The 52,676-nt window shown below is 38.2% G+C and overlaps 3 protein-coding genes across 3 annotated transcripts; all 3 read left to right on the top strand.

Annotated features, from left to right (window-relative positions):
- Positions 1-7,819: 7,819 nt before the first annotated feature.
- Positions 7,820-29,699, top strand: LOC138869683 (uncharacterized). The gene is made up of 5 exons (XM_070147324.1): positions 7,820-7,960; positions 8,051-8,527; positions 8,647-8,877; positions 28,835-28,976; positions 29,650-29,699. The coding sequence occupies exons 1-5, from the start codon at positions 7,820-7,822 to the stop codon at positions 29,697-29,699; spliced, it is 1,041 nt and encodes a 346-aa protein (XP_070003425.1).
- Positions 29,700-31,924: 2,225 nt separating this feature from the next.
- On the top strand, positions 31,925-33,639 carry LOC104219308 (UDP-glycosyltransferase 91A1-like). Its single transcript, XM_009769971.2, has one exon. The coding sequence runs from the start codon at positions 32,097-32,099 to the stop codon at positions 33,501-33,503; it is 1,407 nt and encodes a 468-aa protein (XP_009768273.1). The 5' UTR covers positions 31,925-32,096; the 3' UTR covers positions 33,504-33,639.
- Positions 33,640-35,804: 2,165 nt separating this feature from the next.
- Positions 35,805-37,563, top strand: LOC138869682 (uncharacterized). Its single transcript, XM_070147323.1, has 3 exons — positions 35,805-36,126; positions 36,326-36,936; positions 37,129-37,563. The coding sequence occupies exons 1-3, from the start codon at positions 35,805-35,807 to the stop codon at positions 37,561-37,563; spliced, it is 1,368 nt and encodes a 455-aa protein (XP_070003424.1).
- Positions 37,564-52,676: the final 15,113 nt, after the last annotated feature.

Genomic DNA, 52,676 nt, shown 5'->3' with positions numbered 1-52,676 from the left:
TACTCCACTATTATTCGATAAAGATCAATTTTACCCTCCGTTATACTATCGGTCTAACAATGCCCCTAGTGTTACAAAAATGGTTCAAAATTGCCCTTTGACCGTTAATTCCCTCCACCATGGCTAACAGCAACCCAACCCCATTTAACCCTCTCCCCAAACACTTCTCTTCACCATCCTTATTTTTCACCATCGTCCTCTAGTCTTCTTTTAAAAGAAGGAGGAATGCCCCAACCACGATGTTGCGCGTAGAAATCCTCCCTCCGTAGCTCAATCTGTTTTGAAGTGATGGACGGCGCAAGAATCCGCGGGGCAGCGATGTTGCTTTTCATTTTTCTTGTCACGTCGACTCTGGGCGGCGCCTTCGCAGTCCGGGATTTTCGAAGTATGAAATTGCTTGAACCTAGCGCTCGGGAGGTTGTGCTCGACCGAAAGGGTGTCGATTAATTCATATTCTATTTTTCTAAAGTAGAAACAAACACATAGTTCGCCATATAAAAATCACTTGCAAACGCAAAATTTCAGTGGCTATTTAAAGTTTTTAACTTCAACGCCCACAAATTCATATTTCTCTTGAAAATTATTCTCGTCAAAGTAGGAAAATAGAAAATTATTTATATAAGTAGGGTGAAATTTTATACTACTATTTATCTCTCTAGTGTTATTAGTTCACAAGAAAGCATGATAAGAAGCTCTCTGGTCTAAGAGTTTTGTTTTAGTCTTCATTCACAAGTTTGTTTTCCGAGTACATTCACAGGTTAACCAAATAGAAGTTTGATTCCTTCAGTTTTAGCTTCTCCAACAGAATTCAACATATGATAGATTTTCATTTTTCACTAATCCTAGTAGCATATTATCGTACGAACTTCCTCTTCTATTTGTAATAAACAATGGAAATAAGAAGCAAGAATTCTTGAAAATTGAAGTAGAAGATTTTCTATTACTATCTCTGCAATAGTGTCTGCCATTTGGATATAATTCAACGTCTGTCTTCCCACATCCTAGATTTGTTAGTTATAGATAATTCGAAACATAATTGGATTCAAATTTTGATTTTGAAGAGAGAAGGAAGCATAGTTCACTGTAGATGAATTAAGGTGAGTTTATAATGTTGGAAAATCAGAGTGTGGCGAAAGAGGAGGGGATAAAATTGGGTTGGGTGGTCAGGTGCCACGTTGTATCCACCTCATACAAATGTTAAGCCACGTAGGATTGGTGGTGGCCATGGTGGAGGGAGTTAACGGCCGAAAGGCAAATTTGATATATCTTTATAACGTCAAGGGTATTATTGGACCGATAGTATAACGAATGACAAAATTGATCCTTTTTAAATAGTACAGGGACATATTTGAACCTTTTTCCCTTGAAGAATTAACCTATATAGTCGCATCCACCCAACTACTTAAACTAAAGTAATCCGTAATACATAATATATATATAATCCGTTAAAAACAGATCATTTTCCATGGTTGTATATTGACTTGACTATTTAGGGTGAAATTTTCTCTTAAAATTATAATTCCGGCGTGACATAAGATACTAAAATGTGCTAGTCAATGAGTCAACCATGAGGGGTTTCAATTGTCAAAATGCAATTAAAATAATATTTTTTTATTTATAAAAGAATGATTTTACAAAATAAACGCAAGATAGAGTTAACTCTCCATAGTTGTCTATATGTTTTTAATTTATTTTTTTTTTTTAAAAAAAGAGCATTACCACGACCTCCCTTTGTGACATACACGTATAACCTATTACTCAAATGGTCACTCAACTATCCTAAATCACTTTTCTTTCTTTTGTAACAACAAAGTCAATTAATTATGTCTAAAATACTTAGAAGGTCACTCAACCAGATTTTCCAAATTTTGGATTGCCAAATATCTATTTTACCCTCTAAATTATGTCTTCTTCTTCTTATTTTGTTTAACCTTTTAATATTATGATCTTTCCCTTTTTAATTTATATTATGAACTTACATGTACAATAAATAAATTTTATTTATAAATTAAAAAAATAAAAGGTATTTAAGCATATATAATGCTGGAATAACAAAATAATGAGCATAGTAATAAAATTAATTAGAATAATTTATTTGTAATAATTTTAGTATTAACAACAAAAATTCAAAAATTTATTTACGCAATTGAGAATGAAAGAAAATAAAGGTTGTAAAATATATATTTCATGCACATAATATAAAAATAATTATTTAAATAAAGGTATTTTTATAATATACATTATATATTCTTGAAAATTATGCTCAATTATATTATTATTCCGTCATTATATGAGCTGATGTCACGACCCGGACTTCCCACCCTCGGGAGTCGTGATGGCGCCTACTCGTAAAAGCTAGACAAGCCGAGTGTTATAGGTTTTATTACCCCTTTTTCTTAATCTTTTAACAATTTCAAATTAACATGCGATCAACAGCGGAATAATAATAATAATAATAAAAAATAAAATAAAATGCGGAAGACGAAATCTGATAATTTAACTAAATGCTAGTGCAAAAATCCAAAATACAACTCTAACCAGAATTGGTGTCACAATGTCACGGATCATCTACGAATATTACAAACAGTGATCTGAATAGAAAGATACAAGCCTGTCTTTGAAGTAAATAAAAACATAATAGAAAAGATAGAAGGGGACGCCAAGGCCTGCGGACGTCTGCAGGACTACCTCGGGTCTCCGCTGGACTGAAGGCAGCAACCCCGCTATGGTCCAAAAGCTTCGGTATCGAGATCTGCACACAGTGCAGAGTGTAGTATCAACACAATAGAACCCATGTGCTAGTAAGTGTCGAGCCTAACCTCGGCGAAGAAGTGATGAGGTTAGGACAAGACTACCAAATAAACTTGTGCAGTTAAAGCATATACGACAAATAATAATAACGGGAACTAGTAGTTAAAGATGGGAAGGGGAAACATGTTGCGGGGAATATCAAGTACCAACAGAATTTCAGTAGAAAACCCTAAAGAACATCTTAAATTTCGCATCAGTAAGAATAAGAAAAATAGTAACGAATCAATATCCACTTTTATTCTTTATTGTTGCGGTGTGCAATCCGATCCAAATCATATAATATTGTTGCGGCGTGCAATCTGATCCAAATCATATAAAACTGTTGCAGCGTGCAACCCAATCCAAATCATATAGTACTGTTGCGGTGTGCAACCCGACCCCACCTGTCCTCCCTTATTACTCCTTGCTGCGGCATGCAATCCGATCCCATATAATATTGTTGAGGCTCACAACCTGATCCAAATATACAAATCAATACCAATCACAAAAGAATCTCGGCAAGGAAATAATGATATAACAATAATATCCCGGGAAGGGAAACAATATCACAAGCAATGACAAGGGAAACAATATCCTAACAATAATATCCCGGCAAGGGAATCAACTACAACCAATCCAGTTTCCACAGTTAATTCACAAAATAGACCTCAACCTGAGCCAATACTTTACAATTACCAATTACTAAGAATTCATTATAAATCTTGTACCACAATTGCTAACCATCAAGTTAAGCATGATCAGTACATAATAAAATCACAAGAAGTTTGAATATAAGACTCACGGGCATGCTTGACACCAACGTATAGATACTCATCACTTCACCTATACGTCGTACTCGACATTAACACACAACAATTAAGACACAACACCTATTCCCTCAAGCTACGGTTAGGCCATACACTTACCTCAACTTCCACGGCCAAACTCAAGCCTCAAGCCCCGCTTTCTCTTTAGATTTTGCCTCCAATTTACTTGTATCTAACCTAATTCAATTTAACAACATCAATAAATGCTAAAGAATTCAACCCCAATGCTAAATTATAGGTTTTCTATCATTTTTTTCAGAAAGTCAAAAATTGACCCCGGGCCCGCTTGGTGAAAACTCGAGGTTCAGACCAAAACCTGATCACCCACGAGCCCGAATATACAATTAGTTTCTAAATTCGACCCCAAAATGAGGTCCAAATTCCAATTATTCAAAAGCCCTAACTCTACCCAAATTCCCAAATTCTACCATGAAAATTCTTGATTTTTGATTAAAACATGATGAAAAATATTGGGTAATTGAAAGAGTTTTAGAATTGATTACCAACACTTTGGGAATGAATTTGTGTGAAGAAAATCGCCTCTAGGTCTTGGTAGTTCGAAAATATGAAGAAAATGGGTTCTGCCCATTCTTTTTAAAATCTGCTTTAAAAAGACTGGACAGGCCATCATCGCATTCGCAATGGGCCTGCCGCGTTCGCGATGGGTTAGGCGCAAATGGCCTTCGCGTTCGCGTTGGATGGCCCGCGTTTGCGGAGCTTTAGCTCCTCAGGCCTTCGCGTTCGTGGTCAAACGGTCGCGTTCGCATAGAACAAATCGAGCTCCCTCCCCCAGGCCCACTAACTCTATGCGTTCGCGTGTGCCAGAACGAGTTCGTGAAGGGTAACCCACCAGAGCTTCGCATTCGCGAAGAACAAAATGACTCTTGAGGAAATTTTCCTTACGCGTTCGCGAGTGAAGCCACGCGAATGCGAAGAACAAAATCATTGTGCGCCTGCAACAACTATGACAGCAGAAATTCTAAGTCCAAAACATCCCGAACCCCATCTGAAACTCAGCCGAGCTCTCAGGACTCCACACCAAACTTGCACAGTAATCTAAAAATATCATACGGACTTACTCGTGCGATCAAATCGCCAAACCTAGGATACAACCATCGTCTGACCGTCTGCTATAACACCTAGAACTTCAAGTTTAGCATCAAAATCAAAGAAAAATCTCAAGAACTCTTAATTTTCAAATTTCACAACCGAGAGTCCGATTCGCGTCGTATGAATTCCGTTTCTTACCAAAATTTACAGGCACAACCTAAATACCATATAAGACCTATACCGGGCTCTGGAATCAAAATACGGGCTCGATACCATGAAACTCAATCACATTTAAATTTCCAAAAACTTTTATAATTTTAGTTAAACAATTTTCTTCAAAAATTTATGTCTCGGGTTTGGGACCTTGGAATTTAATTCCGGGCATACACCCAAGTCCCATATTTTTCTATGGACCCTCCGGGACCGTCAAATTATAGGTCTGAATCTGTTTACCCAAAATATTGACCAAAGTCAACTTAGATTTAATTTTAAAGGTAAAATTAGTATTTTTATCAAATTTTCATATAAAAGCATTCCGGATATATGCCCAGATCGTGCATGCAAACCAATGTGAGATAAAAGGAGGTTTTTAAGGTCTCGAAATACAGAATTATCTTGTAAATCAAGTGATGACCCTAATTTTTTATTTTTTATTTTATAAATAAAATATATTTATTCTATAGGTAAGTTCACAATGTAGATTAAAAAGATAAAAATATTATAATATTTAAAAAGTTAAAAAATTAATAATTTAGAGGGTAAAATAGGTATTTGACAGTCAAAAATTTAGAAAATCTAGTTGAGTGACATTCTGAGTGCTATAGACATAGTTAAGTGACTTTGTTGTTACAAACGAAAAAAGTGACTTTAGCATATAATTTGGGATAGTTGAGTGACCATTTGAGTAAAGGACTCAGTTAACTATCCATAGTCGTCTATATATTTTTAATTTTTTGTTGTTGTAAAAAACAGCATTACCACGACCCAGGGACGGACCCACATGGAGTCAAGAGGGTTCATATGAACCCGCTTCGTCGAAAAATAACACTGTGTATATAGGTATATTTTTTCTATCTTCAAAAAAGTAAAGGTATAAAAATTATTTTGAACCCGCTTCAAACAAGTAAATCGCCTAGCTTGCTGGTAAAGAGGGTTCAAATTTTTCACATGGTCCTGAGTTTGAAACCAGCTAGTTACGTATGACCTCTATTTTTCTTTTCTTTTTTTAATATAGGTCTTTTTCCCATAAAACGACGTTGTTTATTTTTTTTTTATAAAATATACCTCAATTCCCCAAATTAGAAAAGGATCAGAATCTCTAATCTCAAGCCTTCGATGCCTCTCTCTCTCTCATTTTTTCTCTCTCTCTCGTCAATGTCAAAGAGAATCACTTTCTCCGGTAGCGTCTACCGAGAAGGTCATCTCCCTCAAAGACAAAGGGCTTCATCTTGGTATCTAACTAAAAAGTTCAGGTGATCAATAAGAACCAATTCTATTTTTTCTAATTTGTAGTATTTATTCCTCTTTTGCATAAAGATTTAATCCCAATAAATTTCCTTCACCTCTATGTGCTTTCTTCTCTTTGTTGTAGTTCAATTTCAAAGAACATTGCTTCATAGTCGTCTCCTTCATTAGCCATAAGCCACTGCCGCTTCTCATTGGGTCGCCTCTCTTCGTCTCTCGCCGTGAGTCCGTCAATTGTCACTATCAGGTTTCTCACTTGCTTATATTGCAGATTTTTGTAATTTATTCTTTGGAAAAAAATTCAGATTGTTTTAATGGGTTTTGACTGAGAAATTGAGAATAATAAATTTGCTTCAATTGAGCAGTTAAATACTTTTTCTCTTTAGTTATGGAAAATTTCAGATTATTGTTGTTGGTTTTGAGTGAGAAATCCTTTTTCAGTTTGAATATAATGAAAGTATAAAAAGTCTTCTCAAGCAAGAAATGTTGAAACAGATTATACTTAAACACAATGATTTTTTACACATCAATGTATTTTAACCGATTATATTAGATTATTGATTGCATTTTAATTAGACTATCAAATTAGAATTACTATTTAAACAATTGCCTATTATTGTATGTCTAAGGTGATGATATAAGAAATTCTCACTATTAGGTTTCACCTTTATTATTATCCATGAATGAAAATTTCATCGCAACGTTCTGTAATCTGATGAGTGATAGTTACTTGGGTTGTCTTCGGCCACATTAATTCTTCTAGTTTAAATTTAAGGTTAAACATATACAAAATTATTCTTCTAATTCTAATTCTAATTTGGTAATCTAGTTTGTGTTACAATGAAGAGAATTTACCATCCAGTATCTTCCAAGTTGCCACAACCAAGTTCATCCTCTCCAATTGCTACTCCCGTGGAATAAAATTTGAACCAATTAGAAGAGCAACCTCAATCCTCTAAAAGACAAAGACAAGGAATATATCTTGATTCTTTACCGACTGATCCAAAGGAGATAATACCTATTAGAGATTATCATCCAAATGAGCATGATGAGATTAGAAGAGAATATCTCCGAGGAACCAACCCCGACATCATAAGTTTCCTCAAAGCGATTTTTTGGGTTTAAAGCGCCGTTTCAATCCTAAATGGTCTGATGAATATCGTAATTAGTTGGAGTACAGTGTGATAGAAGATGCAGCTTATTATTTATATTGTTACTTGTTTCAAGATGAAGACATTCATCAAGGTGGAGGCGATGTATTTTCAAGTTTAGGATTTAAGAGTTGGCAAAAAAAGAAGAGATTCGATATGCATGTTGGTAAGTCGAGCAGTATTCATAATCATAAAAAAAGGAAATGTGAAGATCTATTAAAATAAAAACAGTTCATTCAAACTTCATTTGATAGGCAATCCAGTCAAACCAAGCTTGAATACAAAATTCTCTTGAAGGCTTCAATTGAGGTTGTAAGACTCCTATTGAATCAATGATTGGCATTCTGTGGACATCGTGAAGATGAATCATCATTAAACAAGGGTAACTTTCTTAAGATTCTTTCATGGTATGCAGAGAGGTGCGATAAAATTCGTGATCTTGTGTTGAAAAAGGCTCCAAAAAATGATCAGTTGATCTCTCATAAAATTCAAAAAGACATTATCATTACATGTAAAATTGAAACAATTAAAGCAATCATGGACGATCTAAATGGAGACTTTTTTCCATTGCTAGTTGATGAATCATGTGATGTATCACGCAAAGAGCAATTAGATATTGTCTTACGATATGTTAATAGATGTGGATCTGTGGTGGAGCATTTTATTGGGATCGTTCATGTTCGTAATAATAGTGCTTTATGTTTAAAGAAAGCAATTATTGATTACCTTGCTCAACATTCTTTGAGTTTATCTTATGTGCGTGGATAGTGCTATGATGGAGCAAGCAACATGCAAGGGGATTTAGGTGGCCTCGAAACTTTGATTCAACAAGAAAGTAAATCCGCTTATTCCATTCATTATTTTGCACACCAACTTCAATTGACTCTTGTTGCGGTATCCAAAAAGTGTCTTGAAGTGGGAGAACTTGTATTGTTGGTTTCTAATGTATTGAATATAGTGGGAGGTTCTTACAAACGTATGGATGATCTTCGAGAATCTCAAGCAGAAAAAGTTCAAGAGGCATTAGACATGGGCGAACTTGAAACTGGTAGGGTTTTGAATCAAGAACTTGGTCTTGCCAGAGCTCCCGATACTCGTTGGGGTTTGCAATACAAAAATTTTAAGAACTTTATTTCTATTTTTGGCTCAATTATTGATGTTCTTGATACTATTATTGTTGATGCCTGGACTTTAGAAGAAAGAGCTAAGGCAAAGGGATATCTTATCACTTGTCAAACATTTGAGGTTGCTTTCATGTTGCACCTAATGAGAGATGTTTTGGGGATCACAAATAAGCTTAATACATCCTTACAAAAAAAAAGCAAGATATTGCAAATGCTATTCTACTTTTTGAATCGGCAAAGAAACGACTGCAAAAGCTAAGAGAAGAAGAATGGGGTTTACTTATTGATAAGGTGTCTGCATTTTGTGTTAAGTATAATATTTTGATACCAAACTTTGATGACTTCTATGTTAACTCCGAAAGATCTCGACGCAAAATTGCTGATTATACTATTTTACATCACTATCGTGTTGATATATTTTTTAAGATTATTGATTGGCAAGTTCAAGAACTCAATGCTCGTTTTAATGAGGTGACAACGAACTTGCTTGTTGGAGTAGCTTGCTTAAATCCAGTTGATTCATTTTTCAGTTTTGAAATAAACAAGATATTGATGATGGCTAATTGTATCCTGATTATTTTGATAAGAATATAATAGTTGCGCTCAAGAATCAACTTGAAACTTATATTGTTGATGTTCGTGATTTTTGTCACGACCCTATCCCGAACCCGGTCATGATGGCGCCTCTCTTGAAGACAAGGCCAGCCAGTCTAACCCAATTCATCTTTTAAAGCAGTTAATTAACACAAATATAGATAATAATGCGGAAGTCCAACCCGACACAGCCCTAACCGAGGTGTTACAAGTCACGAGCATCTATAAGAATGAAATTTCCACTTTACAGTCTAGAAATACACTGAACAAGAAGAATGATTAACATAGAAAGACAGTGGTGTTGCGAACGCTGGCAGTCACCTCGCTAAAACCTCTACAACTGTGCCTCCACGCAGCCAATACCCGCTACCGGGTGAATAAATACCTGCAACTGCATGCGAGGTGCAGAGAGTAAAGTGAGTACTCCAACTCAGTGAGTAATAAAGGTAAATAATAACTGAGCAGCAAGAAATCACGTAAAGCAACCAACATGCTATATAGAGGCAGTGTAAAACTCCTTGAGAAAATCAGTGAAACTGTGAATTCTTTAGAAAATACCTTGGCTCAGTTTTAAACATCTTTTGAAAATGATCTTTTCAACAGTTGTGAAATAAATTTCAAAACAATTAGTGCCGCTATGCACAGAAATCCGCCCCTCGGGCACAAATACCACAGTTAAACAAGTAAAAGACAAGTGAGTATGCAAAATGAACATATAAACCTCGCCCTCGGGCAATCATATAGAATAGTACCAGCCCCTCGGGCACAAATTAGTTCCTGGTCAGCCATTGTTACCTGACCTCACGGTGTTATTCCTGGTCAGTTATTGTTAACTGACCAAATTGCATCATACAGTGTCATTGTTACCACTGTCTCAAATCACATGGGTACCCGCACTCACTGTGGGTGTGCAGACTCCGGAGGGGCTCCTACAGCCCAAACGCAATAATAATATAAGGCCTGAAAGCCTTCTCACTTCACTCATAAGGCCTGAAAGGCTCCTCACATCACTCAAGCCACCGCGTGGCATAAATAGTAACTCAGGCCCTCGGCCTCATATCACTCAGCATATCCTCACATATGGCCCTCGGCCTCACTCAGTCCGAAAATCATCACAAGCCCCTTGGGCATTTGTAAAACAGTAGTTCTCAGCCCAAAATATCATTTGAGTTTCAAATCTGTATAAAAGTGGCTGAGTTTGTAAAACAATAATCATCAATAGGACTGAGTTTAAATATAAGTCAAAACAGTGAGGAAATAGTGATAAAAATTCTTGAAGGATTCAAATAATTGGCACGAAGTCCAAATATGGCAAACAACCCAAATCATGATGATAACAAATCAGTTTCAATCAAATATGCAGTAAAATCATCAATACGGGATGGACCAAGTCACAATCCCCAGTAGTAAAGGACCCCGCGCTCTTCATCCAGCGCGTGTCTCACCTCAATATAGCACTATGATGTGCAATCCGGGGCTTCAAACCCTCAGGACATCATTTACACTCATTACTCACCTCAAACCGGCCAAAGTTCTAGCTCGTTATGCCCTTGCCTCTCAAATTAGCCTCCTCGTACGACGAATTTGCTCAAAATCACAATGAATATGTCGCATTATGCTAAAGGGACAATACCCAATCAAAAACACTCGAAAAATATCAAAATTAACGAATTTGGCAAAACCCGAGCCCCGGTCCCACGTCTCGAAACTCAGAAATTTTTACGTCATCGGGTTCCTTATCTCGCCACGAGTCTATACATACAAAAATCTCTTAAATCGGACCACAAATGGCCCCTCAAATCCCAAATTTAGAATTTCAATTTCAAGCCCTATTTTCTTACAATTTGGCTATATTTTCATGAATTTCAAGGATAATTTCACAATATAATCATGTATTTAGTTCATAGGACTTACCTCCAATCACTTCCCGTCAAAACCCCTTCAATTACCGTCCAAAAGCTCTCAAGGTTGCTCAGAAATGGTGGGAAAATGGGTTGGGTTCGCGGATGAAATGTTAATTTTTCGGAAGTACTGTTCACGACACTATTCAGGGGTCACTGTTCATGGTTCACTGTTCACGGGTCACTGTTCACCCATGCGGTTACTGTTCACGCGCGGTTACTGTTCACGGTACTGTTCACTGGGTACTATTTCTGCAATTTTTTTCCAAATTTTCCTAAGTCTGAAACACTCCCGAGCCCTCTGGGCTCCTAACCAAACATATGCACTAACTCAACAACATCCTACGAACTTAACCGTGCAATCAAATTGCCAAAATAACGTCATATACCATGAATTAAGCTTTAAAATCCAAGAATTCTTTCAAATTTCATAAAACATCAAATTTTCCATTTTGAGCTCGAAACACGTCAAACGACGTCCGTTTTCAACCAAACTTTATAGAAAGTGCTTAAACCATATATAAGACCTGTACCGAGTACCGAAACTAAAATACGGGCCCGATTTCATCACTTTCTAATCAAATTTCATTTCCATTTTCCTTAAATATTTTCAGAAAACAATTTTACTCAAAAATTCATTTCTCGGGCCTGGGACCTCGGAATTTGATGATTCTTGTTCCTATGAGTCACAAATAATGATACAAACATAGACCTTCAGTCGAAGCTCAATTCGGAGCTCATTTGCTCAGTTCAATACCCATTTCACTTGTTAAACAATTAACTCATGTTTCGTGTCAAAAATCCAATCGCGACTTGATGAAATTAGACCAAACTTTCCAGATCAGTCCTATAGTTCATTATCAATATTCCAGAAGTCTCGAAATCAAATTTCGATCTCTAGAACTAAAAATGGACCTTTGGATCATTACATGCTTATGCTCAAAACGGCAAAATCTTCCAAAAACTCTTCCAAAACTTATCTGAAACTGATGGGACCCCGACCAAACATGCCAACATAACTCATAATATACTTCAAACCTGTTCCAATCATCAAAACACCTCAAACAACATCAAATTACCCAAAACTCATCGAATTCAAGCCTAAGTTTCCAAAAAACTTCCGAAATACACTTTCGATCAAAAACCCGACCAAATGATGTCCGAATAACCTGACATTTTGCACACACATCAGAAATGACACAACGAAGCTACAGTAACTCTCGGAATTCTATTCCGACCCTCGGATAAAAATCTCACCTATCACCCGGAATTCGCCAAAATACTGACTTCGCCAATTCAAGCCTAATTCTAAACTGGACCTCCAAAACCACTTCCGATCATACTCCTAAGTCAAAAATCACCTCCCGGAGCTAATAGAACCATCGGAATTCACATCCAAGCCCTCTAACTCATAAGTCAACGTCCGGTTGACTTTTCCAACTTAAGCCTTCTTAAAAGAGACTAAGTGTCTCATTTCTTATCAAAACCACTCCAAACCAACTCGATCCCATAAGATACGGATAATAAAGCATAAAGAAGCTAAGAATGGAAAAAACGGAGCGGTAACCTATGAGATAACGGGTCGGGTCGTCACATCCTCCCCAACTTAAACAAACGTTCGTCCTCGAACGTGCCCAAAGTTGTCCCAATAGCCATACAATCGCTTAGTAACCTCGCCACACATATACCCAGGGGTGATCCCACGTCACCCTATCTCATATAGGTCCGACAATACATTGTAACTTAAATTTTGCAATCCAATCTAGCCCATAAGCCATAGGACCACGTTTCCACTTTTGAAATCTTTCATATGATCAGAATCCCACATTTATACTGTGAATAAGCCCGAACAAGTTGTAATAACCCACACCTGCAACCTCAGGTGCTATTACATGATAGACCACATAACTCAAACACTTGTAGTGATAACTCCTAATCACAACAGCTGCACACAACACCTGAATGCCGATAGAAAAACTCTTATCAACTAAAGTCTCATCTCACACTTTCATATGCTGCCAATGATGACTAAATCACGCGGTAAGCCATAACCATTTCCCATATCAACCAAGCGTAATTTGATGTCTAGTACCACAAGCGAATCATCATGACCACAGAGAAGTACATAATACAATGCCATACCAGTAAACCTCACTATTGCACCATCCGGTTACCCCAGAAAGGGAAAATACCTCAAAGAAGAGAGCCGCTTTGCAAGTTCCATAAGTACCACCCCAACGATATGTTATGAGCTCGTCAAACACAATGGAACCAAGATACATGAATAGAATAATAATAACCGGCTCTTCTATAGCTCACATTGACATTAACTTCACGAGCAACTTAATTGCCAATAACATAATCCACCTGGCACAATCACAAACCTCCAATCCAAGCATATCATATAGAAGTAATCCAGCAAGTACACATGTATATGCTAAGTGAAACAAGATTCTCATGCTCCTGGACTGGCATAAATAACACTCTATATCGTAGTCATGAGCAAACTGCACTGTCATAGCTCAAATCAGCAAGTTAGCACAGAATTAGTAATTACCAAGTTTGTTCTGAAATTTAGCATCTTGGAAATAACAAGTATAGTCCAGATAGTTCTTAACAAAGTTACGAATACGAGAAACATTATACCTTTAAGCTCAATATCCCACTCTAGGCATATCATAGCCTACGTATCTTCCGAGCACGAATATTGGCTCGATGCTTGCACACATGTTCAAACCTCACATATATCTGTGCTCACAGCGTATAGTTATCACCATCAATTAGCTCGACTAGTGCATCCAATGAGTTAGATAAAATACTCTCCTCAACATGCCACAATCCCGAAATAGTATATTTTTGAGAACTCCCCGTCTCCAAATTCATAGATCACATAAATCACTGTAACTGATCACAACCTTAGCACCCAAATGACTGACACGTCCCTCAAGTACAATCATCCCAAGATAATTATTTTCAAAAATGTTCTAAATACATAACAAGATCGAAATATTGGTAGTCGATCAACCAAGTGAGCGTTGAAACGGCAATAGACATCTATTAATCATAATGTAACGTGCATCCTTCTCAGGTCTTACCGAGCAGTTATAACATTCAATCTAAATATTTGAAACTGACTATTCTATCCAGAATTCATGTCCTTTTCTTCAAGAATGAACTGTCACCTCGTACATGAAAATATTAAACATGCATAACATACCACGTCTATTATGCCATCATTTGAAAATGCAAGAATATCATTAGAATTTCTGGGCTATAGGAAAATTACATTCCGGCAGTTAGAAATCTTCTATTTTCTCCCATTTATGAGGGGTTCATAATATACAATATGGTCCGCGCACCACGGAAGATATCCGGCTTGAACCATGGTAAAAACCATCAAGAAAACTTTCAAATCTGTTCGCGCATAACCAAGCTATCAATACGAGGCAAAGGGTACTTGTTCTTCACTGTTACTTTATTCAATTGGCTGTAATCAATGCACATTCTCATTGTGTCATCCTCCTTCTTCACAAATAAGACTGGTGCACCCCAAGGTGACACACTAGGCCGAATGAACCCCCCCTTTTTTTTCTAAGAGTTCCTGAAGCTGCTCTTTGAATTCCTTCAGCTCCGCTGGTGCCATATGGTACGGTGGAATAGAAATGGGCTGAGTGCCCAGCACCAAGTCGATACCGAAATCAATATCCCTATTCGGTGTCATGCCCGACAGGTCTGCAGGAAATACATTGGGAAAATCCCTCACAACTGTGACAGAATCAATACTAGGGGTCTCAGCTCCAACATCTCGCACAAAAACTAGATATGACAGACAACCTTTCCCAACCATACGCTGGGCTTTCAAGAAAGAAATTACTCTGCTAGGAACATAATCAGTCATACCACGCCACTCGATCCGCGGTACACCTGGCATAGCCAAAGTAACTGTCTTAGCATGACAGTCTAGAATAACATGACACAGAGATAACCAATCCATGCCCAATATAACATCAAAATCCACCATGCTCAATAGCAATAGATCAACTCGGGTCTTCAGACCCTCAATAATCACAACACATGACCGGTACACACGGTCCACAACAACAATATCGCCCACTGGGGTAGATACATGAACAGATAAAGAAAGAAACTCCAGGGGTGTACCCAAATAATGAGCAAAATATGAGGACACATAAGAATAGGTGGAACCGGGATCGAATAATACAAAGGCATCTCTGTGGCAGACTGGAACAATTCCTATAATGACATCATCTGAAGCAATAACATCTGTCCTTCCTGGAATAGCATAAAAATGAGCCCGGCCACCGCCTGATCGACCTTAAATCTCCGTAAGCCATAACTGACTCACCAACACGCCTCAAACTGGAACCAATATAGCACATAACCATGCAATCGACTTAATTAATAGCAAACTCCCCAACTTGGCTCAAAGCCATAGATCAAAACGCACTCAATAATTCACAACGCATATACTCTATTGCTGTCGTAATACCATAGTGAGATTAAACTCACTCTTCATAAGCTTGTGCAAACACGAATCATCTAGAATTTTAACTCTTCTGCAATTCTTGCATTCACTCACACAACAGTTAAGCCCACTCTTTAGGAGGCCCAATTTAGATTTCAATGCATATTCTTCACTTGTAAATGAGATCTTCTAATAAACAACATAAGGATCGCACCACTTTAGGACACTCCTCAGGAGATAACCTACCTGCTTCACCTCCAATTAACATTTTTGTATACCTTCCACGGTCATACACATTACACAATCACTTAATCTTTCTGAGTCTAAACTCATACCATAACATGAAATTCACTTCACTCCAAATAGGAGACATGAAAAGATTCTCCACGCGCCCAGAATTCGGGGCTACACATATAATCACAATGAAAATCAAACACTTAATAGTTCATCTATCATCCTGCAGCCCTTCCTCATCACTTCTAAGTCATATAGATATATCTCGCAGTACTAACATACTCCTCACGTAGCTATCCAACCATCATTCCCACTAATAGGGACAATACCAGACATATAAGTTCAAAACACTTGCTCGCACAATTAGCACCTCGGTGCTCAAGCCATAGGCAAAGATCCGTCCTCAAGTCCTTCAGACTGGCCCAACATCAACTCATAGAGGTCACATCTCTCCCTTCGATCAGAGAATCACAAGCCATCAAGGCACATCTAATACTGAGCGCTCGTTCGCGCATACGAACACGTGGAAGGAATTATAAGAGTCACTTTTTCAAGCTGAATCAAAGACGCACGATAAGAATTCAAGAATATAAAGTCTTTCCTAAAGGGCTGCAGCCTCTCGAGGATAAATACAGACGTCTCCATACCGTTCCACAAGACTCTGCTAAACCTGCTCATGACTCGTGAGACCTATGTAACCTAGGCTCTGATACCAACTTGTCACGACCCTAACCCCGAACCCGGTCGTGATGGCGCCTCCCTTGAAGACAAGGCCATCCAGTCTAACCCAATTCATCTTTTAAAGCAGTTAATTAACATAAATATAGATAATAATGCGGAAGTCCAGCCCGACACAGCCCTAACCGGGGTGTCACAAGTCACGAGCATCTATAAGAATGAAATTTCCACTTTACAGTCTAGAAATACACTGAACAAGAATAATGAATAATATATAAAGACAGTGGTGCTGCGAACACTGGCAGTCACCTCGCTAAAACCTCTACAACTCTACCTCCACGCAGCCAATACCCGCTACCGGGTGAATAAATACCTGTAACTGCACGCTAGGTGCAGAGAGTAAAGTGAGTACTCCAACTCAGTGAGTAATAAAGGTAAATAATAACTGAGCAGCAAGAAATCACGTAAAGCAACCAACATGCTATATAGAGACAGTGTAAAACTCCTTGAGAAAAATCAGTGAAATTGTGAATTCTTTAGAAAATACCTTGGCTCAGTTTTAAACCTCTTTTGAAAATGATCTTTTCAACAGTTGTGAAATAAATTTCAAAACAATTAGTGCCACTATGCACAGAAATCCGCCCCTCGGGCACAAATACAACAGTTAAACAAGTAAAAGACAAGTGAGTATGCAAAATGAACATATAAACCTCGCCCCTCAGGCAATCATATAGAATAGTACCTGCCCCTCGGGCACAAATTAGTTCCTGGTTAGCCATTGTTACTTGACCTCACGGTGTTATTCCTAGTCAGTCATTGTTACCTGACCAAATTGCATCATACAGTGTCATTGTTACCACTGTCCTGGTCAGTCATTGTTACCTGACCAAATTGTATCATACAGTGTCATTGTTACCACTGTCTTAAATCACATGGGTACACGCGCTCACTGTGGGTGTGCAGACTCCGGAGGGGCTCCTACAGCCCAAGCGCAATAATAACATAAGGCCTGAAAGCCTTCTCACTTCACTCATAAGGCCTAAAAGCCTCCTCACATCACTCAAGCCACCGCGTGGCATAAATAGTAACTCAGGCCATCGGCCTCATATCACTCAGCATATCCTCACATATGGCCCTCGGCCTCACTCAGTCCGAAAATCATCAAAAGCCCCTTGGGCATTTGTAAAACAGTAGTTCTTAGCCCAAAATATCATTTAGAAATATCATTTGAGTTTCAAATCTGTATAAAAGTGGCAGAGTTTGTAAAACAATAATCATCAACAGGACTGAGTTTAAATATAAGTCAAAACAGTGAGGAAATAGTGATAAAAATTCCCGAAGGATTCAAATAATTGGCACGAAGCCCAAATATGGCAAACAACCCAAATCATGATGATAACAAATCAGTTTCAATCAAATATGCAGTAAAATCATCAATACGGGATGGACCAAGTCATAATCCCCAGTAGTAAAGGACCCCGCGCTCTTCATCCAACGCGTGTCTCACCTCAATATAGCACTATGATGTGCAATCCGGGGCTTCAAACCCTCAGGACATCATTTACACTCATTACTCACCTCAAACCGAACAAAGTTCTAGCTCGCTATGCCCTTGCCTCTCAAATTAGCCTCCTCGTGCGACGAATCTGCTCAAAATCACAACGAATATGTTGCATTATGCTAAAGGAACAATACTCAATCGAAAACACTCGAAAAATATCAAAATTAACGAATTTGGCAAAACCCGAGCCCCGGACCCACGTCTCGAAACTCAGAAATTTTTACGTCATCGGGTTCCTTATCTCGCCACGAGTCTATACATACAAAAATCTCTCAAATCGGACCACAAATGGCCCCTCAAATCCCAAATTTAGAATTTCAATTTCAAGCCCTATTTTCTTACAATTTGGCTATATTTTCATGAATTTCAAGGATGATTTCACAATATAATCATGTATTTAGTTCATAGGACTTACTTCCAATCACTTCCCGTCAAAACCCCTTCAATTACCGTCCAAAAGCTCTCAAGGTTGCTCAAAAAAGGTGGAAAAATGGGTTGGGTTCGCGGATGAAATGCTAATTTTTCGGAAGTACTGTTCACGACACTGTTCACGGCACTATTCACGGCTCACTGCTCACCCATGCGGTTACTGTTCACGTGCGGTTACTGTTCACGGTACTATTTCTGCAATTTTTTTCCAAATTTTCCTAAGTCCGAAATCACTCCGAAACACTCCCGAGCCCTCGGGGCTCCTAACCAAACATATGCACTAACTCAACAACATCCTACGAACTTAATCGTGCGATCAATTGCCAAAATAACGTCATATACCATGAATTAAGCTTTAAAATCCAAGAATTCTTTCAAATTTCATAAAACATCAAATTTTCCATTTTGAGTTCGAAACACGTCAAACGACGTCCGTTTTCAACCAAACTTTACAGAAAGTGCTTAAACCATATATAAGACCTGTACCGAACACCGAAACTAAAATACGGGCCCAATTTCATCACTTTCTAATCAAATTTCATTTCCATTTTTCTTAAATATTTTCAGAAAATAATTTTACTCAAAAATTCATTTCTCGGGCCTGGGACCTCGGAATTTGATGATTCTTGTTCCTATGAGTGACAAATAATGATACAAACATAGACCTTCAGTCGAAACTCAATTCGAAGCTCATTTGCTCAGTTCAATACCCATTTCACTCGTTAAACAATTAACTCATGTTTCGTGTCAAAACCCAATCGTGACTTGATGAAATTAGACCAAACTTTCCAGATCAGCCCTATAGTTCATTATCAAAATTCCAGAAGTGTCGAAATCAAATTTCGATCTCTAGAACTAAAAATGGACCTTTGGATCATTACATGCTTATGCTCAAAACGGCAAAATCTTCCAAAAACTCTTCCAAAACTTATCTGAAACTCATGAGACCCCGACTAAACATGCCAACATAACTCATAATATACTTCAAACATGTTCCAATCATCAAAACACCTCAAACAACATCAAATTACCCAAAACTCATCGAATTCAAGCCTAAGTTTCCAAAAACTTCCGAAATACACTTTCGATCAAAAACCCGACCAAATGATGTTCGAATAACCTGAAATTTTGCACACACATCAGAAATGACATAAAGAAGCTAGAAAAACTCTCGGAATTCTATTCTGACCATCGGAACCTATCAACCGGAATTCGCCAAAATACTGACTTCGCCAATTCAAGCCTAATTCTACACCGGATCTCCAAAACCACTTCCGATCACACTCCTATGTCACAAATCACCTCCCGGAGCTATCCGAACCATCGAAATTCACATCCAAGCCCTATAACTCATAAGTCAATGTCCGGTTGACCTTTTCAACTTAAGCCTTCTTAAAAGAGACTAAGTGTCTCATTTCTTATCAAAACCACTCCAAACCAACTCGATCACATATGATACGGATAATAAAGCATAAAGAAGCTGAGAATGGGAAAAACGGAGCGGTAACCTATGAGACAACGGGTCGGGTCGTCACAATTTTGATGAAAGGTTCTCAAATCTACAAGGACTTGTTGATCTTTCTGAAACACTAGTTAAGAAAAAGAAGCACTTGAATTATCCATTTGTGTTCGCCTTGTGAAATTTGCTTTGCTTCTACCAGTTGTCACTACTACAGTTGAAAGAACTTTCTCGGCGATGAAGTTGATCAAGAGTGAATTGCGAAACCGAATGAATGACGAATTCATGAGCGGTTGTTTGGTACATTATGTAGAAAGAAAAATATTTAACACCATTTCTGATTAGACTATTATGAATACATTTCAGAAAATGAAAACTCGTAGAGGACAGTTGTAATAATATATTTTATTAATATATAATTTTTGTTGACTTCTTTATATATTTGATTCTTTACATTTTGAACTCGCTTGATAAAAATTCTGGGTCCGCCATTGCCATAACCTCCCCTTTGTAACATACATGTATAACCTATAACAACAGTTAATGAAAGTATGAAACATAATGGTATCAACTCATTTTCTTTGTTAAATAAATGAACAAGATAACTTGACTTACCATTTCAGAGTATAAGATTTTTAATTCCAAGAGAATCCTTCAATGCTTACGTAAAGCTTAAACGATCCAAAACTGTAGAATAATAAAAAAAATTATTGAACAACAATTCTGAAAGTTTATAGATACTGACAAAGTAAATAATTCTTACAATATAGTAGGTGCAATTTTAACTTGTTATAATGATCATTAAGTAATTTATCTTTTTTTTTAATAATTATCCACAAATACCTATTATTATTGTAACGACCCGACCGGTCGTTATGAGTTCTAGCATGTCGTTCCGCAGTTTGAGGCCATGAGCAGCTTCACTTCAGGTATTATGACTAGTACGCGTGGTCGGAGTTGAATTCCGGGAAGTTTGGAGTTGATTTGGAAGAAAATTCTCATTTCGAAAGCTTTAAGTTGGAAGAATTGACTAAGATTGAATTTTAGAGTAAACGACCTCAGAATCGAGATTTGAAGGTTCCAACAGGTTCGTATGATGATTTCGAACTTGGACATATGCCCGGATTGGTTTTTGGATGATCCGGGAGCATTTCGGCGCCTATTGTGGAAGTTAGCATTTTGGAAAAATTTCATAAATTTGGGTTGAAGTGCATTTCAATGTTATCGATGTCCGTTTGGGATTCCGAGTCTGGAAATAGCTCCTTATGATGATTCTGGTATTAGGAGCGTGTCCGGAAGTTGATTCGGGGGTATGTAGGTCATTTTAGAGTCGTTTGGCGGAAGTTAGAATTTTGATGGTTTTTGAGGAGTTTGACTGGAAGTGGACTTTTTCATATCGGGGTTAGAATCCGATTCTGGAAGTTGGAGTAGGTCCGTAATGTCAACTACGACTTGTGAACAAATTTGAGGTCAATCAGACGTGATTTGCTAGTTTTCGACATCGAATGAAGAAGTTTGAAGTTTTAAAGTTCATTAAGCTTGGATTGAAGTGCAATTCATGATTTTATTGTTGTTTGATGTGATTTGAGGCCTCGAGCAGGCCCACGTTATGTTTTTGAACTGGTTGGTATAATTGGAAGGGGTCCCGAGGGCTTCGAGTGGATTTCGAGTGGTTAACGGGTAGAATTTAGAATTTGAAGAAGAATTGAAGCAGTTGATATCTGGTGTAACCGCACCTGCGAGGTTTTGGCCGTAGGTGCGGAGCTGCAGAAGCAGCCTAGGTGTCGCAAAAGTGAAGCTGGGCAGTCAGGCAAAAGACCGCAGGTGCGGAGTTGTGGCTACATCTGTGCAAGCGCAGAAGCGAAGAAAGGGGCGCAGAAGCGGAAGAAAACCACAGAAGCGGTATTTTGTCCGCACCTACGGAATCGCAAAAGCGGTCAAGTGACCGCAGGTGAGAAGAATCACTAGGCAGTGTGTTTATTTAGAAAACGAGAGTTGGCCCATTTTCTTTCATTTTCTCTTGGTTTGGGCGATTCTTGGAGGGTTTCAAGAGGGGGTTTTCATCATCAATGGCAAGTTTTGGAGCAGTGGGCATCGGTTTGAGGTGATAGAGTTGCGTTGGAGTCGGTTATGGAACTTCGTTGCGAGGTAAGTCCCCTTTCTAACCTTGTAAGAGGGAAATATCCCCATAGGTGAAGTAATTAAATATGTGCTCCTATTTGTGCAGGCTACGTACGTACGAGGTGACGAGAGTCCATGCGTAGCTACTATTATGCTTAAGTCCGGGTAATCAGGACCCAAAAGCATGCTATACTTGCGATATTTGTAACCCTATTGTCTATTTAAAATGCTTAATCATATCGAACTTGGTAAATGAATTTCTAAAAATGGCTAAACATCATTTTCTGGACCGTTGATAAAGAAGTTGCATTTCTTTAGGTAATTGTTTCCCTGATGAATTCTTGATTGACTGTTTGAATGTATTTATCTATGTGTAACCGCATCGCACGTATGATTCGCGAGTGGGGGTAATTCTTTTATTTATATTTGACTATGTCACGAGTATGATTCGATAGCGGGGTAATATATGCATCTATAGTTCGCGCCATTCGACCCCCTAACAGTGCACAGTTTAAATATTATGTTGGATCTGGCCGTACGACCTCAGCATGATTTACGCATGACTTGATTGATTGTTTTGGAATTATTGATAATTGATACAACCTCATCGGCCAGAGATGTAAATTGTTAAAAGATGGAAATAAGTTTGAAGATTTTTATTAACAAAAGAATTGTTTACCTGCTTCATGATTATTGAGTTTTCAATCGCCTTATAAAATCCATGACTTTTCACATTATTGATATTATATTATTAGACCACTAGTAAGTATCGAAGTTGACCTCTTGTTACTACTTCTTCGAGCTTAGACTGGATACTTACTGGGTACGCGTTATCTTTGTACTCATACTACACTTGCTGTGCATTTTTGTTGCACAGACACATGTATGTCTAGTGGCCTCATTGGACGCAGCAACATGGTTGATACGGAGACTTAGGTGAGTTGCATCTCTCGAGACGACCCGCAACCAGCAGAGTCTCTTTCAGAGTATTGTATTTTCTTTTTTGTTCAATTTGTATTCTGGATAGTTATTGTATTTTTATTTCCTAGAAATTACTTATGCACTCGTGACACCGGGTTCTGAGATGTATATGGGATTATTCATTATTGAAAATTTGTTAAAGACATTATTATTTACTCGGTGAAGTTCATTATTTATTGTTTAATGTAAGGAAAAAAATTAATTTTAAAAATACTAAAATGAGAATTTAATTAACTTCTTGGTGTTGGCTTGCCTTACAGTGGTGTCCGGCGCCATCACGACCCTTAATGGATTTTGTGTCGTGACAACATGGTATCAGAGCACTAGGTTTACTTAGGTCTCACGTGTTATGAGCAAGTCTAATAGAGTCTTGCGGATCAGTACGGAGACGTCTGTACTTATCTTCAAGAGGCTACGGGGCTATTAGCAGCACTTCTCTTCTTGATTCCTCATCGTACGATTTGATTCCTTTGAGGCTTATGCCTTTGTTTCTTTCCTACTCAATCTTATGCGACGTGAGGCGCTTATTATAACTCGGGAATTTGAGGAATTGTAATGGTACTATAGACGTGGTGTAGGATGTTTCTCCCTGCGTATTTGATTGGGCTATTGTAGTTGCCTGGCGGAAGGCCGTTCTATCGTTTCAGCTTAGTATCACTATTACCTAAGGTTTTGAGATTTGACATTTGATTGTTATGACGATTCATGCGTCACTATCGTACAATGTTGGTGAAATGGTAGGATGCTTGTCTATGCATCGAAGCAGTGCATAACCCAAAGGTTCAGTATTTTATTCCTGGCGGAGGAAAGGTAATCGGACTATGAATGTTCAGATTTGGGTTGATAGGGCAACAAGACTTGGCATATTCGAGTGTGGTGGAATTTTCATCTGTTGTGTGGTGTCGTCGCCCTTGATTGAATGTGTTATGTTCGCCAGTATTATGGTCTTCTTCTATTCGCTATTGGGGGTCAGAGTATTGTGAACTAGTGCTGGGAAAGTGGCTGTCAGAGATCGCGGTGTGCGGTGGTTCAAGATTGAGTCGGTGTTCCTGGTATTGATGGCCCGAGAAAGATGCTCTACGAAGGGGTTAAAATGGGTAGCGATCTATTAGTTCAAGTGCTACAGAGATGGATTATTGATTTAAGGCAACAACTGGGCAGCAAAGGGTGAGGAAGGGCATGTGGGAAGTGTCATGCAATGGTTAAATCTCCAGAAGGTCAGGTGTAAGAAGCGGAAGTCGAGTAGTTGCTTAAAGAAGAGAGTTTGGCCAAAGTGGGAGAGTGGCAGAGTAGCATATGGGTTCAGTGGCAGGATAACTACACACCTTGAGGAAAATTTTAAATGATTTGGGAATTTTAGTGGACGGTGATTGGGTCTACGGGCTTAATTTGAAATATTGGCTAGTTTACGGCGGGAGGTTGGATGCAACAGAAAGGAGTTGCTTGATATGGAGAAGGATACAACATGACCTTGAGTTGGAGGATATTGTGGCACGTTTAGTTGATGTCCATGAGGAATGAATGGACTTGTACAGCTAGTGAATGAGCATAGGCTCAGGATGGGTTACTGATTTCGTCGTAATTGTGCAGTGCAGCGTCGTTGGGAGATGTCGGCATGTAATTTTCACATGCGGGTTATCTCTTGTGAGCAGGTTAACGGCTGCGTGGTGCTGACAGAGCTTTTACAAAGAATTGTACTGGCTATCCGGTAAGAGGTCGAATATCACGACCCAAACCAATGGGCCGCGACGGGCACCCGGTACCTTACTCAACCGAGTACCAATGTAACATACCTTTCTTATTACATCATCATATACACATGACATACAGGCCTAATAGGTCAACATGATCATTTATAAACTCAAAGCATAGGCCGACAAGGCCGTACAATCTTTCACGTACACGACATATGTCTACAAGCCTCTAAGAGTACATAAATATCATAAAGGCCGGGACAGAGTCCCGCCATACCAAATAATACACGTCTAAATCATACTAACCAAAAACGCAACTACGAAGCAAATGGAGCGCACCAACATCTTCAGCTGAGCTGATAGCCTACTTGGAGGGCTCTCAACCTGTCTATCTGGACCTGCAGGCATGAAACGCAGCATCCCCAAGCAAAAGGGACGTCAGTACGAAAAATGTACCGAGTACGTAAGGCACATAAATAAGTACATAATAGACATGAAAGAAATATGGAGTACATGACTCAATATGTAAGTCTGAATAAATTTGTATATCATGAAATAATTATAGTATCATGCATATACAAGTGAATATCATGTCGTGCATAGGTACATGTTTCATAATATCATTAGCCTCTGAGGGCATCCCATCATTTCATATCGGCCACTGTGGGCAAAATCATCATCATATACTAGCTGATCAGGTGGTGGTGCGTATATAATGCCATAACCTTTCCCATATCCCATATGCATATATATATATATATATATATATATATATATATATATATACCTTTCCCATATCCCATATATATATACACACGTATATAACGCCGTTTGAATCATATTTCAGCCACTATGGGCAACATCATCATCATATACCAGCTGATCAGGTGGTGGTGTGTATATAACACCGTAACCTTTTCCCATATCTCATATACATATATTTACATATATACGCGTATATAACACCATTTGAATCATATTTCAGCCACTGTGGGCAACATCATCATCATATACCAGCTGATCGGGTGGTGGTGCATATATAACGCCGTAACCTTTTCCCATATCCCATATATATATATATATACATATATACGCGTATATAACGTCGTTTGAATTATATTTCAGTCACTGTGGGAAACATCATCATCATATACCAGCTGATCATGTGGTGGTGCGTATATAATGCCTTAACCTTTTCCCATATCCCATATACATATATTTACATATATACGCGTATATAACGTCATCTGATCATGGGTAAATGCACATGTATAAATGAGTGAAATGCATGAAAAATACATAATAATCTCGATATTCCTTCCGAATAAGCTTTTCCAACTGCGTATTATTCTGAGACCCATGAAAAGAAGATAATAAAATATTATGACACATAGAAATTCAAGAACATAGATACCTCTAATACTTTTATGAATAGAGTAATTCATGGAATTTGTACATTTGCACGTTTCGTTCGTATCATATGGATCATGCCAAAAAAAAAAGGATAGCTTTAACATACCTGTTCCTTGAATTATTTGAACGAATCTGCTTCTGCGAAATTTTTGAATGAAATTTATACTTGGATCTGCTTCTAGCGTTTTTGGCTTGGATTTAAATTTTAGGAAGAAAACGTTTCTAATTCTTGAAGAATCATTTGGGTTTGAAAATGGAATTGTCTACTTGAGCTACAATTTGGTTACTGTACTGATAAAATTGAAAGCAACTAGATTTGGTAATTAAGAAATGAAGTTTTGTTTGAATTGATTTATGATTTTCTCACGTTCTTGGCTTTTAGCCAAAACTATATTTATGTTTTGAGGCTTTCTGATCTTCTCACATTCTTGGCTTTTATCCAAGACTATATTGATGTTTTGAGGTCTTTTCAAGCCAAAATATGATTGTGCTAAAACTAGTAGTCTTTTAGACTTTTAACATAAGTTACAACTTTGCTAATAGATCAAATGTGTCTTTGATAGCCACCTCCCCATAATTCAACATGAGTCATTTCTTAAGTAGTGGCCCTTTTGCCATGTTTTCTTGGGGGAGGGTTTTAATCTTATCCACTTATTAGTTAACCGGGTAATGTCTTGTTACCCGGTAATTAATCAATTACCCGCATAATTTAAAAATTACCACAAATTACTTAAAATTCTATTTATTTTTAAAATACTTCATATATACTTTATATATTATACTACCATGGTCATATATCAAGCCCGAGATATGGTTAAGAATCGAGCTTTTGCAGCGGATTATGATAAGAGGTTCAGAATGTTCTATGATATTTTCGGCTTGCAGTGTAGCATTTGGAGGAATGAGAGAAAATGACTTCCGATTCGTAGAGGAATTATCAGAATGAGTGTATCAGTTCAAGATGCGAATGTGTGTGTAAGGAGGACATGAAATGGTTCATAGGTTTGGAGACAATATGGTCTCGTGGAATGGGGTCACTCGGGATGAGTTCAAAGTTAGGTTCATGATGTAAAGAATAAGGCTATTATTATTTATAAGGCAAGTTAAGGATAAATTAGAAGAAGGTATATTGGTTAGCCATGGTTGAATCAGCATAATGATGGCAGTGATCAGTTCCTTCAACGTTATTAAGTTATGCATATGATTTATGGCGATATGTGCGAGGCTTAACAACCGCCGTAATTTAGAAGTATTCAAGTATTATGGTATGTTATGTATAGGGAGATCCCGGAAGGGTTATGGTGGTTTAGACCACTACTTGAGGATTTGCATATTTTGCGGTTATGAGAATTTACTCGCGTATTGCTATGGTTCTCTTGGAATGAGATAAATAAAAGGTTTCTATATGATGAAATGTTTACCATATTAGTGGTTCAGGGGTTATGATGAAGTTCTGGTACTATCACATATTGGCATGTTAGGCTCAGTGAGTAGTATGAAGTTTGAAAGTGAGGATCAAGGTTGCGGTTTGGTGTTGACAAGGATGTTATGAGCTCGGATGAGCAGGAAGGGGATTTGGATGTTTGGAGTAAGCTAGTATTGTTTTCAGCGTCACCTGAGATTGGTGTCTTATGTAAAAGGCTTTGCATACCGATTGTGGATTCTCGATTTGATTCACAGCGTTAGTGTGGCCGGTGGTATGGGTGTGCAGACTTGTTACCCGGTGCGGGAAGTCGTAGAAGCGTGTACCACTGAAAGATTATATAAATGTGACATGTAGTCACTTGATTAATCGAGGATTTAGACCAAGTATGGAGATTGTGGTAATATCACAAACTTGAGGATTTATGCATGGAGGGCGTTTGGTTAATTTGGTTGTGGATCGTGGAAGTTTGTTCCATTTATGATGGTTGTTCTTGGGTGTTGTGGGAAAAATGGGTTATTATGAACCCTTGAGGTTATTAGCCTAGTATGGTGCGATCAGAATCGGCTTGAGGTCTGTGAATGGATATAAATATGAATATGGGCTATATATATCAGTCCAGATGTGTTCATTTCAACATGGCACTCTTCATGGAGGAGTATTCGAACGTTGGATGTTGTTTCTTTATCGGCTATTTCATGTAATATTATATTGTGTTGTATGAGTTGTGAAACATCTTGATAACTTCATATATGTCGAGGTTCCGCGTAGCGATGGTGTTATGTGAGCAGGATGGCTCTTGATATTCAGATCATATATCGCACCTTAGTTGTGCTTGAGTTTTGTAGCGTTTGGCACTGTCTGTCTCTAGGGATTGTATTAAGCACTTAGCGTGCTTGTGGCCAATGTTCGGTATTCTGTAGTAATGAGCAATTTAGCTTGATAAGTATCTCCTTATGCAAATTTTATGTGTGGATCGAGTGGCACGCCTCCACGGGTATGTTGTTTAAGATCGGGTTGTATGCGCGCAACAGTGTGATATTGAGTACAGTTTCCTACATCTATTTTTGTGTGTTTTGTTTTCCATTTTCTGAGGAAGGTTTATAACACCTTTTTGGTTGTGTAATTAGTTGCGTGGGTTGAGTAGTCCCTTCTAGAGTTCGTTTTCCTTATGTATCATGTTCGAGTTTGTAGCTTATTGGCACATTGTGACATTATGTGAGGTTTTTTTTGTTATGTTTGGGGTGGCTTGTTGTCTGAGCCGCTTGTACCGGGTGAGGCGAGATTATTGGACCTAGGATAAGTGAAATCGAGTTTATATGAAGCATATTAAGAAGCAACTATCGTTGTATGGTCCAGAATGAGGTAATGGTTCTTGTTAGGAGTATAGACTCAATGATTTGTTGACTCGACAGTTCGTTATGAATTTCTACATGTCTCTTCCGTTATGGCAGTATTACAAGAGTTGGAACAAGACTTATATATGCTATGAGGTGCATTGGGAGCATCAGATTTGCGGAATGTCGGCTATTATGATTAGAGAATGTTATTATGGTCCTGTGAATGATGGGGGTGCATGGTGTGAATTCAGCAAAGGTATGCAGTCATGTTCTGGTACATCGTGTGGTGATTGATACGGTGTTCGTATGTTAGAAGCAGGCCTGGCAGAGAATTCCGTATGTTGGAACTGGGCTCTAAGCTTATTTTCTTGAATAAAAGAGAACATCTTCAGATTTGATCGAATTAATGTGCTCAACTGAGTTGTGGTAGCACGGATAGGTGCACGAGGTGTTAAACAGTTCTTTCGGACAACTCCAGAGCAGTTCATATCACGTTCGAGGATGAACGTATGTTTAAGTGGGAGAGAATGTATTGACCCGCCAAGTCGTTTTGAGTTCTACTGCGTCGTTCAGCAGTTTGAGGCCATGAGCAGCTTAACTTAAGGTGTTATGACTTTTACGCGTGGTCGGAATTGAATTCCGAGAAGTTTAGAGTTGATTTGGAAGGAAAATTCTTATTTCGAAAGCTTTAAGTTGGAAGAACTGACTAAGATTGGATTTTAGAGTAAACGGCCTCAGAATCGGGATTTGAATATTCCAACAGATTCGTACGTTGATTTCGGACTTAGACGTATGCCGGAATCAGGTTTTGGATAACCCGAGAGCGTTTCAGCGCCTATTGTGGAAGTTAGCTTTTTGGAAGAATTTTATAAATTTGGGTTGAAGTGCATTTTAGTGTTATCAATGTCTGTTTAGGATTCTGAGTCTAGGAATAGCTCTGTATGATGATTCTGGTAGTGGAAGCGCGTCTGGAAGTTGACTCGGGGGTCCGTAGGTCATTTTGGAGTCGTTTGGCGGAAGTTAGAAGTTTGAAGGCTATTGAGAAGTTTGACCGGAAGTGGACTTTTGATATCGGGGTCGGAATCCGATTTTGGAAGTTGTAGTAGGTCCGTAATGTCAAATATGACTTGTGTGCAAAATTTGAGGCCAATCGGACGTGATTTGATAGGTTTCGGCATCGAATAAAAAAGTTTGAAGTTCTAAAGTTCATTAAGCTTGAATTGGAGTACAAATCATGGTTTTAGCATTGTTTGATTTGATTTGAGGCCTCGAGCAGGTCTGCGTTATATTTTAGAACTGGTTGGTATAATTGGATGGGGTCCCGGGGGCCTCGGGTGGATTCCGGGTGGTTAATGGATTGAATTTAGAATTTGAAGAAGAATTGAAGCAGTTGATATCTGGTGTAACCGCACCTGTTAGGTTTTGGCTGCCGGAGCGGAGTCGCAGAAGCGAAGCTGGGCAGTTAGACGAAGGACTGCAGGTGCGGAATTGTGGCCGCATATGCTCAAGCGCAGAAGCGAAGAAAGGGGCGCAGAAGCGGAAGAGAACCACAGAAGCGGTATTTTGTCTGCACCTGCGGAACTGCAGAAGTGGACAAGTGACCGCATGTGCAAAGAATCGCTAGGCAGTGTGTTTATTTAAAAAACAGGAGTTGACCCATTTTCTTTCATTTTTTCTTGGTTTGGGAGATTCTTGGAGGGTTTCAAAAGGGGGTTTTTTATCATCAATGGCAAATTTTGGAGTATTGGGCAACGATTTGAGGTGATAGAGTGGCGTTGGAGTCAGTTATGGAACTTCGGAGAGAGGTAAGTCTCCTTTCTAACCTTGTAAGAGGGAATTATCCTCATAGGTGAAGTTTAAATATGTGCTCCTATTTGTAGGGGCTATGTACACACAAGGTGACGAGAGTCCGTGCGTAGCTTTATTATGCTTAAGTCCGGGTAGTCTAGGACCCAAAAGCATGCTATACTTGCGATATCTGTAACCCTATTGTCGATTTAAAATGCTTAATCATATCGAACTTGGTAAATGAATTTCTAAAAAGGGCTAAACATCATTTTCTGGACTGTTGAAAGAGAAGTTGTCATTTCTTTGGGTAATTGTTTCCCTGATGAATTCTTGATTGACTGTTTGAATGTATTTATCTATGTGTAACCGCGTCGCACGTATGATTCGCGAGCGAGGTAATTATTTTATTTATATTTGACCGCATCACATGTATGATTTGCGATCGGGGTAATAGATGCATCTATGGTTCGCGTCATTCGACCCTCTAGCAACGCACAATTTTAATATTATATTGGATCGGGTCGTACGACCTCGACATGATTTGTGCATGACTTATTTGATTGTTTTGGAATTATTGATAATTGTTATGGCCTCATCGGCCGGAGATGTAAATTGCTAAAAGATGGAAATAAGTTTGAAGATTTCTATTAACAAAAGAATTGTTTACCTGCTTCATGATTATTGAGTTTTCAGACGCCTTTTAAAATTCATGACTTTTCACATTATTGGTATTATATTATCGGACCACTAGTAAGTGTCGAAGTCGACCTCTCGTCACTACTTCTTCGAGGTTAGACTGAATACTTATTGGGTACGCGTTATTTTTGTACTCATACTACGCTTGCTGTGCATTTTTGTTGCACAGACGCATGCACGTCTAGTGGCCTCGTTGGGTGCAGCGGCATGGTTGATACGGAAACTTAAGTGAGCTGCATCTCTCGAGACGATCTGCAACCAACAGAGTCTCTTTCAAAGTATTGTATTTTCTTTTCTATGCAATTTGTATTTCGGACGGTTATTGTATTTCATTTTATTTCCTAGAAATTGTTCATGCACTTGTGACATCGGGTTCTGGGATGTATATGGGATTATTCAGTATTAAAAATTTGTTAAAGATATCATTATTTACTCGGTGAAGTTCATTATTTATTGTTTAATGTAAGAAATAGAAATAATTTCAAAAATACTAAAATGAGAATTTAATTAACTTTTTGGTATTGGCTTATCTTATCGTGGTATCAGACGTCATCACGACTCTTACTGGATTTTGGATCGTGACAATTATATTTTAAGTACCTTGATAACATAAACAGATTTATATTGTACTCTAATAGAAGTTATAGTCATTTGCAAGCCATATCTTGCGACCGGCGGAAAAACCAATCAACCATCAATATAAGTGCGACAGAGAACGAATATAAAAATATTAGTACTACGTACAATCATACCAGCTAACAATAAAAAATCCAAACGACTTTCGAAAAACAATTAAAGCTGCATCAAATCTTATCTTACTTATACTATTCTTTATCTTTACATCCACGAATTGCATCACTGAAAAATTCAGAGAGATTTTGGCATTACAGAAATGGCGGAAAACAGCAAAAAACTGCATATTGCAGTATTTCCATGGCTAGCTTTTGGCCATATGATTCCATACTTAGAATTATCAAAACTCATTGCTCAAAAAGGCCACAAAGTTTCCTTCATTTCAACCCCAAGAAACATTGATCGTCTCCCTAAACTTCCTCCAAATCTCGTCCCGTTCTTAAATTTCTTCAAATTTCCTGTGCCCAAAATAGAAAAACTACCAAAAAATGCAGAAGCCACCATTGATGTTCCTTATGAACAAGTCAAGTACCTCAAACTTGCGCAAGACGGACTTCAAGAATCCATGGCGAAGTTTCTAGAAGATTCAGCTCCTGATTTTATACTCTTCGATTTTACTTCTTACTGGGTTCCTTCCGTCGCTAAAAAATTTGATATTCCGACGGCTTATTTCAGCATATTTATCGCTGCGTTTCTGGGTTTTGTCGGACCCGTACCGGGTTTAAACAACGACTATGAAATTCGGACGACGCCGGAGGAATACACCGTTCCTCCGGCGTGGGTCCCAATTGAGACTACAGTTTGTTGGAAATTGTTTGAAGTTTTAAGGATCTTTGACGCTTCCATGGAAGGAGATGAAGAGAATGTTCCTGATATCTTTCGTATGTATAAAACCCTAGAAGATTGTGATATTTTGTTTGTGAGGAGTTGTTCAGAATTTGAACCGGAATGGTTGAAAGTTTTGGAAGATATTCACCGGAAACCGGTTTTTCCGGTAGGGCAACTTCCTACGACGTCGTATGAAGATGATAGTTCGACGATCGATGCATGGAAAAGTATAAAACTGTGGCTTGATATGCAAGAAAAAGGAAAAGTTGTTTACGTAGCGTTTGGTAGCGAGGCAAAACCGAGTCAAAATGAACTCACTGAGATTTCGCTCGGTTTAGAGAAATCTGGATTACCGTTCTTTTGGGTATTAAGAACTAAACGAGGAGAATCTGACGACGAACTGATTCGATTGCCTGAAGGATTTGAAGAAAGGACAAAGGGAAGGGGAATTGTCTGCACGAGTTGGGCACCACAGCTCAAGATACTGAGCGATGACTCAGTGGGTGGATTTTTGACTCATTCGGGATGGAGTTCAGTGGTTGAGGCTATACAATTTGAGAAGCCATTGGTTTTGTTAACATTCTTGGCTGATCAAGGGATAAATGCTAGGCTCTTGGCGGAGAAGAAGATGGCGTATTCGGTGCCCAGAGATGACAGAGATGGGTCGTTCACTCGTGACTCAGTAGCTGAGTCACTGAGTTTGGTACTCGTTGAGGAAAAGGGTAAGATTTACAGGGAGAAGGTTAAAGAGGCGAAAACTCTTTTTTGTGACAAAGGAAGACAAGATAGCTATGTGGAGAATTTTTTAAGTTATTTCCAAAATTATAGAAAAGCCTAAAATATGAAGGGGGAAGAAAGACTTAAATTAGTTTCTTTATATTTTATTTATGCTATGAATGATAAAATAAAACAAATGTACTTAGTTTCTTTATATTTTATATTTATGCTATCAATGTTAAAACAAATCAAATGTACTGAGAAAGTTCGAAGGCTGTTTGATTTAACGTCATCTTGTGGAGATTGCAATTAATAAATTATTACGTGGTTAATAATACTATAAAAATTATATTATATAAAATTATTATGGAGTGAATAATAGTACATGGATTGTTATATCAAAATCTTTAATTTAAGTGTATTTCTTGTTTTTGGATGCTTTTATCTTATGTATATATTGCTAATACATTTATTATTACTCGCAGGAGCGGATCCAACCTATTATATGTGGGTTCTCATGAATCCAGTAATTTTTGTATATATTTTGTATATCTGTTAAAAAATTCAACCCAATTATTTATATTATATTTATTTAAGGTCGCTATAAGAACTAATAAATTTTAAATCCTGAATCTGTCTCTGATTACTCGCATTTCATGTCGCGAGAGACTCCATCAGCGTAGCTAGACGCCACCATTACGCATACCTACAAGAGGCATACAGATTAGTACTATATTATATATGTTTTGGCAAAATGGGCATCTCACAGGCAGGGGCGGATCTAGAGTATAATATATGGGTTCCCGTGAACCCAATAACTTTTGCATAGACTTTGTATTTTTGTTAAAAAAATTATTAAATATTTATAAATAGGGATTTTTTTCTTCCTATACCATATATGAAAACTTTAATACCAAATATGAGCATAGTATCTAAATTACCCGCCTAGTCCACATTTTTCCTACAATTTCTGTACCATTCGTTTATTAGGAATTAATAGGACAGAATCTTCCCTTAATAACGCGCGAAAAATCAGGAAATAATCATGGGATTGATTGATTCTACATTAAATTCAAGTTTTGAAATGGAAAGGAGATTTCGCATCTGCGTAATTTACTCTTAAACTACAATTCAATTTTTTATTTAAAAAAGTACGAACAGCTTCAACAAACTACGAACAGTTTCAACAAACTGAATTCAAATTGTAGAATTCAAATTTTCGAGATTCAACAACTCAACATTGCTATATTCTGTTCTTCGTCATTTTCAGAAATCAAATTGGCGATCATATATCTGTTCTTCGTCTTTTTTTCTCTCAATCTAGAAATCCAAAAAACGAAAAAATTTAGAATAATACATCAGCAACAACATGCAATCATGTCCAAAATCGCAATCATGCTACAATTGAATGAGAATTGGGATAACTGTGGCAGATTTAGAGATTTTGAAGTTGATGCCATTGTGGTAGATGAGAATGCAAGCTACAGTATTCTGATTTCTACAATTGCAGAACAACTATCGATTGATACTTCAGAAAAAATTGTAGAAATCAAATACATGGTGAACGACAATTGTCCCCCAATGGAGATTAGGAATGATATGGGGGTTCATGTGTATATGGAGACAAAAAAGGAGAATAAAAACTTAGGTTCATATCCGTTATGTATAAATGTACGAGATTTCAATATGGAATTGGCAATCACCAACGATAACACAAGTGCAGGTTTTACTATATCTACAAATTATCTACAAAGATTCTACAAAATTATAATGACACTATTTATCTTTATTTTGATGCAGGTTCGTCTGGATCCCTAAAGTTACTTGAGATGTCATCCTCTCCAGTTATAGAGGAATATCAAAGTGAAATAATAACAGAATCTACGCAAACTGCTATTGAAGAAGGACAAGTGTATCAGGACAAGCAAACTGTAGTTGCTGCAATGAAGCACTTTTCTGTGATGCACAAGTTCCAGTTCAGAGTTAAAAGATCTAGTCATAGACGGTATGGAGATATTTGTGGAGAAAAGATCATTAAAAGCAGTGTTTTACTCAAGATATGTGTTTTTTAAACATTGTAGATAAATTGTAGTTACATTGTAGTTAAATTGTAGTTTATGTTACTTTATGTTAAAACAGTCCTTTTGTTGCATCTACATTTATAATCTGTATTAAATATTGTATTTTTTTTGTAGCTACTGGCTTGTATGCGTTGGTGAAAACTGTAAATGGCACTTCAAGGCAACGTCAATTAATGATTCTGCAATGTTCAAGATAAGGAGTTTCAACCGACAACACACATGCTCCTTAATGGACGAAACATTCATACAACGCAAACGTACTGCAGCTGTAGTTGGTAGTATGTTCATTCCAAAGTATTGTGATCCTAAGACTGTGTACACAAAAGGATATATAAACTGACATGTTATCCGAACACAGAGTGAATCTAAGCTACATGCAAGCATGGAGAGCAAAGGAAAAGGCTTTACAGTTTTTGAGAGGGAATATGGCTGACTCCTACAGCAAATTACCCAAATATTTTTATATTCTTGAGGAGACCTATCCTGGTTCGGTTGTTAAATTGAAGAAGACAGCAGATGAATGCTTCTTATACGCATTTGTTGCTCTTTGTACATCAATAAGTGGTTGGCAACATTGTAGGCCAGTAGTCGTAGTTGATGGGACACTCTTAAAGTCAGCCTATAGGGGGATTATGCTGACACCAAGCACCATGGATGCAGTAGGTAAAAAGTTTGTAGTTATTTTGTAGGCAGTCTATAAAATGTAGATACATTGTAGTAATTTTGTAGTTATTTTGTAGCTATTACATGAAATGTAGATAAATTGTCTATATTATGAAGATATATTGTAGGTGCTATGTATTTATATTTTTATATACATTTTCAAAGCTGCCAATTAATATTTTATGAATTAATAATGTAGGTACAATATTTCCCTTGGCATATGCTGTGGTTGATTCTGAAAACGACGCATCTTGGAAGTGGTTCTTTGAGCAATTCAAGCAGGCATATGGTGAAAGACCTTCAATGTGTGTTGTTTCAGATAGGAATGAGAGTATACTGAAGGCAACATCAATTGTCTATCCGGACATGCCATATTACTCTTGCATGTGGCATATTTGGACAAATATAAGGTCAAAATTCAAGAAGGGTCATCTACAATTACATGAATTGTACTTTGCTACAACACGGTCATACACTCTGGATGAATTTAATGAAAGGATGTCGAAGATTGAAGAGGAAGACCCGCATGTGAAATCTTACCTATATGATATTGGCTATCACAGATGGTCAAGAGTACATGCAACAGTGAATAGAACGTGGACAATGACATCAAATATTGCAGAGTCGTTGAACGTTGTAACAAAAGATGCAAGAGAGCTGCCGACATTTGACCTTTTAGAGTATATGCGGACACTGCTAGAACGTTGGACCAACGAGAAGTTATTGAAGGCGAATGGTACTTTCACATTTCTTGGGTCCGAATTCAACAAAGAATTAGAGAACAACAGAACATTATCTCAGAAGCTTAGGGTAAGATCTGTTTATTTGGTGCAGAAAAAAGAAATTACTTAATATGCAGTGTTTCCAGATTGTAGATAAATTGTAGTTAAATTGTAGATAATTGTAGGTTGTAGAAAAGGTGTAGAATATTTGTAGATAAGTTGTAGATAATCTATTTTTATGATTGAGATAATATTTTTTCTATTTGTTCTGCAATTGTAGTTGAGGGCTTCAACAGATCATATACATACTGTGTTAGATGGTATGAAGCGGTACATTGTGTGTCTAGAAAACAAGAAATGTAGTTGTGGCCAATTTCAACTTGAAGAACTTCCATGTGTGCATGCTTTGGCAGCATTAAGGCACAAGAATGAAACATATGAAAACTATTGCTCTCCGTATTACACAAGGGAGAGCCTTCTACGTACGTATGAAATACCGGTAAATCCTCTTCCTGATGAAAGCAAATGGAATGTGCCACAACGTATTTTGGATGAGGTAGTAAATCCACCGACGGGAGATAAAAGGCAGCCAGAGAGACCTCAAAAGGAAAGATATAAAACATATGATGAAATAAAGTCAAAGAAGTACAAGGTGTCATGTGGAAATTGTAGAGGTGAAGGGTATAACAAAAGATCTTGCAAGAATACGCCCTAGAAGAAATGAATATCATGTAGTTAGAATAGTTATTCAAACTAACTGTTAGTGAATTAAAGTTAGCAGATTTTTTGTGTAATCGTTTAAGTTTTTAAAGATCATTATGAAGTAGACTACAATTTGTTTATGTGTGTTTAATATGCTTTTATATACTGTGTCAGGTATCTAAATTTATCTTTGATATAGTGTAATTAAATTTTAATATTTATTATCTACAATACAACTGATATTAAAAAAATAACTTTAATGTAAAGTGTTTCCAGATTGTAGGTAAAATATAGGTTAAATGTAGTTAAATTGTAGTCTTGATAATAATTTGTAGATAAATTGTAGATAATATATTTCTATGATTGGAGTATTTATTTCTTCTGTTTGTTGTGTAATTTAACTTCAACTAACAGTTATATACAGATATTACCTAGAACTTGAAGGTATTTCATAAAAATTATGAACATATACAACTACAAAATTATATACAATAACTACATTGAGTGTTTCCAAAATGTGAATATTGTGAAGATTATTTGTAGGCAAATTGTATTCTAACATCAAAATACTCATGTTTAATATAATGAAGATACAGTGCTGTAAACAACTAATTTATATTCAAGTGAACAACTAATAATGAAAGATAAAATAACAAAACAAAAAGGTATGCTGCAATAAAAAATAAAAAATTTGTTCATAAAGTAGTGTATTCTCCTTCAACTACAAATTGGCATCAACTAAACTAGGAAAACAGGACACTATTTGTTCTTTCTCTGGACTCTAGTCTTCTCATTTAAAGCAGGAGCACCATTCCTCCTTGCTAGCCTGCCTGTAACCTCACTTTCACTGATTGACCCATCTTCTTGCTTCTTTGTAACATAGTCCCACAGGAGAGCTCCATAGCGTCTACGGTATTGGTCGATATCTGAAAGGTCTTCTGAAGGGATTGACAAATCTCCAAGGCTAACATACTCCGCAAAAATAGCCACAAATACACCACAATCGCTGCATAAGACAAAAATTTAATTATTTAACAAATGATTATAAAAAAAATAATTAAACATCTAGAAAGAGAGAATAGTTTTTTTACAGTGATCCTTCCTTTTGCTGTGGAATCTCCGCAACCATCCACTGTATGTTGAGATGGTCTGTAACTGGTTTCTCAATGTATGCCTTTGTGGTCTTGAGTCAATGTCTTTACGCTTCCCGTAGAAACCAGTGCAAGACAAATACAGAGGGATAATGATTGAAAACTTATCAACACATGATTCAACAACATTATGATGGTGTGAAGACACCATGGAATCATACACATAAAGTTGTCTGTACGCTATGTCGAAAACGACCAACAACAAATGGAAATTCTCTACAATATTCACAGGCATGAAGACATAGTCAACTTCATCCCAGGCAACATTAGCAAGAAGTCTATACCCAAGAATATATTCTGCAACAACATCATCAGGTTTAACAACCGAATACTTTTTTTCTGGCGGAGAACTTATGAACTTCTCATAGATTTGTTCAATCTTTGACTTGAACAAGCAATCGGTTGTTGTAAACCTAGTGTTGTTGTTGTTGGGGCCATATTTGCCTCTTTTTTCCAGGTAATACATAATAACATCAACGTGCTGTAAAATAAAATAGAATCTACTATAAGCTACAGTGTAACTACAATTATCAACAAAGCAGCTACACTTTAAACTATAAAGCCAGAATTCAAATAATCTAACAAATAGCTACACTTTAGCTGCTATACACAACAACACATGGAACAAAACAACTACCATAAGGTCTCAATAATATCTACATTCAAACTACAGTTAATATTATAAGTCTTCAACTTGCTCTACAATTTAACTACAAATTAACTACAATCATGAAATACAGATATACCAATTCTGTCCAAATTACCAAATATACAATTTTTACATACAATTCATCATCAAATATGATACATAAGGTCCAACCTAAATACAATCACACTATAAATAATAAGAGCAACATTTATAAGAAATGTCTACATTATATCTACAATTTATAATAAAAGGCATGGTCACATATATTTCATATCTACAATATAACTACAATTATACTACAAAACAGAAGACAAAATATATCTTGTGAATTTATTCTTTGATACTTACCGAGTCATTGAGGACTTGTTCGGAGTGAGCAAGGGAATAAAACTAGTCCTTTTTATCCACCTTTTCAACTCCAAGGTCTAACCAAGGCTTGATTTGGTTATCCTTTATGAAAAGGGAGCCTTCCTCCTGTAACAACAAATAAATGTCCAATCAAAAAAAAATCACAGAATGAATTACATATTTAAACTTTAAAATGCTGAAATGAAAGTGTCAAATTAAGCATTCATACCTCTTAGATACTTTGTCATTACGGTGGTATAATCACTTGTTGAACTTATCTAACACATCAGAATCTACATTTTCACCTATACGAGTTGTGAAGGGGTGCTTGAGGTAGAAATATTTAGGTCCAATAGAGCTGCTGCCTCCAGAACTATATAGAGGTATGAAAGGTGATCGTGCATATTTACCCGGTTGCCTGGTTCTTCCCAGATGAATAGGGGTTGCTTCATCTGGTATGGGCTCACCATACTTAACCAATTGTGTTAAGTTGTCTGGCAACTCAAAGTCATCCAATGTCACACCCTTCTTATCAATGCCCGATCCTTCAGAAACAATTTCATCCACATGCTGTGCATCTTCACCTTCATTTAGCTGTTTCTTAATGACTTGTTCTGTCTGAGCTGCTACAGTCACTCTGTGAATTGGGGACTGTGCATTGATATCTTCAATATCTGTTACATAAAACATAACTTACTTAACAGGAATGTAAAATTGTATAAACAATAATTATTTATTCTGAATGACAGTATGATATTATACCTGCTTGTTCTACCTCAGCCGCTTCTTGAAATTCTAAATATAAGTCAACATGTGCTGGAACATGTTCTGGACAAACTGCAGCTTTAATTTATAATTAAAAAAGGTAAATAATACTAGATAATGCTGCCTTGAAAGTTGTAGATATATGTAGGAAGTTGTAGATAAAATGTGAATAATAAAACTATGCTCTATAAAGTTTTATACTAAGTGTATATATTTGTAGGTATTTTGTAGATACCTGTGTTGCTTGTGCTTGCATGCACTTGATCACCAATATTGAACTGAAATTGCTGGTTGTTCACTCCTTGTGGTTGGTCATTATTTTTGGTTGAACTACTAGCAACCTAAAGATTTTATGTTAGTTTGAGTATATTGTTTCATATGTCATAATTTGTTTTGGTATATAAATATATGTCAACTCTTACCTTTGCCTCATCCACATCATATCTCCTGTTTATCAAATTCAAAACACTCTTCACAGAATCATCTATAAACACTCGAAGGTCATGGAGTTCCTCAAATACAGCCTTCCTAAAATCCTCTAACTTCCCATCAACCTAAAAGTTAAAAATATAGTTAGTTGGTAATTTTATTCAAATAAATTACAAATCAGTTTAATTATGTACGAGGCAGTATTGTTTTCACAATTGTCTACAAATTGCTACAGCTATACTACAATTCAACTACAATGTGTGCAATCCCAACAGGGCTGACTATAGAATTATACTATAATTTAACTACAATGTATACTACATAAATTGTTATGAAATGTAGATATATTGTAGCAAATATGTAAATATATTGTAGTTAATAATATTACCTGCTCAATTCCCTTTTCTAGCTTCTTGAGCTTCTTAGCCACAGATTCCTTGTCCTCTTGACAATCTGTATGTTTGGGTTCCAATGTTGGAGAATCAACATTTGGAACCTCTGATGATTGTGCACCTTGTTCATCTTCATACTCAATCTTGTTTGGCAGAGTAAGCACTCCAATCTCTTCTCCGGATTCAGTCATGATTGTCACACCTCCTTTTTTCGCCCCCGTGAGGGGTGAAAGAGTTTTTCCAATTAAAGGACAATCGAAACGGGATTTGTTTATTTATTTCAGAGTCACCACTTGGGAGATTTAGGGTGTCCCAAGTCACCAATTTAATCCCGAATCGAGGAAAAGAATGACTCTGTATTACAGTCCGCGAACCAGAAATCCGGATAAGGAATTTTGTTAACCCAGGAGAAGGTGTTAGGCATTCCCGAGTTCCGTGGTTCTAGCACGGTCGCTCAACTGTCACATTCAGCTTGTTTATCTGATTTTATACAATTATGAGCTCATGTGCAAATTTTAACTCTTTACCGCTTTCATTATATTTTTAAGGAATGTGAACATCATTTAAAAACATGTCTTTGGATTGCGTCACATGAAATGCACCCGCACCGGAATATATTTTATTTAATGTTTTGGGATTTGGATTTGGGTTGCATGAAATGCACACCCGAGTTTAAGAAGCTAAGATTAATTAAATCGCGCCTAAAGAGTCTAACGCGTTATTATCTTTGGGGAAGGCAGTGAAATTTACTAAACAGTCCATCCCAAATTCTAAGTATTTATTATGACCAATTATTTAGGGCCCCGCAATTTGCATTTTTATTTGGCGAGGCTCGTCTCGTTTTATTTAAAAGGTTGTCCTATAGCGACTATGTTTTCTATTGAGTTTGTCTCTAATAATGAAAGAAGAAGAACGGTCCAACTTTATTTACATGCTTACAAGTTAGTTATAGTCGGGTTCCGAATATGATTTGCCGAATTCGAAACATGACCGCGTGCCTGGGCAGTCGTTTAGATATCATGGGCCCAGGCCCAACGCACATTGTATGGACTAGACCTGGGCCATTCTTTTTCTATAAGGGCCTGTTAGTTCATTCGACTCAGGCCCAACATTTATAAGGTTGAAATGGAAACTGTTGTTATTTTATTCTAATGGTACTGTTGCAAGTTATAGGAGACAGCCTGCTAAATGGAGTAAGATTAACTAGCAATGGACCATTTAACACTTAACATGCGTTAGAAGATATGCTAATCACAAACACAGCTAAAATTCCAGATATCGCTTACTACATTCTCACTTCTTTTCTATCTACCAACATACATACATAAGGTGATACCACGTAACCATACGCGAGGTTTAATTATACATGGTGACTGCCTTCATTATCCTAAATAGAAGATATGAACTATTATATATACAACTTTAATGTTCAATATACAGATTGAAACAGATTCGAAAAACTCAGCAAAAAAACAGCTTCAACTCTTCATTTTTGTATTCATATTTCAACTTTCAGCTTATATTGACAATGTATCAGTGGTGTACCTGGTATAGGAAAGCAAAAGAAGAAGAGGAATGATCAGTGGAATAGTAGCATACACAACAACAACAACAACAAGAAAAGCAGCACTCACCAGCAAACAACCCAGCAGTCAGATTTTTGAAACCCAAACAAACCCAGCAGGAAAACCCAATAATAACCAGTAGAAGGAACCAGCGATAGGTTTAAACCAAACAGAAAACCAGTGAACTTTCAAACCAACAGAAAACCAAGACACTCAACTGAAACAGTGTTCAACAAGTAAAGAAACCAGGAAAGCTAAACTGAAATCCAACAGTGTCCCAACACAGCAGACTGGTGCACGAAAGCAGTAATTTCTGATTTTGTCAAACACCCCAGAAAAACAGCCTCAAACTCCTTAATGTGGAGTTTCAGCTTTAACACTCTATTTATCTCAATTTTTGATGTCCAACCCTCTACTCTATTCTAAATGAGCCTATTTATAGACAAAATATAGGCAAGCCCCAGGCTGCCTCGTTCCCTTCAGACCTCAACTCTGCCCATACCCCTTAATTTCCCATTATCAGGTGTTTTGTGCCCAAAGTGGTATGGGCAACTGACAACAACCAACTAATCCCCCATTAATTCATTTTATTATTACTCAAATGTTATGGGCCTATTATAATACTCAACTAACATCCTATACTATCAAGTTTTGTTCCCCACTATTGTATTAGTTTAATCATACTTCAATACCCTACTGTCAGCCCAACTTAAACTAACCATTTTTTGATCTTTTCAAACCCCAAACTACCCCTTTTAACCCCTACTGTTACTGTTTTAACCTAAGCTTCAACAGCCTGAAATTTGAACTTCTGAAAGTTCAAACTCAAACTATCCTAAACTGAGTTCCAGCTATTGTACTGCAGCTACAAACCATTCACAGATAGTTTCAAACAATCAGCTAAATGACAATGGTTCGATCAATCATATGAAGCTTATCAGAATCAGGACATTTGAACATTCAGTCCTATAAAACTAATCGACGACGTTTATCTAATCGACTATACTAATTATAACGTAGAACAATCAGTCGATTAAACAAATAATATGAACAGGGTCCCAAATGGCTTCAGACAACTTTGCACAAAACAGAGGAACAACATGAATGGAACACTTGACGACACTGATCAAATCGAGTATGTATATCACCATACGTATTCAACCATAAACAAAAGAATAGTCGACCAAATAAAAAGGTCTTACGAAGAAGGAGGAAATTAAAAGAACACATCAGAAATACCAACAAACTAACTAAACATGTTAACAAACTCAAACGACATTCAAACAAAATATAAAAGAAAAAGGAAAACTCACTGTGGAAGCTCAACAACGAACGACCCAGGCCTGAACTGGATTTGACCATTTGAGGTCGAACAGACTTTAATTGAGGTGTTCTCAACCGAGAACACTTCGATTAAGGTCTATTAGACCCCAACCCTCCGTTTAAACTGGCCGGATTCCCAAAGTTCTTGTGTTCTAGGGTTCGAACAGTCCGATTTAGGGCTTGAGGATTTGTGGGTAGATTCAGACCAAACCAAACTTGGTTTGGTCACGAGTGAGGGCAGGGTAATTACTAGTGTGAATCTGGGGTGGGTTGGTGTAGATCAGGGTTTGGCTCGAATCTTCAGAAAAAGATTCGAGACGGTGTAGGTTGATTCGAACCCAACGGTTTGCAGATCCGTGTCCAGGGGGTCGAGGTGCACTAGGGGTGTTAATTTGGTGGTCACCGACATCATTGCCGCCGGGTTTATGGTAAGGGGATGGAAGGGTGGCGCTAGAGTTTGGCAAGGGGTGTTAGGTTAGTCTCTTGAGAGAGACGATGGAAAAGGGGGGGGGGGGTTCGGATAGGGGGCGCGGGGTGTGATGAGGGGTTTATAAATGGGACGTGGCAATTAACTTGAGCCGTTAGATCAAATGATCTCAACGGCTTGGATTAATTGGTGAGGGACAGGACGGGGTCGTTTGGTGTAGAAACGGGATCGTTTGGTTTTAATGAGGGGCTGGGTCGACCCGGGTAAGCAGGTCGGGTTACGGTCGCGATCGTGGACCGTTGGATGAGTATGGATGAACGACTCAGATCAAACGCCCTATACGGCGTCCCTGGAAGGCCTGGTTTTGGACTGGGTCATTGTATTGATTTGGGCCTGATTTCAGTTGAATTTTTGGCCCAAATCCGATATTTTCCTTCTTATAATTAAACAAAAATTCCTAAAAACCAAAATTAAACTACACAAATATTAATTAACACCTAACAACAGTTATCACATGAATTAAAACATTTAATAAAATTACCATGACAACAAAATAGAATAAAATGCCTATTTTTGTGATTTTCGCTTTTAAAACCAAATTATGGTTAATTAATTCCTAGATGCATGCAACATGTATTTTTTTGTATTTTTAACTAATTTAAAAATAAACATGCGCAGACAAAAATGCGAACAATACACGAAAAATAACACAAAACTCATAACAATTGCAAACAAACAAAAATTGTTTTATATTTTTTTTTGGAATTTTGGGAGTAATTCTTATATAGGGCAAAAATCACGTGCTTACAACTGCCCCTCTTTGTCCGAAAACCGAAGGGTTTTCGTGCAAAGATAAAGTGAGCGATTTTTGCCCATCCGAGTACTCCGTGTGAACCATTTTTTGAAAAACATTTAACCGAACCTTGCTTCAAAGGTTTCCTACATATCCCTGGCTAGAAGGGAATCAGGTTAATGTAGTTTGGGAAGTTTTGGTAGCTGAGACTACCATGGACTGTGATTTGCTGTTACTGCTGCTGCATGTTGTTACTACTGCCTACCGATCTCCTTATTACATTGTGCTTAAAAGAAAAATCAAGAAGCTATGCTAGATAACGGATTACAAGATCCCATCTATCTTCCATTTGTTTTGGACGCCTTGCTTTCTTGTCGGCTTGCATTTATTCCGGTGTTTCTTTCTTCCGAACACTGATGGGGTGATACCAACCTTTTGCTACTCTGAATACCAATTCTCACTGTCTAGTTCGGTCCGCTGGGGATATGGCTTCCTTCATTAAGCTTTTCGGTAGTTCCTATGGGGATACGGCTCTCTTCATCAAAATTTGTTATGCCGGGGATTTTTTGTTGTAACCTTCTGCCTTCCGGTGGGTTACTGATTTCAAGACCTGAAGTATAAGACCGAAAAACATTCATCTCGTTATACAGGTGGGCGCCTGAATGCAAAAATATGAAATATATTCCCTCGTTATACTGGTGGGCGCCTAGGACATGAAAATGAAAAACAGAAATGTATTCCCTCGTTATACTGGTGGGCGACCTAGGACATGAAATGAAAACAGAAATATATTCCCTCGTTATACTGGTGGGCGACCTAGGACGTGAAATGAAAACAGAAATGTATTCCCTCGTTATACTGGTGGGCGACCTAGGACATGAAATGAAAACAGAAATGTATTCCCTCGTTATACTAGTGGGCGCCTAGGACATGAAATGAAAAACATAAATGTATTCCCTCGTTATACTGGTGGGTGCCTAGGACATGAAATGAAAAAAAAACAGAAATATATTCCCTCGTTATACTGGTGGACGGCCTAGGACATGAAATGAAAACAGAAATGTATTCCCTCGTTATACTGGTGGGCGCCTAGGACATGAAATGAAAAACAGAAATGTATTCCCTCGTTATACTGGTGGGCGCCTAGGACATGAAATGAAAAAAAAAACAGAAATGTATTCCCTCGTTATACTGGTGGACGCCTAGGACATGAAATGAAAAACAGAAATGTATTCCCTCGTTATACTGGTGGGTGCCTAGGGCATGAAATGAAAAAAAAAAATAGAAATGTATTCCCTCGTTATATTGGTGGGCGACCTAGGACATGAAATGAAAATAGAAATGTATTCCCTCATTATACTGGTGGGCGCCTAGGACATGAAATGAAAACAGAAATGTATTCCCTCGTTATACTAGTGGGCGCCTAGGACATGAAATGAAAAACAGAAATGTATTCCCTCGTTATACTAGTAGGCGCCTAGGACATGAAATGAAAACAGAAATGTATTCCCTCGTTATACTGGTGGGCGCCTAGGACATGAAATGAAAATAGAAATGTATTCCCTCGTTATACTGGTGGGCGCCTAGGGCATGAAATGAAAAACCGAAATGCATTCCCTCGTTATACTGGTGAGCGCCTAGGGCATGAAATGAAAAACAGAAATGTATTCCCTCGTTATACTGGTGGACGACCTAGGACATGAATTGTAAAGACTGAAAAATATTCCTTTCGTTATACAGGTGGGCGCCTGTTCAACTAACTATGAAAGTATTTGAATTTGTCTGCTCGTTCCTCCGAGAAAATTTTTGACAACGGCAGAAAATTTCCTGCCCCGGTTTTGGTGACCTTCCTTGTGGCATGTCTTTCTGCCATCATCAACCTTTATTTTCCTGTAGAAATCAAAGAGAATTTTGTTAGTTTTAACATGGTGAGTGATCGTGTCATTCCTGCTGGGGGATGATTTTCCTTTCCCTTTCCATTGCTCTGTGCTCCCAAAACTGGTTGGGGATAAAGTTGCTTGCTGGGGATGATATGTCTGCTGGGGACGGTATTTCTGCTGGGGATGGTTTTCCATTTATTCCTTCCCCGCTCTTTTGTTTCAAAACATGCTGTGGGGGTCCTCTTCAACTCCAAAACTACTCCCTTAAAAGTTTATTTTCTCCCAGCATTGCAGGACATAACATGTTATCACCTGGGGATAACGTTATTGAGGATAGGACTGTTAGGGTTATCTTGCTGTGGATTAATTCTCTTTTCCTCCTTCCCCCTTTCTGTGGTGTCTGACCACCTTGGACCTTGGTCCGTGATCTATCAAAGTTCTGCTGGGGATCTTCTTGGAACTTGGTCCATAAGTCCTTCAACCATCGTTTTCCGCTTTTCTTCATGTTCCCCTTAACTTTTTAGGCCAGCTTGTCATTTGGTTTTGCAACAAACGCCTTTTATCTTATTGCCTTGGCTTTGGCCTGTCCCCTTCGCATTTTGCTTTGTACAATTTTGGCCCCTGGTAGTAAACTTCGAAAAATCCTTCTCAAAACAAATTTCTGGAAAAAGTCTTTTTAGCCAAGGAAATGAAAAAGATAGAAAAGAGAAAAATCTTTCTGAACAAATGCTGGGGGAGAAGAAAAGGAAAGAACTTATCTGGACGGTATGACTGGTCCCAACGATCATGTCGTGCATTACGGATTAATCGGCCCAGTCTATTTGTATCAATCAATCTTCCTGATGGCCTCACTTGCTGGGGATAAATAGGTGCCCACCTCTTCGCAAATGCGGATCCTTTTTGCCAATCTATCTTGTTGCCTTATAGTGCCCTTCGAGGGGTTTTCACTAATAAGACTTTCTCCTTTCTCTCAGCTCCCGTCGCCTTATGGTGCCTGTGAAGGTTTTCACCGATAAGACTCTCTCATTTTATTTCTCTTATCTTTCGTTGCCTTATGGTGCCTGTGAAGGTTTTCACCGATAAGACTCTCTCATTTTTTCAGTGGGGGATTGGAGGGCTGCCGATATGTCTCTCTCTTCCGGAGATTCTTTTCGGCTATCAATTCATTTCCAGTTTATGATCCTCTTCTTTGCTAGGGATCAGTGTATTATTCTCGGCTTTCATTTGCCTGACTTGGCTCCTCTCGGATATTGATCGGGAGGTCTTTTTGGACATCGATGTTGGTTTTGTGTGGGTTTAAAGAAAGGCTATCAAAAATTCAAAAATAACTTCGACGGGTGAAACACTACAACTCTTGGAATCAACCCTTTTTTGAAACTTCAAAAGCATAACTCCTGCCCCAGTTTTCTTGCTTGGGGATTTTTATATTTACACTATGTGAAGCTATGCACACTATGCACATTATGGTGCACTATGACCGAGCCGTGAGGCGCCTACGTATCCTCTTTGAGGAATCAGGTCAAATGTAGTTCCCACGGTTCCTTTGTTTTTCTTATGACCTTTATCTTGTTTTCATTTTTCCTTTCTTTCTTTTTTTTTCATATATTTTTTCCATTAGTGATTCCAAAAGAGGGGTATGAAAGAATAAATAAGGCTCGAAGGGGGAAGCGAAGGTTAAAAGTGTTTGGATAGAAGAAAGAATTGCCTCCGTCATTTCATTATCTAATAAGTATCAAGTACAAACAAACGAACCAATAATTATCATAATAAAAGAAGTTACGCATAATATCTTTTGACTGCATCAGAATTGATAGCCATGTCGACGCATCTTCCTTCGATATCTGTTAGACATAAAGCGCCGTTGGATAACACTCTGGTCACAACATAAGGCCCTTGCCAATTTGGGGCGAACTTGCCTTTTGCTTCGATCTGATGTGGGAGGATCCGTTTCAATACTTGCTGCCCTACTTCAAATTTTCTGGGGCGCACCTTCTTATTGTATGCTCTTGCCATTCTCTTCTGATACAACTGGTCATGACACACTGCTGCCAATCTTTTTTCATCTATTAAGTTCAACTGCTCCAGTCGAGCTTTGACCCATTCATCATCGTCAATACCGGCTTCAGCGACAATTCGAAGGGAATGAATTTCGACCTCTGCTGGTATTACTGCTTCAGTTCCGTATACCAACAAATAAGGAGTTGCACCTATGGAAGTCCGGACTGTAGTGCGATAACCCAACAAGGCAAAGGGTAATTTCTCATGCCATTGTCTAGATCCTTCTACCATCTTCCTCGGTATCTTCTTGATGTTCTTATTGGCTACTTCAGCTGCTCCATTCGCCTTGGGGCGATATGGGGTGGAATTGCGGTGTGTGATCTTAAACTGTTGGCATACCTCCCTCATCAAATTGCTGTTAAGATTTGCACCATTATCCGTGATGATCACTTTTAGGACCCCAAATCTGCAGATGATATGGGAGTGAACAAAATCCACCACTGCCTTCTTGGTTACCGACTTAAAAGTTTTAGCTTCCACCCACTTGGTGAAGTAGTCGATGGTCACCAGAATGAACCTATAGCCGTTGGTCGCTGCCGGCTCAATAGGCCCAATGACATCCACGCCCATGCGACAAATGGCTATGTGGCTGACATTGTATGCAACTCCATCGGCGAAGAATGGATCAGATCTCCGTGTATCTGACATTGATGGCATTTCCTCACGAAATTGATACAATCATGCTTCATAGTGAGCCAATAGTACCCTGCTCGAAGAATCTTCTTTGCCAATACATATCCGCTCATATGTGGCCCACAGACTCCAGCATGCATCTCTGCCATAACTGTCGTGGCTTGACCGGCATCTATACATCTTAACAATCCCAAGTCTGGGGTTCTTCTGTACAACACTCCTCCACTGAGGAAGAAACCGTTTGCCAAACGCCGAATGGCTCTTTTTTGGTCTCTGGTGGCCTGCTCCGGATATATCCCCATCTTGAGGTACTCCTTTATGTCATAAAACCATGGCTTGCCATCCATTTCCTCCTCTACCACGTTGCAATAAGCATGCTGATCACGAACCTGAATGTGCAATGGGTCAACATACATTTTGTCGGGGTGGTGTAACATTGATGCTAAGGTGGCCAATGCATCGGCAACCTCATTATGAATTCTTGTGATGTGTCTAAATTCCACTGATCGAAATCGCTTGCTCAGATCGTGCAAACATTGTCGATATGGTATGAGTTTCAAATCCCGTGTTTCCCACCCACCTTGAATCTGATGCACCAGGAGGTCCGAGTCTCCCAAGACCAAAACGTCCTGGACATCCATGTCTGCAGCTAGTCGCATACCCAAAATGCATGCTTCACACTCGGCCATGTTGTTGGTACAATAGAAATGTAGCTGAGCTGTAACAGGATAGTGACGTCCTGTTTCAGAAATGAGTACCGCTCCTATTCCAACCCCTTTTGCGTTTGCGGCTCCATCAAAGAAAAGCTTCCAACTTGGTTCCTCGGGTAATTCCAGCTCACCTATATGCATTACCTCCTCGTCTGGAAAATACGTCCTCAAAGACTCGTATTCTTCATCAACGGGATTCTCAGCCAAGTGATCGGCCAGCGCTTGGGCTTTCACGGCCGTCCTCGTCACATAGACGATATCAAACTCTGTGAGCAAAATTTGCCATTTTGCTAACCTCCCGGTAGGCATAGGTTTCTGGAAAATGTACTTTAATGGATCCAAACAGAAAATGAGATAAGTAGTATACGAGGACAAATAGTGCTTCAACTTCTGAGCCACCCAAATTAGGGCGCAACATGTCCTCTCGAGTTGAGTGTACTTGACCTCATATACTGTAAACTTCTTGCTAAGATAATAAATGGCCTGCTCCTTCCTTCCTGTAATGTCGTGTTGCCCCAACACGCAGCCAAACGAATTCTCAAGGACCGTCAAATAAAGAATTAATGGTCTCCCCGGCTCAGATGGAACCAACACAGGTGGATTGGACAGATACCCTTTGATCTGGTCGAAAGCCTCTTGACACTCCGCCGTCCAGTCTACCGCATCATCTTTCTTCAGCAGCTGAAATATGGGTTCACAAGTCGCCGTGAGTTGAGCGATGAACCTGCTGATATAATTTAGTATTCCCAATAGATTCATTACCTCCATTTTGTTCTTTGGCGGTGGCAAATTTTGGATGGATTTGATCTTGGATGGGTCCAACTCAATACCCCGTCGACTGACGATGAATCCTAACAGCTTTCCTGATGGAACCCCGAAGGCACATTTGGCCGGGTTGAGCTTAATATCATACCTTCGAAGTCTTTGAAAGAACTTCCTTAGGTCTGCTACATGGTCTTCCTGACGCCAAGACTTTATGATCACATCATCTACGTACACTTCAATTTCTTTGTGTATCATGTCATGAAACACAGTAGTCATTGCTCTCATGTATGTTGCTACCGAATGGCATTACCCGGTAGCAGTAAGTTCCCCAGGGCGTAATGAAGCCGTCTTTTCCGCATCTTCTTCGTCCATTAAGATCTGATGATATCCTGTATAACAGTCCACAAAGGATCCGATCTCACGCCCATCGCAATTATTGATCAAGATATGGATGTTGGGCAATGGAAAATTATCCTTAGGACTTGCCTTGTTGAGATTGCGGTAGTCGACACATACCCTGATTTTCCCATCCTTCTTCGGCACTGGTACTACATTAGCCAACCAATCGGGATATCGAGTGACCCGAATAACTTTTGCCTATAGCTGTTTGGTCACTTCTTCTTTTATCTTCACACTCATATCCGTCTTAAACTTCCTCAGTTTTTGCTTGACCGGAGGGTATGCCGGGTCAGTGGGCAACTTGTGGACCACTAGATCGGTGCTTAATCCCGGCATATCGTCATATGACCATGCAAAAACATCTTTGAACTCAATAAGGGCTTTGATTAATTCCTCTATGATGTTTGGCTCAATGTGGATGCTGATTTTGATTTCTCTGACATTATCTGCATCCCCTAGATTTATAGCCTCGGTGTCGTTCAGATTAGGCTTGGGTTTCTCTTCGAACTGGCACAATTCTTGGTTTATTTCTTCGAAGGCTTCATCCTCATCATATTCGGGCTCATCATAATTACCGATCTCGTGTATAATTAAGCTGGAGTCAGATTGATTTATTAGACTAGGTCGAAGATCCGTTGTTCATGCCATGTCATTAGAGCCAGTAAAAAGAGAACTATTCAGAAAGAGAAAAGAACAAAACAAAATTAAAATGAGACAAGAAAGGAGAATTTTATTAAAAATGCGGGATAACAGGGTTCACACTTTACAAAATAAAATGGGATTTGGATTACACCCTGGAATAATCCGAAAAACAAGAAAGAAAAATCAAAGCCTACTAC

Source organism: Nicotiana sylvestris, chromosome 5, assembly GCF_000393655.2.
Source record: "Nicotiana sylvestris chromosome 5, ASM39365v2, whole genome shotgun sequence".
Classification (NCBI taxonomy): Eukaryota; Viridiplantae; Streptophyta; class Magnoliopsida; order Solanales; family Solanaceae; genus Nicotiana; species Nicotiana sylvestris.
The sequence above is the reverse complement of the archived record's forward strand: the minus strand, read 5'-3'. Positions and strand labels throughout refer to the sequence as shown.

Coding starts and splice junctions, on each gene's coding strand:
- LOC138869683 (XM_070147324.1), top strand. CDS start 7,820: ATGGACGATCTAAATGGAGACTTTTTTCCATTGCTAGTTGATGAATCA. Junction 7,961..8,050: donor ATTTTATTGGGATCGTTCAT/GTTCGTAATAAT, acceptor GTGCGTGGATAG/TGCTATGATGGAGCAAGCAA. Junction 28,977..29,649: donor ATGGTGTGAATTCAGCAAAG/GTATGCAGTCAT, acceptor TTCTGAGTCTAG/GAATAGCTCTGTATGATGAT.
- LOC104219308 (XM_009769971.2), top strand. CDS start 32,097: ATGGCGGAAAACAGCAAAAAACTGCATATTGCAGTATTTCCATGGCTA.
- LOC138869682 (XM_070147323.1), top strand. CDS start 35,805: ATGTTATCCGAACACAGAGTGAATCTAAGCTACATGCAAGCATGGAGA. Junction 36,127..36,325: donor AAGCACCATGGATGCAGTAG/GTAAAAAGTTTG, acceptor TTAATAATGTAG/GTACAATATTTCCCTTGGCA. Junction 36,937..37,128: donor CATTATCTCAGAAGCTTAGG/GTAAGATCTGTT, acceptor CTGCAATTGTAG/TTGAGGGCTTCAACAGATCA.